General features: G+C 44.5%; 3 protein-coding genes across 7 annotated transcripts; 2 read left to right on the top strand and 1 right to left on the bottom strand.

The window, feature by feature from the left end:
• The first annotated feature begins 31,174 nt into the window (after positions 1-31,174).
• LOC125542711 (pentatricopeptide repeat-containing protein At3g09040, mitochondrial-like) lies at positions 31,175-36,434 on the top strand. 5 transcript variants are annotated; one of them, XM_048705873.1, is made up of 6 exons: positions 31,175-34,009; positions 34,084-34,179; positions 34,268-34,369; positions 34,484-34,570; positions 34,660-34,721; positions 35,421-36,434. In XM_048705873.1, the coding sequence occupies exon 1, from the start codon at positions 31,250-31,252 to the stop codon at positions 33,947-33,949; it is 2,700 nt and encodes an 899-aa protein (XP_048561830.1). In that variant the 5' UTR covers positions 31,175-31,249; the 3' UTR covers positions 33,950-34,009; positions 34,084-34,179; positions 34,268-34,369; positions 34,484-34,570; positions 34,660-34,721; positions 35,421-36,434. The 5 variants fall into 5 exon arrangements, with proteins under 5 accessions (XP_048561830.1, XP_048561832.1, XP_048561828.1 ...); XM_048705875.1 differs by lacking the exon at positions 34,660-34,721 and having other exon boundaries at positions 34,292-34,369; XM_048705871.1 differs by lacking the exon at positions 34,660-34,721.
• Positions 36,435-36,577: 143 nt separating this feature from the next.
• Positions 36,578-41,553, top strand: LOC125542715. The gene is made up of 12 exons (XM_048705877.1): positions 36,578-36,884; positions 37,041-37,098; positions 37,184-37,251; positions 37,351-37,530; positions 37,633-37,729; positions 37,828-37,934; positions 38,238-38,371; positions 38,477-38,587; positions 38,975-38,987; positions 40,181-40,704; positions 40,791-40,909; positions 41,179-41,553. Exons 1-12 carry the CDS (start codon positions 36,660-36,662, stop codon positions 41,274-41,276), a joined length of 1,734 nt encoding a protein of 577 aa, XP_048561834.1. The 5' UTR covers positions 36,578-36,659; the 3' UTR covers positions 41,277-41,553.
• Positions 40,969-44,238, bottom strand: LOC125542712 (snurportin-1). Its single transcript, XM_048705876.1, has 9 exons — positions 43,814-44,238; positions 43,346-43,529; positions 42,982-43,232; positions 42,768-42,882; positions 42,520-42,612; positions 42,012-42,155; positions 41,810-41,924; positions 41,601-41,688; positions 40,969-41,470 (listed from the first exon to the last, which is right to left on the bottom strand). The coding sequence occupies exons 1-7, from the start codon at positions 44,167-44,169 to the stop codon at positions 41,811-41,813; spliced, it is 1,257 nt and encodes a 418-aa protein (XP_048561833.1). The 5' UTR covers positions 44,170-44,238; the 3' UTR covers positions 40,969-41,470; positions 41,601-41,688; position 41,810.
• Between the last annotated feature and the right edge of the window lie 27,851 nt (positions 44,239-72,089).

Below are 72,089 nucleotides of genomic sequence, written 5' to 3'. Positions count from 1 at the left end.
TGACGTAGCTTTCTGCCTCCTTGGTTGCTGCATCATGTGGTCGGCAATCATGCTGCCGGACAGGGTTTCCAGAGATTAAAGTCCTGAAAGAGAAAAATAACAAAGCGGGAAGCCCCTAGTGCGGTTTAAGCCGTGTGTTGGAGCGTGCCGTAGTCGTGCCCCCATCCCCACCTGTGCCCATGGTATTTTTAATGTGTAATTATGTATGCGTGGCACGGATTTTGCCGTTTGGCTGGGACCGGGGTGGGGGCCGCATTGCTATGCGAGCTCGGAACGTGCCAGGCGGTCCTGTTGCCGATTACCCCGGGTGCGCTTGAAGGTGTCTAGGTCCTTACTCGCCGAACTAGTGGATTGCCTTAAGAGGCTGCTTTGCGCTTCTGCTGCGAGGGCCGCAGTGTGCTCCTCCATGCGGAGAGAGCGCTCTGTGTTTCCATTGACTGTGATGACCCCCCCGAGGTCCTGGCATCGTGAGATTGAGGTATGCATAATGCGGTACCGCATTGAATCTCGCAAATGCGGTTCGCCCGAGCAGTGCATGGTAGCCACTGCGGAACGGGACTATGTCGAAGATTAACTCTTCGCTTCGGAAGTTATCCGGAGATCCAATGACCACTTCCAGTGTTACTGAGCCTGTGCAATGGGCCTCTACACCTGGTATGATGCCTTTAAAGGTCGTTTTTGTGGGTTTGATCCTTGAGGGGTCTATACCCATTTTGCGCATTGTGTCCTGATAAAGCAGGTTCAGACTGCTGCCGCCATCCATGAGGACTCAAGTGAGGTGAAATCCGTCAATGATTGGGTCTAGGACCAATGCGGCGAATCCGCCATGACAGATACTAATGGGGTGATCCCTGCGGTCGAAGGTGATCGGACAGGAAGACCATGTGTTGAACTTTAGGGCGACTGGCTCCAACGCATATACGTCCCTGAGCGCACGCTTCCGCTCCCTCTTGGGGATGTGGGTTGCGTATATCATGTTCACCATCCGCACTTGAGGGGGGAACCTCTTCTGTCCTCCGGTGTTCGGCTGCCAGGGCTCCTCCTCGTCATCGTTATGTGACCCCTTATCTTTATTTTTGGTATTTAACTTGCCAGCCTGCTTGAACACCCAACAATCCCTGTTAGTGTGGTTAGCTGGCTTGTCGGGGGTGCCGTGTATTTGACACGAGCGATCGAGTATACGGTCCAAACTGGACGGGCCCAGAGTGCTTCTTTTGAATGGCTTTTTCCGCTGACCGGGTTTAGAGCCTTTGAATCCGGCATTGACTGTTGTATCCTCAGTATTGTCACTGTTAATGCGGCGCTTATGTTTGTTGCGATGTGACCTGCCGTTGCCGTCCTTGGTATCCGAAGTACCATGGTTCTTTGATATGTTATTGCTGCGAGCCAACCAGCTGTCCTCTCCCACACAGAAGCGGGTCATGAGTGTCGTGAGGGCTGCCATAGATTTCGGCTTTTCCTGGCCAAGGTGCCGGACGAGCCATTCGTCGCGGATGTTGTGCTTAAAAGCGGCTAGGGCCTCTGCATCCGGGCAGTCGACGATTTGATTTTTCTTTGTTAGGAACCGTGTCCAGAATTGCCTGGCCGATTCCTCTGGCTGCTGAATTATGTGGCTCAAGTCATCGGCATTTGGTGGTCGCACATAAGTGCCCTGGAAGTTGTCGAGGAATGCAGCTTCCAGATCTTCCCAACAGCCAATGGACTCTGCTGGCAAGCTGTTGAGCCAATGTCGAGCTGGTCCTTTGAGTTTGAGTGGGAGGTATTTGATGGCGTGTAGGTCATCACCGCGGGCCATGTGGATGTGCAGGAGGAAATCCTCGATCCATACCGCAAGATCTGTTGTGCCATCGTATGATTCTATATTTACGGGTTTGAAACCCTCTGGGATTTGATGATCCATTACTTCGTCTGTGAAGCATAAGGGGTGTGTGGCGCCTCTATACTGGGCTATATCGCGACGCAGCTCAAATGAGTCTTGCCCGCTGTGTTCGGCCCGGCCAGACTTACTTTTACTGTATTCGGCGTGACGATTATCGTCTCATATAGTGGTGCGCCCTCGTGATCCGTAGATCGATCTTGTATGTTTTGCTTTGTCCTCCAATACGTCTCGCAGGTCTGGCGTATTTCCCCATGCCTTTTTATTTGAATGGTGTCGGGGTGCGGGCTGAGCTTTTGGCTGGAATGCTTCTCTGTCGTGGCCACGAGGTGGCCGATCAGCCGCGTCATACGCCGGGGATGTAGGTTTCGGTGCTTCCTCCTCCAGTCGGGGTAGCAACCTGCACTTTGGGTAACTCTTGGAGGGGCGTTCAAGTTTAGATTCCTCGACCGCCAGGACTTCAGTCCATCTGTCAGCTGGCAAATCTTGATCAGCTTGAAGCTGTTGTTGCTTTTTCTTAAGGCTATTTGTCGTGGCTATAAGCCCACGCCTGAAGCGCTGTTGTTCGACGGGATCCTCAGGCACGACGAATTCATCATCATTGAGGCTTGCCTCGTCTTCGGAGGGAGGCATGTAATTATCATCCTCCGCCTCTCCGTCCGCCGCTCTCTCTGGAGGGCTGGCTTCTCCATCCTCCTGCCCTAAATCTTGCTGGAGGGGATTGTTGCCGTCTTCGGCACTGTCCGGAGTGCTATTATCTCCTGTGCCGATATCACCACTTTTGCCTTGGCGGGACTTAGAGCGGCGCTGCTGACGCCAGTGCTTGGGTTGCTTCTTGGAGGGGTCATCCTCCGTTGTCTCGTCGCCATTGCCTTCTTTGGGTGTGTCCACCATGTATATATCGTATGATGAGGTGGCTATCCAGTGCCCTGTGGGCAGTGGTTCCTCTTCGTCTCCCGCATCGTCGTCCATACCGTCGATGTCTTCGGAGTCGAAGTCGAGCATGTCGGTTAAGTCATCGACAGTGGCTACTAAGTGGGTGGTGGGTGGGCGGCAAATTTCTTCGTCATCCGCATCCCAATGCCGGGCATAGTTCGGCCAGGATCCTCCTGACAAGGAGAGAGACCTTAATGAGTTTAGTATGTCGCCGAAGGGTGAGTGCTGAAAAATATCCGCGGAGGTAAACTCCGTGATCGGCGCCCAATCGGATTCGACAGGAACGGGCGCAGGCGATTCGGAGTCCGTGGCCGGAGAAAGATCTGGCAGTTTGGGAACACGGCTCTCGTGAAGGGTAAGGTCGATATTCGGCTCGATCGCCGCTGAGGATGCGGCCTTCGTGACGGGGTCTATCCACCCATCCATGGATGGCGCAACTGGCTCCGAATTGAGGCTTGGAGCGGCTACCGGTGCGATCCCCTGAACACTATCCGATTGTAGAGCTAAATCGTACTCATCGTGACCACGTGGCGCACAAGGCAGGGGCTCGAATCCGTCGAAGATAAAGTCTCCGCGGATATCGGCCGTGTAGTTTAAGCTTCCAAACCTAACCTGGTGCCAGGGGCGTAACTTTCGACCTGCTCCAGATGGCCAAGCAAGTTGGCCAGCAGTGCGAAGCCGCCGAACACAAAGATCTGTCCGGGGAGAAAAGTCTCACCCTGGACTGCATCGCTATCGATGATAGTAGGAGCCATCAAGCCTAATGGCGACGACACAGAGGAACTCTCAATGAAAGCACCAATGTCGGTGTCAAAACCGGCGGGTCTCGGGTAGGGGGTCCCGAACTGTGTGTCTAAGGCGGATGGTAATAGGAGGCAGGGGACACGTTGTTTTACCCAGGTTCAGGCCCTCTTGATGGAGGTAAAACCCTATGTCCTGCTCGATTTATTCTTGATGATATGGGTATTACAAGAGTTGATCTACCACAAGATCGGAGAGGCTAAACCCTAGAAGCTAGTCTATGGTATGATTGTATGTTGTCCTACGGACTAAAACCCTCTGGTTTATATAGACACCGGAGGGGGTTAGGGTTACACAAGGTCGGTTACAAAGGAGGAGATATCCATATCCGTACTGTCTAGCTTGCCTTCCACGCCAAGTAGATTCCCATCTGGACACGAGACGAAGTCTTCAATCTTGTATCTTCATAGTCCAACAGTCCGGTTAAAGGATATAGTCCGGCCGTCCGGAGACCCCCTAATCCAGGACTCCCTCAATGGGACAGAGAGAGAGGAGAGAGAGAGGGAGGGAGAGGGAGGGAGAGGGGTAGAGTGTTGGATGGGTGATGGAGTTGCTTCTCGAAGATGGTGGGAGTGGCCTACTAGACAAACTGAGGGTGGAACTGCAATGTTATCAATAAGAGTGGGGATGTGTTTCTGTGTGTGCATGTGCGTGATAGATCTGTCGGGACGCATCCATGGATGATGAAGGGGAACCATGTGTTTGGTAAGCAAACCTAACTAGATCAGTTAGATCAATTGTTGTTTGTTAGAGGAAGGGAGAGACACAACTAATGAGGTAGATCGATTGACGTGTGGGTAAAAACGAGTTATAAGGACCTAGCTAGCTATATGTATAGCGAGAGATCGGTCGGTGTACGCCCATTTGTTAGAGGCAAATAAGGCCCAGTGAGACAGATAGACAGAGAGAATGGAGCTAGGAGGTGGTGCGAGAGGCCCAACTACTAGCTAGATACGGGGAGGAGTGTGCGATTGTGAGATCGATGAAAAGAGGGGCGAGAGTTTACACGTGTGTCTGACCGTATGAGAGACACGGGGCAAGGACACATAAAGGAGGAGATTGAAGGTGTGTGTGTATGTTGTAGGCAGGCATCGCTGGAGAGGTTTATCGATCGGTGTGTGTCGTAAAGGAGTTGTGGAGACTCTGGGAGAACGACCTAAAGAAAAATATGAATGTGCCCGGTGTATAGAATGCCGAGGTAGGGGGAGGGCGAAGAGGCGTGTGCATGCACGAGAGAAAGTTAGTGGTAGCTACAAAGGTTAGATGATTGTGTGGGTGTAAGAGACTAACAAAGATCATAATTTGAAATGAAAGCGGATTCATATATTTGAATAGGAGATTATAGTGTTTTAAACATTGCATGCATGAATATAGCGGTGATACATGTGATGTGCACATGTTATACCATAATGTGATAATGCATGGCGTTTGCAACTCACAGCTAAATGCCGAACAATCTAAACCATACTATACATCAAACAATCTCACATTTTATTTGAATTTGTGATAATGTGTGGCGTTTGCAGCTTACAACTAAATATCGAACAATCTAAACAATACTATATATCGAACATTCTCACATTTTATTTGAATTTGTGGTAATGTGTGGTGTTTGCAACTCACATCTAAATACTTGTAGGCGTAGGGGGCGGGGCACCATACATAATGTGATAAACACATTATAAATATGAGACATGGTTTAGATTGTGAAGATCTAGCTAGAGCTAGAAATGTAATGTGACTTGAAATCAAAATAAAGTGGATTCAAAAAATCTAGTTCGAGTTCATATAGTACACATAGTTCATAGGTAACTCGAGACTAATCATGTGGTGTGCTGTGAAGATAATACACAAACGATGGTTTAACTTGACAATAATGATGATTGTAGATCTTATTGAAACAGAGAAACGAATTCAAATGCTTTGACTTCACAACAATCATTACTGTAGATCTTATTCAAATAGAGAAACGAATTCAAATTTAGTTCATATTGAAGCGGTAGTATATATGTTTGGAATGCACTAAAACGTTCATTTGAGTAGTAGGTTGCATGCATTATACACGTAGCGAAATATTTTAATTGAACATAACATGAATTCAAAGTTTTGAATGAAATTTGTAGTGCGCATTGATTTGGTACAGTACACATTAGGCTTGTTCGGAAATTTCAACCCATGCCTTGTTAGCCCGAAATATTTAAGATATATCTTTGTCTCGTTGTGCTCCGACAACTCCCTCCATCTCAACACGCGCCTTGCTATTCCGAAATTACAACGCGCGCAAAAACTCCCACCTCCTGTGAAATCCCGACACGCGAAATGCCCGTGGTACCCCTGAACCGAAAGAACCGCCTCAAATCGGTGGGGGTACTTTCGTAACTTACCTCACATTTCGGACAAGCGCGTCTCTAAGCCATGGTTCCCCACTGCCATCCCATCCGCCCACCCATTCGTACACCGAGGCCGCGAAAACCCACGACGAAACCCCACACCCTACTCCGTCTGCCACCCAGCCGGAGCCTCTGCCCCGACGACGTCGTCCACAGCAACACCTCGACGTCCCTCATCCACCGTACTGGATGAGGATCCGTCGTCGATCTCATCGTCCCGCCAGTTCAGCCACCCCATCCTCCACCTCCAAGGAGCTGCCCCGACGTTCCCCTCGTCTTTCACGCCACCTCCATTCCCACACCGCCGTCTTCACCTGCACCACCGGAAGAGCATCATCATTATCGTTTCCTCGGATGAAGCTGCGGCCTAATCGGCGCCACCAAAGAGGTTGTACACTAATCGCCGCATTTTCTTCTTGATTCGATCTCACGATGCTGCCGGCACTCGGTCCCGAGCCGACACGGCGCGGCTCCATCCACGGAGGCGTCGCCGGCCACTTCCTCCACGGTGTCGCTCCCTCGGCAACGACGTCCACATCAGTAGGAGTTGCTGTTGCTTTAGCTCTCGCTCGCGCTGCTGCTCTGCTCTTGCTCTCGGTCCCCTGCCTGGTCTGCTCTTGCTATTGCTATTGCTCGCGCTGCTGGTCTCGCTCTTGCTCTTGCTTGCAATGCTACTCCGATTTAGCTACACTTCAGTCGACTGAATCGACTTTTGGGTCAGTCGATTTTCAGGGGGTGGGGGGGCTCGCCGGGGTGAAGGAAGAACCAGCCGCAGCGGGGAGGGGGGCTCAACGGAGAGGTACCCCACTATCTATCTTAGGGTTCAGGATGAGGGCGGTGGTCGCCGGCGGTGGCGGGGCGTTGGCGGGGCGGTGGCGTGGGGATCACCGGAGAAAAAGCTCGGCACGGGGGGCCTAGAGGGATGGCCGGGGCGGCGGCAGACCGGTGGTGGGGAGTGTTTTCGGGGCTGGCGGGGCGACGCACCGCCGGCCGCGGGTGGCGGGGGGCTGCTGTTTGGCCGGTGGTGGCTGGCGGCTCAGGGGGGTGGAGGTTGAAGGTGAATCGCAGGCCCTTGATTTCGTATCCAACGGCTGCAAAATCGACTGACCAGAGATGAAAAAGTCAGTCGACCAACGTGTAGCCTCACCTTGCTAGTGCGTTCAGTTTCAACAGCAAAATTCAGTTTTGACAGCAAAATTCAGTTTCAACAGTTAAGTTCAGTTTTGACAGTTAAGTTCAGTTTCGACAGTTAAGTTCAGAGATGAGCGGCGGATGTATTTTACATCTAGCACTTTGTGGTTATGTATTTTACGTCATGTATTGGAGATGCTATTAGAATTCCACTCAGGTTAACGTTGTTCATTGTCTCTCTTGTCCTGCTTCAGCCTCAGCGTCGTACAACTCATCGGAGCTGCTCCAACGACGAAACCCTCCATCATAGCGGAGCAGTACCTCGGGCTCCATCTCCAGACGCCTAAGATCTTCTTCCCCTCCTCCGACAGCAAAGTCAACCGAAGCATCCTCACCGGCCAACCCAATCACGCTGAGATCGACATGGCTTTGCCAAAGAGGTTGTACACTTGTTGCATCTCTTTTTTACTCTACATGTTATATATATTATCCATTGAGCACACGGATTTGTTCCTTTAGTGTCTCCTTGAAAGAAAAACATGGGAATTTTAATTTTCACTTGTCCTCCTTTTCAAATTCCTATTCATGAAGCACAAGACTAAGAGATAGTAGCATAATAGCATTATAGCCGTACATTTTCTTGTGGTTTGACTTAATCTCACCATGCTTCTTTGCATCCTGTGATCTTCCAATTGTTGTGAATCAAACACCCAGATTGGCAGAAATCTTGTGTTTTTAAATTCTCTGTTTTGCACGTGCATTCCTATCCTATTCTTGTCTATTTCCTATCCCTGCATTGTTGGAATCCTCCAATTCAAACGAGCCCTTATAGAATTACTTCTCTTACACATAGTTGTCAAAGAAAACCTTGCGTGGTTTGTCCCGCTCCTGTTGCGCCGTCATCCACCCCAGCTCAGCTGCTGCAACGACAGAAGGGTCCAGCACAGCAGGGATCCGGCCTCCAGACTGTCTTTCGCCGCCTCAGATCTTCTTCCCCGCCGCTGGCAGCCATGAAAACTGCATTACCATCATCAACCGAGCAGATGACCTCGAGGACTACACGGGTCCGCAAGAGAGGTCGCACTCTTTCGTGTCTGCTTACGTCATGCATCGCTTAATATTACATGCTACTTTATCGTCCTGTTCACCGATTAGACTCTGAGTCAGCTCCAAACTAATGGTCAAACTTGAGTTTTTAAATGGTTGTGGGGTACATATCGGGGCCGCTATCAATAGTATCTATTATCTGGTTAATCTTCGGTGTCTACTATGAGTTTCATGTTGGGTGGGAAACAAACAGTAAAGAAGCCATTATCTGTATTTTTTAACTGAAGCCATTATCTGCCTGCTATTATTGGTTTTGGGTCTATCCACAGGTTGCTACCATCACTCTGGATTTCTACATGCACTCCTTACATAATCTCACTATGTTTTATTCCTATGCATGACAGTTATTGTAAACAATGGAACTGAACATGTAGAGCAAAAGAGATGAGCCTTGCGTGGCAATAAAATTCCATGCAGACGTCGCTCCATGGTAGGTGCAAAGGCAGCCCCCCTCCACGCATTTCGGATTGTAATCGAGAGGAAGATATCTGTTCTGAGGGGGATTCAGAAGGAGAAGACAACTCCTATTTACCCCCTGAGGTCTTCGCTCTAACTTGGCATGCTGATGTTGGTTATATCATGCATATGGTGTCTTGCATTGCTTACTTTATACATCAAATATGTCATCTACTTAGTTTAGACATCCTTTGTGTGAATGCCATCTGTTTAGTTTATTCATCGTATATGTGAATTATGCAACGCCATCTTGTTTAGCCAGGCATCATATATGTGAATTTTGCAATGCCATCCTGCTTAGCCAGTCATCTTATGTGTAAATTATATCAGGCCATCCTTTTTTCGTTCCATATTACATTTTTCAACAATGTTAGTACATTCAACTGCTCTTCGTGTGCATCAGCCATTTGACACGGTGATGGCAAATTCTGGAGTGAAAACAAGGTCTTCAGCGCAGACTATGCTATCTGACGAAGCGCATATCTCGCTGGTTACGGATAGCTCCTCAGAGGAGGATTCAGAGACAGATGACTGCTACCTCTTGAGCACTGCGTTGGATTTCCCCGAAGAGGAGAGGATGATGCAGCAAAGTAGCATAAGTATTTCCCTCAGTTTTGAGAACCAAGGTATCAATCCAGTAGGAGGCTACGCGCGAGTCCCTCGTACCTACACAAAAACAATAGCTCAACGCAACCAACGCGCTTAGGGGTTGTCAATCCCTTCACGGTCACTTACGAAAGTGAGATCTGATAGAGATGATAAATAATATTTTTGGTATTTTTGGTATAGAGATGCAAAGTAAAAAGTAAAAGCAAAGTAAAATCAAAGCAATAATAAAGTGATGGAGATTGATATGATGAGAAAGAGACCCGGGGGCCATAGGTTTCACTAGTGGCTTCTCTCAAGAGCATAAGTATTCTACGCTGGGTGAACAAATTACTGTTGAGAAATTGACAGAATTGAGCATAGTTATGAGAATATCTAGGTATGATCATGTATATAGGCATTACGTCTGAGACAAGTAGACCGACTCCTGCCTACATCTACTACTATTACTCCACTCATCGACCGCTATCCAGCATGCATCTAGAGTATTAACTTAAAAATAGAGTAACGCCTTAAGCAAGATGACATGATGTAGAGGGATAGTTTCATGCAATATGATAAAAAAAACCATCTTGTTATCCTCTATGGCAACAATACAATACGTGCCTTGCTGCCCCTTCTGTCACTGGGAAAGGACACCGCAAGATCGAACCCAAAGCTAAGCACTTCTCCCATGGCAAGAACAACCAATCTAGTAGGCCAAACCAAACTGATAATTCGAAGAGACTTGCAAAGATAACCAATCATACATGAAAGAATTCAGAGAAGATTCAAATATTATTCATATATAGACTTGATCATAAACCCACAATTCATCGGTCTCAACAAACACACCGCAAAAAGAAGATTACATCGAATAGATCTCAACAAGAGAGGGGGAGAACATTGTATTGAGATCCAAAAAGAGAGAAGAAGCCATCTATCTACTAACTATGGACCCGTAGGTCTGAAGTAAACTACTCACACTTCATCGGAGGGGCTTGGATGATGATGTAGAAGCCCTCCGTGATCGATGCCCCCTCCGGCGGAGCTCCGGAACAGGCCCCAAGATGGGATCTTGTGGATACAGAAAGTTGCGGCGGTGGAATTAGGTTTTTGGCTCCCCCCTGATCGTTTGGGGGTACGTGGGTATATATAGGAGGAAGTACGTCGGTGGAGCAACAGGGGGGCCCACGAGGGTGGAGGGCGCGCCTGGGGGGCAGGCGCGCCCCCCTACCTCATGGCCTCCTGTTAATTGGCTTGACGTAGGGTCCAAGTCTCCTGAGTTGTATTCGGTGAGAAAATCACGTTCCCGAAGGTTTCATTCTGTTTGGACTCCGTTTGATATTCCTTTTCTTCGAAACCCTAAAACAGGCAAAAACATCAATTCTGGGTTGGGCCTCCGGTTAATAGGTAAGTCCCAGAAATAATATAAAAGTGGATAATAAAGCCCAATAATGTCCAAAATAGTAGATAATATAGCATGGAGCAATCAAAAATTATAGATATGTTGGAGACGTATCAAGCATCCCCAAGCTTAATTCCTGCTCGTCCTCGAGTAGGTAAATGATAAAAATAGAATTTTTGATGCGGAGTGCTATTTGGCATAATTTTAATGTAATTCTTCTTAGTTGTGGTATGAATATTCAGATCCGAAAGATTCAAGACAAAAGTTCATATTGACATAAAAATGATAATACTTCAAGCATACTAACTAAGCAATTATGTCTTCTCAAAATAACATGGCCAAAGAAAGTTCATCCCTACAAAATTATATAGTTTAGTCATGTTTCATTTTCGTCACACAAGAATGCTCTCATCATGAACAACCCCGATTACAAGCCAAGCAATTGTTTCATACTTTAGTAATCTCAAACCTATAAACTTTCACGCAATATATGAGCGCGAGCCATGGACATAGCACTATAGGTGGAACAGAATATAATGAGGGGGTTATGTGGAGAAGGCAAAAAAGGAGAAAGTCTCACATCAACGAGGCTAATCAATGGGCTATGGAGATGCCCACCGATTGATGTTAATGCAAGGAGTAGGGGTTGCCATGCAACGGATGCACTAGAGCTATAAATGTATGAAAGCTCAACAAAAGAAACTAGTGGGTGTGCATCCAACTTGCTTGCTCACGAAGACCTAGGGCACTTGAGGAGGCCCATTGTTGGAATATACAAGCCAAGTTCTATAATGAAAAATTCCCACTAGTATATGAAAGTGATAACATGAGAGACTCTCTACTATGAAGATCATGGTGCTACTTTAAAGCACAAGTGTGGTAAAAGGATAGTAACATTGTCCCTTCTCTCTTTTTCTCTCATCTTTTGGGCCTTTTCCTTTTTTATGGCCTTTCTCTTTTTTGGGGGGCCTTCTCTCTTTTTTTATGGCCTTTCTCTTTTTTTCTTTTTCTTTTTTTTTCCTCACTTGGGACAATGCTCTAATAATGATGATCATCACACTTCTATTCATTTACAACTCAATGATTACAACTCGATACTAGAACAAAGATGACTCTATATGAATGCCTCCGGCGGTGTACCAGGATATGCAATGAACCAAGAGTGACATGTATGAAATAATTATGAACGGTGGCTTTGCCACAAATACTATGCCAACTACATGATCATGCTAAGCAATATGACAATGATGAATGTGTCATGATGAACGGAATGATGGAAAGTTGCATGGCAATATATCTCGGAATGGCTATGGAAATGCCATAATAGGTAGGTATGGTGGTTGTTTTGAGGAAGATATAAGGAGGTTTATGTGTGACAAAGCGTATCATATCACGGGGTTTGGATGCACCGCCGAAGTTTGCGCCAACTCTCAATGTGAGAAAGGGCAATGCACGGTACCGAAGAGGCTAGCAAGGATGGAAGGGTGAGAGTGCGTATAATCCATGGACTCAACATTAGTCATAAAGAACTCACATACTTATTGCAAAAATCTACAAGTCGTCAAAAACCTCGGTACTACGCGCATGCTCCTAGGGGATAGATTGGTAGGAAAAGAACATCGCTCGTCCCCGACCTCCACTCATAAGGAGGACAATCAAATAACACCTCATGTTTCAAATTTGTTGCATAACGTTTACCATACGTGCATGCTACGGGACTTGCAAACTTCAACACAAGTATTTCTCAATTTCACAACTACTCAACTACCATGACTTTGATATTATTACCTCCATATCTCAAAACAATCATCAAGCATCAAACTTTTCTTAGTATTCAACACACTCATAAGAAAGTTTTATTATTAATCTTGCATACCAAGCATATTAGGATTTTAAGCAAATTACCATGCTATTAAGACTCTCAAAATAATCTAAGTGAAGCATGAGAGATCAATAGTTTCTATAAAACAAATCCACCACCATGCTCTAAAAGATATAAGTGAAGCACTAGAGCAAAACTATAAAGCTCAAAAGATATAAGTGAAGCACATAGAGCAAAACTATAAAGCTCAAAAGATATAAGTGAAGCACATAGAGTATTCTATCAAATTCCAAATCATGTATGGCTCTCTCAAAAGGTGTGTACAGCAAGGATGATTGTGGTAGACTAACAAGCAGAGACTCAAATCATAAAAGACGCTCCAAGCAAAACACATATCATGTGGTGAATAAAAATATAGCTCCAAGTAAAGTTACCGATAGAAGTAGACGAAAGAGGGGATGCCTTCCGGGGCATCCCCAAGCTTTGGCTTTTAGGTGTCCATAGATTATCTTGGGGGTGCCATGGGCATCCCCAAGCTTAGGCTCTTGCCACTCCTTGTTCCATAATCCATCAAATCTTTACCCAAAACTTGAAAACTTCACAACACAAAACGTAAAGTAGAAAATCTCGTGAGCTCTGTTAGCGAAAGAAAACAAAAGACCACTTCAAGGTACTGTAATGAACTCATTCTTTATTTATATTGGTGTTAAACTTACTGTATTCCAACTTCTCTATGGATTATAAACTATTTTACTAGCCATAAATTCATCAAAATAAGCAAACAACATACGAAAAACACAATAGCTCAACGCAACCAACGCGCTTAGGGGTTGTCAATCCCTTCACGGTCACTTACGAAAGTGAGATCTGATAGAGATGATAAATAATATTTTTGGTATTTTTGGTATAGATATGCAAAGTAAAAAGTAAAAGCAAAGTAAAAGCAAAGCAATAATAAAGTGATGGAGATTGATATGATGAGAAAGAGACCCGGGGGCCATAGGTTTCACTAGTGGCTTCTCTCAAGAGCATAAGTATTCTACGGTGGGTGAACAAATTACTGTTGAGCAATTGACAGAATTGAGCATAGTTATGAGAATATCTAGGTATGATCATGTATATAGGCATCACGTCCGAGACAAGTAGACTGACTCTTGCCTGCATCTACTACTATTACTCCACTCATCGACCGCTATCCAGCATGCATCTAGAGTATTAAGTTAAAAACAGAGTAATGCCTTAAGCAAGATGACATGATGTAGAGGGATAGTTTCATGCAATATGATAAAAAAAAACCATCTTGTTATCCTCTATGGCAACAATACAATACGTGCCTTGCTGCCCCTTCTGTCACTGGGAAAGGACATCGCAAGATCGAACCCAAAGCTAAGCACTTCTCCCATGGCAAGAACAACCAATCTAGTAGGCCAAACCAAACTGATAATTCGAAGAGACTTGCAAAGATAACCAATCATACATAAAAGAATTCAGAGAAGATTCAAATATTATTCATGGATAGACTTGATCATAAACCCACAATTCATCGGTCTCAACAAACACACCACAAAAAGAAGATTACATCGAATAGATCTTAACAAGAGAGGGGGAGAACATTGTATTGAGGTCCAAAAAGAGAGAAGAAGCCATCTAGCTACTAACTATGGACCCCGTAGGTCTGAAGTAAACTACTCACACTTCATCGGAGGGGCTTGGATGATGATGTAGAAGCCCTCCATGATCGATGCCCCCTCCGGCGGAGCTCCAGAACAGGCCCCAAGATGGGATCTCGTGGATACAGAAATTTGCGGTGGTGGAATTAGGTTTTTGGCCCCCTGATCGTTTGGGGGTACGTGGGTATATATATAGGAGGAAGAAGTACGGTGGTGGAGCAACAGGGGGCCCACGAGGGTGGAGGACACGCTTGGGGGGCAGGCGCGCCCCCCTACCTCGTGGCCTCCTGTTAATTGGCTTGACGTAGGGTCCAAGTCTCCTGAGTTGTATTCGGTGAGAAAATCACGTTCCCGTAGTTTTCATTCCGTTTGGACTGCGTTTGATATTCCTTTTCTTCAAAACCCTAAAATAGACAAAAAACAGCAATTCTGGGCTGGGCCTCCGGTTAATAGGTTAGTCCCAAAAATAATATAAAAGTGGATAATAAAGCCCAATAATGTCCAAAATAGTAGATAATATAGCATGGAGCAATCAAAAATTATAGATACGTTGGAGACGTATCAATGACCAGTCCTATCCCCCCCCCCCCCCCCCGAGGTGTATGCTCTAACTTGGCAGGGTTATGTTGCTCATATCGTGCATATGGTGTCTCGCATTACTATGCCATTTGATTAGTTTAGACATGCTTTGTGTGAATGCCACCTTTTCAGTGTCTAATTACCATATATGTGAATTATGCATTGCCATCTTGTTGCAAGACATTAAATATGTGAATTATACAATGCTATCTTGTTGCAAAGGCATTATATATGTGAATTATGCAATGCCATGTTGTTTAGCCAATCATCATGTATGTGAATTATATCATGCTATCATTTTTTTGTATTACGTGTTCCATTTGTCGACAACGTTTGTATATTCAACTACTCTTCCTGTGCATCAGCCATTTGAAGCGGCGATGGAAGTATGTGAAAACAAGGTATTTAGAGCAGACAATGCTACCTGCTGAAGTAGACATCTTGCTGGTTACAGAGAGCTCATCAGAGGAGGATTCAGAGACTGATGACCAGTCATATTTCCCCCCTGAGGTCTATGCTCAAACTTGGCAGGGTTATATTACCCATGTCATGCATGTTGTCTTGCATTGCTTAGTTTTTACATCATATATGGATTGCCATCTGCTTACTTGCTTACTATATAAATCATATATTTGAATTATATCATGCCATCATGTTTACATAGTACATACACATCATCTATCTGAATTATGGCATGGCAACCCATTTAATAAAGACATCATATAGTTATATCATCTCATCCTGTTTAGTGTTTACAGTCATCATATTTTGAATTATGGCATTCTATCCGTGAATGTATGTGAATTATGGCATGCCAACCTATTTAATAAACACATTATATAGTTATGTCATGTCATCCTGTTTACATAGTCTCATATTTTGAACTATGTCTTTCCATCTTTTTTAGTTAGCCATCATAATGTGAAATTGTGTCATGTTATCCTGTTTAATTAGCCATCATATATGTGAAATTGTGTCATGCTATCCTATTTGGTTAGACAACATAAATATGAATTATTTCATGCCCTCTTTTATTCCCCACTATCCATTGCACCTGTCTATCATACAATGTCTATACTTTCAATTACTTTTCTTGTTTATCAGCCATTTGAATTGGAGAGCGTGATGGCAGTATCTAAGGGAGTAACAACACGGTCTTCAGAAAAGATAGTGCTACCAGTTGATGCAGATAGAACCATGGTTGTACTTGCCCAAGGACCAGATCCACCACACATAACCCAGACTCTCGGAGATTGTACCCCTACCCAATTGGACAGAGAACCAGCTACACCCCTTCTAACCCCAACCCCGGCAGATAGTAACCCAGTTCAAGTTGACACAGCACCGTCTCCACCACAGAGCACCCAAACACGAGCAGTTAGTAAGGGAACTGCAGTGCCCAAAGCACGAGGACCACCACTCCGAATCCCAACTCAACGCTTAAAGGAGAATAAGATTTGTTCTTAGGTCAGGTTCTGTAGCTATGGTTCATACTCCTTTGCTCTTGCATTACTGTATTTACTCATACCAACTATTTTCAAATTTGAAGGATGGAATTGAAACTCCAATGGCACAACAGGTATGTTTTAAACCTGTTTCTTTAACTGGTTTGCTGTTGTAACCTGCTCTATGTTGATTTCAGTTTCAATTGAATAAATAGTTATGTTCTCATGTCATGCACATTACAACTGTTGTTATTGCTCTATAGTTACCCACACTTATATTCTGTCTATTCTGCTTTGTCTTGAACAAATATTATTTGAACTGTGTCTCTATCTTGATTTGGCAACAAAAACTAGAATGATATAGACCATAAAGTGACCATGGTACATAGATATATGTTTGTTTCATGCTGTTATCCTGTCCACTTTACTACTGAACTCATTTACCAAAAAGAGTTTCATATACAACATGGTAAACATGTGATGTGTCTGCTTGTTTCTCTTTTAGAATGCGGACAAAATATTGGATAATAGTACCGCGTTATCCAATGGTAAAGGAAGTAATGCAGATAAGGTTCAAGATAGTGAGACATCCCTGTTGGTCTCCAAGAAAGCTGATAAAAACTATCTTGACGACAGTGAGGGAACCCAAAAGTCCTGTCTTGATGTAGTGTTCGAGTTACTGGCCACTACTGCTGGCACAAGCTCTTCGAACTCGCTGCCTGAATCAGTTCGTCTTCTTGAGTCTCAACTTCAAGTTGAAAGACATTGATCAGATGTGTTGCGACAGGAAGCTGAAGGACTGAGGAAGTCCCTGCAGAATTCAGATGCATATTTTCTGGTGCAACAGCAAGCGCTGGAGGATTTAAGCGCCAAACAAGAGAAAGTTAATAAGCTTGCTAAGCATCTTGCCAGCATTATGGGTACCCAGGATATTGTTTCTTGAGATCTTCTGAAGTGGTTTCAGTTCTGGATTTGTTTTGCTGCGGCGTTTATTTGCGCTGGTCGCCAACTTTGACAACCAGTGTATATGATATGCTACTTTGTTCCCTATATTTGCACTGGTGGCGAACTTTGATGCCCGGTGGATGTAATATGTGTAATAGCCGTGATAGCCTAGCGTTAGTTGCTTGCTTATTTATTTCCTTGTTGTCTTGTTTATTTGTTTGCTTGTAGTCATTGCAGTTCTTTTTCCGCGGTTAGCTAATGGCTGCAATAACCTATTTTTTAAAACTAGGCCATAATAACCATGGGCTAATATTTACTGTAGTGACACTGGGCCTCCTACTGGCCGTAGAAACAGTGGGCCTTCTACGGGCCGTAGAAACAATGGGCCTTCTACGGGCCGTAGAAACAATGGGCCTTTTGCGGGCCGTATCATCAATGGGCCTTATACGGGCCGTATGATCGATTGGCCAAACATGGGCCAAACAGACCGCATTATGGCCGTAAACGGGCTAGAGTTGGAATCGTCCGTTCATGGGCCGACCATAATGGGCCATCGTTAACAGGCCGTATTTGATAACGCTATGAAAACAGCCCAACGTATTAACGGACCACAAACGGGCCGACTGTAACCACGGGCTGAATTTGGCCCACAAGCAGAAAATGACAGTAACGGGCTGTAAGTAAACGAATGCTAGAAATGAGCCCAAAAATAAATGGGCTCTGAGAAGGCCGAAAGATAACATGGGCTGGAAACGGCCCAATGGAATAACGGGCCGTTAATGGGTATAAAGTGATACACTGTCCATTACGGGCCAGTTTCACCACGGACCGTTAATGGGTGTAAAGTGATACACTGTTCATTACGGGCCAGTTTCACCACGGGCCATTAATAGGCCAAGAGTTACATAGGGCCTCATATGGGCCGAAAGACGTCATGGGCCATACATGGGCCAGAAAGTGAAAACGGGCTGGAATCATATTGGGTGGCCCAGATGACGCAACTGGGCCTAATTCGGATAGGGCGTAACAGACCTTGGGTTAGCGGGCTGTAAATGGGCTATATGCGAACAGGCCATTAACAGGCTTTACATGAGCCGACCCGCCACCTTTTGACCAAGTCAAACGGGCCGGCCTTTTCATAGGAATGGGCCTCTCTTGGGCCGTGCCACGTGTCGACGTATCATAGGCGCCTTCTGTCCAATGACTGGATGACATCTGTCCCAATGATGAGCCGACACGTGTTTCCTCCAGCCAATGATGATTTTACATGTGGAAAATCCCCATTGGTCGGGGCTGTTAACGGGTTATCGGATCCAAAACCCGACCCAATAGCTTAACAGCGTTCCGTTACGGTTGATGCCACGTGTCGGTCACCCTTGACGAAAGCACTTCTGTGACGCGGTATTTATCGTCATGGAAGTGGACACTTCTGTGATGATAATTTTGGTAATGTCATGGAACACTTCTACGACAGCACATGTATGACTATCTTGATTCTGTCATAAAATCGTCATGGATGTACATGCATGACAGAAAATGCGACCTACTGTGACAAACATGTATCATCACGGAAGTGTATTTTTTTGTAGTGTGTTAATGTTTTGTTCCGGTACTCTATTAAAAGGAGGCCTTAAAATCCCTTAGTTTCCATTAGGACCCTGCTGCCACAGGAGGGTAGGACAAAAGATGTCATGCAAGTTCTTTTCCATAAGCATGTATGACTATATTCGGAATACATGCCTACATTATATCAATGAACTGGAGCTAGTTCTGTGTCACCCTAGGTTATGATTGTTACATGATGAACCGCATCCGGCATAATTCTCCATCACTGATCCATTGCCTGCGAGCTTTCCATATATTGTTCTTCGCTTATTTACTTTTCCATTGCTATTGCTATCATCACTACAAAATACCAAAAACATTACTTTTGCTACTGTTACCTTTTGCAACCGTTATCACTACTATCATATTACTTGCTACTAAACACTTTGCTGCAGATACTAAGTTTCCAGGTGTGGTTGAATTGACAACTTAGCTACTAATACTTGAGAGTATTCTTTGGCTCCCCTTGTGTCGAATCAATAAATTTGGGTTGAATACTCTACCCTCGAAAATTGTTGCGATCCCCTATACTTGTGGGTTATCACCAGTTTTTCCATGAGAGTCCACCATACCTACCTATGGATTGAGTAAGATCCTCCAAGTAAGTTGTCATCGGTGCAAAGCAATAAAAATTGCTCTCTAAATATGTATGACTTATTAGTGTGGGAGAAAATAAACTTTATACGATCGTGTGATATGGAAGAAATGAAAGCGACAGACTGCATAGTAAAGGTCCATATCACAAGTGGCAATATAAAGTGACGTTCTTTTGCACTAAGATTTTGTGCATCCAACCATAAAAGCGCATGACAACCTCTGCTTCCCTCTGCGAAGGGCCTATCTTTTACTTTTATCTCCTACCTTGCATAAGAGTCATGGTGATCTTCACCCTTCCTTTTTACATTTTATCCTTTGGCAAGCATAGTATGTTGGAAAGATCCTGGTATATATGGCTAATTGGATGTGAGTTTTCATGAACTATTATTGTTGACATTACCCTTGAGGTAAAACGTTGGGAGGCAAAACTATAAGCCCCTATCTTTCTCTGTGTCCGATTAAAACTCAATACCCATAAGTATTGCGTGAGTGTCAGCAATTGTGAAAGACTACATGATAGTTGAGTATGTGGACTTGCTGAAAAGCTCTTATATGTTGACTCTTTCCTATGTTATGATAAATTGCAATTTCTCCAATGACTGAGATTATAGTTTGTTAGTTGTCAATGAAGTTTATGATTCATACTTGAAATTGTGATTGAATTATTACTCTAGCATAAGAAATTATATGACAAGAATTATATAAGTTGCTGATTCTAAGAATGATCATGATGCACTCATGTCCGTATTTTATTTCTATCGACACCTCTATCTCTAAACATGTGGACATATTTTTCGATTTCGGCTTTCACTTGAGGACAAGCGAGGTCTAAGCTTGGGGGAGTTGATACGTCCATTTTGCATCATGCTTTTATATCGATATTTATCATTATGGGCTGTTATTACACAGTATGTCACAATACTTATGCCTATTCACTCTTATTTTACAAAGTTTCCATAAAGAGGGAGAATGCCGGCAGCTAGGATTCTACGCTGGAAAAGGAGAAAATATTAGAGACCTATTTTGCACAGCTCCAAAAGTCCTGAAACTTCACGGAAGACGTTTTCAGAATATATAAAAAATACTCAGCGGAAGAAGTTCACCAGGGGGCCACACCCTGCCCACGAGGGTGGGGGGCGCGCCCTACCCCCTGGGCGTGCCCCCCTACCTCGTGGGCCCCCTGGTGGCCCTCCGATGACCATTTTCTGCTATATGAGGTCTTTCGATGAGAAACAAAATCAGAAGCCATCTTCTCAGACGAAACTCCGCCGCCACGAGGCGGAACCTTGGCGGAACCAATCTAGGGCTCTGGCGGAGCTGTTCTGCCGGGGAAACTTCCCTCCGGGAGGGGGAAATCATCGCCATCGTCATCACCAACGCTCCTCTCATCGGGAGAGGGCAATCTCCATCAACATCTTCACCAGCATTGTCTCCTCTCAAAACCCTAGTTCATCTCTTGTATCCAATTCTTGTCTCCAAGTCCGGGATTGGTACCTGTGGGTTGCTAGTAGTGTTAATTACTCCTAGTAGTTGATGCTAGTTGGTTTATTTGGTGGAATATCATATGTTCAGATCCTATATGCATATTAATACCCCTCTGATTATGAACATGAATATGCTTTATGAGTAGTTACGTTTGTTCCTGAGGACATGGGAGAAGTCTTGCTATTAGTAGTCATGTGAATTTGGTCTTCGTTCGATATTTTGATGAGATGTATGTTGTCATCCCTCTAGTGGTGTCATGTGAACGTCGACTACATGACACTTCACCGTTGTTTGGGCCTAGAGGAAGGCATTGGGGAGTAATAAGTAGATGATGGGTTGCTAGAGTGACAGAAGCTTAAACCCTAGTTTATGCGTTGCTTCGTAAGGGGCTGATTTGGATCCATATGGTTCATGCTATGGTTAGGTTTACCTTAATACTTTTGTTGTAGTTGCGGATGCTTGCAATAGAGGTTAATCATAAGTGGGATGCTTGTCCAAGTAAGGACAGTACCCAAGCACCGGTCCATCCACATATCAGATTATCAAAGTACCGAACGCGAATCATATGAGCGTGATGAAAACTAGCTTGATGATATTCCCATGTGTCCTCGGGAGCGCTTTTCTCTATATAAGAGTTTGTCCAGGCTTGTCCTTTGCTACAAAAAGGATTGGGCCACCTTGCTGCACTTTATTTACTTTTGTTACTTGTTGCTCGTTACAAATTATCCTATCACAAAACTATCTGTTACCACTTATTTTAGTACTTGCAGAGAATACCTTGCTGGAAACCACTTATCATTTCCTTCTGCTCCTCGTTGGGTTCGACACTCTTACTTATCGAAAGGACTACAATAGATCCCCTATACTTGTTGGTCATCAGGGTTGAATACTCTACCCTCGAAAACTGTTGCGATCCCCTATACTTGTGTGTTATCACCACTATGTAACCATAATATGTGTCCTTCCCCCTCTTGGTTTCTGCCTCAAAGCGGACACCGCTGTTTTGGTTGGTGCTCTTTTGATCTTGGGCGATCGTGTAAAATTTATTCCCATTTATCTCGTATCCTTTGTAAGTCAATACAGTCAAAGATGGTCCCCTGGACAGCGAGTACAGCTCATCAGAAACAGTGTTGTCACCTATGAGACGTGTTTCCAACCAACTGCCGAGAGTCCTGATGTGTTCACATGTAATCCAGTCGTCATACTGCTCTGGGTGTTTTGAGCGCAGACTGTTCTTGTATTCATCGACATACGGGGTCACCAAGGTAGAGTTCTGTAGAACTGTGTAGTGTGATTAAGACCAAGAATGCCCGTCCCTACATATTATTGAGTCCCCTCCTAGCGTGCCTTTTCCAGTCAATCTCCCCTCATACCGCGATTTAGGGAGACCAATCTTCTTAAGGCCAGGAATGAAGTCAACACAAAACCCAATGACATCCTCTGTTTGATGGCCCATGGAGATGCTTCCTTCTGGCCTAGCACAGTTACAGACATATTTCTTTAGGAATCCCGTGAACCTCTCAAAGGGGGACATATTGTGTAGAAATACAGGGCCCAGAACGACAATCTCGTCGACTAGATGAACTAGGACATGCATCATGATATTGAAGAAGGATGGTGGGAACACCAGCTCGAAACTGACAAGACATTGCGCCACATCACTCCTTAGCCTTGGTATGATTTCTGGATCGATCACCTTCTGAGAGATTGCATTGAGGAATGCACATAGCTTCACAATGGCTAATCAGACATTTTCCGGTAAAGCCCCCTCAATGCAACCGGAAGCAGTTGCGTCATAATCACGTAGCAATCATGAGACTTTAGGTTCTGAAACTTTTTCTCGGCCATATTTATTATTCCCTTTATATTCGACGAGAAGCCAGACACGACCTTCATACTGAGCAGGCATTCAAAGAAGATTTCCTTCTCTTCTTTGGTAAGAGCATAGCTGGCAGGACCTTCATACTGCTTTGGAGGCATGTCGTCTTTTTCGTGCAAACGTTGCAGGTCCTCCCGTGCCTTCGGTGTATCTTTTGTCTTCCCATACATGCCCAAGAAGCCTAGCAGGTTCACGCAAAGGTTCTTCGTCACGTGCATTACGTCGATTGAAGAGCAGACCTCTAGGTCTTTCCAGTAGGGTAGGTCCCAAAATATAGATTTCTTCTTCCACATGGGTGCGCGTCCCTCAGCGTCATTCAGAACAGATAGTCTGCCGGGACCCTTTCCAAAGATTACGTGTAAATCATTGACCATAGCAAGTACGTGATCACCAGTACGCATGGCGGGCTTCTTCCGGTGATCTGCCTCGCCTTTGAAATGCTTGCCTTTCTTTCAACATTGATGGTTGGTCGGAAGAAATCGACGATGGCCCAGGTACACATTCTTCCTGCATTTGTCCAGGTATATACTTTCGGTGTCAGCTAAACAGTGCGTGCATGCGTGGTATCCCTTGTTTGTCTGTCCTGAAAGGTTACCTAGAGCGGACCAATCGTTGATGGTTACAAATAGCAATGTGTGCAGGTTAGATTCCTCCTGTTTGTGCTCATCCCACACACGTACACCGTTTCCATTCCATAGCTATAAAAGTTCTTCAACTAATGGCCTTAGGTACACATCAATGTCGTTGCCGGATTGCTTAGGGCCTTGGATGAGAACTGGCATCATAATGAACTTCCGCTTCATGCACATCCAAGGAGGAAGGCCATACATACATAGAGTCATGGGCCGGGTGTTGTGATTGTTGCTCTGCTCCCCGAAAGGATTAATGCCATCCACGCTTAAACCAAACCATACGTTCCTTGGGTCACCTGCAAACTCAGCCCGATACTTTCTCTCAATTTTTCTCCACTGCGACCCGTTAGTGGGTGCTCTCAACTTCCCGTCTTTATTACGGCCCTCTCTGTGCCATCGCATCAACTTGGCATGCTCTTCGTTTTTGAACAAACGTTTCAAACGTGGTATTATAGGAGCATACCACATCACCTTGGCAGGAACCCTCTTCCTGGGGGGCTTGCCATTAACATCACCAGGGTCATCTCGTCTGATCTTATACCGCAATGCACCGCATACCGGGCATGCGTTCAAATCCTCGTACGCACAGCGGTAGAGGATGCAATCATTAGGGCATGCACGTATCTTCAGCACCTCCAATCCTAGAGGGCGTACGACCTTCTTTGTTGCGTACATACTGTTGGGCAATTCATTATCCTTTGGAAGCTTCTTCTTCAATATTTTCAATAGCTTCTCAAATCCTTTGTCAGTCACAACATTCTCTGCCTTCCATTGCAGCAATTCCAGTACGGTACCGAGCTTTGTGTTGCCATCTTCGCAATTGGGGTACAACCCTTTTTTGTGATCCTCGATCGAACTTCAGCTTCTCCTTTTGACTTTCGCACTATCTCCTTGCATCAACAATAACCCGGCGGAGATCATCATCGGGCACATCGTCTGGTTCCTCTTGATCTTCAGCAGCTTCCCTCGTTGTAGCATCACCGTATTCAGGGGGCACATAGTTGTCATCGTCCTCTTCTTCTTCGCTGTCTTCCATCATAACCCTTATTTCTCCGTGCTTGGTCCAAACATTATAGTGTGGCATGAAACCCTTATAAAGCAGGTGGGTGTGAAGGATTTTCCGGTCAGAGTAAGACTTCGTATTCCCACATATAGGGCATGGACAACACATAAAACCATTCTGCTTGTTTGCCTCAGCCACTTCGAGAAAATTATGCACGCCCTTAATGTACTCGGAGGTGTGTCTGTCACCGTACATCCATTGTCGGTCCATCTGCATGCATTATATGTAATTAAGTGTGTCAAAAACCATTACAGATTCACATGGATAGATAAGTGACCAAATTAATAGAAGTTCATCATCACATTAAAACCAAAGTACATACATAGTTCTCATTGAACAACACATTGCTCTCCAGAGCATCTAATTAAACCATACATTGAAACTATGTAAAACCTTTCAATGCAACAACAAATGCGATCATAATCGCAACCAAGGTAACAATTGATCCAACGGCATAATGATACCAGCCTCGGTATGAATGGCATATTTTCTAATCTTTCTAATCTTCAACCGCATTACATCCATCTTGATCTTGTGATCATCGACGACATCCGCAACATGCAACTCCAATATCATCTTCTCCTCCACAATTTTTTTTATTTTTTCCTTCAAGTAATTGTTTTCTTCTTCAACTAAATTTAACCTCTCGACAATAGGGTCGGTTGGAATTTCCGGTTCACATACCTCCTAGATAAATAAAATCTATGTCACGTTGGTCGGCATAATTGTCATAAACAATAAATGAACCAAATAGTTATAAAAGATAATATATACGACATCTGAATCATAGACAGGACGAGGGACGACGGGGGCGGATACCAAAACCATCGCACTATATGATAACAAGCAATAATAAAAGTAAGAAAATTAGACAAGTATCTATCTAATCATACAAGTAAGAATTTTTTTCTTTTAGAAAGAAGATAAGAACAAGAGGCTCACCACGGTGGTGTCGGCGACGAGATCGGCGCGGGCGATCGACGACGATGAAGACGGAGACGGGACTTGACGGACCGCTAAACCTAGACAAATCTAAAAGAAATGGAGCTTGGAGGTCGAGCTTCGAGATGAGAAAGCTTAACTAGCGTGGCTCGTGCATTTCATCGAACACCTCATGCGCATAGGAGGTGAGCTAGAGCACCACAAAGTTCTCCCCTCACCAGCCAAAAAATAGAGTAGTGGAGTGTGTTCTGCTCGTGGGCGAGGGGGTATATATAGCCACCTCATTGGTCCCGGTTCGTGGCAGGAACCGGGACTAAAGGCCCCACTCTGTCCCGGTTCCAGGCACGAACCGGGACCAATGGTCCCACATCCATTGGTCCCGGTTCGTGGCTGGAACCGGGACAAATGGGTCCAGACGAACTGGGACCAATGCCCCATGAGTCCCTATTGGCCCCCGGGCTCATGAACCGGGACGTATGCCTCCATTGGTCCCGGTTCGTGGCTGAACCGGGACTAATGGGCTGGCCAGGCCTCAACCAAAGCCCTGTTTTCTACTAGTGTAAGTGACACTACATAAAATAAGAACACATTTATTCTTTCCAAAATATATTAATGGGTGCAAAAAATTGCACATATATGGTCGAGTATAGCAACAAATTTCAAAAGATAAAGAAATTATGGTGTCATGCTGGGTAGCAAACTTTGTCTATCTCTACTTCTAAAGGGGGACTTTAGCCTCCCCTTCATTTTTTTGTCTGGTTTTATTCGAAAGTGCGTTATATCGACTAGAGGGGGGTGAATAGGCGAATTTCATGAATTCTTCACTGAGGAATTTCAGGGTGAGGAAATTCCTGAGTAAAGAACTACTTGCAGCGGAATAAGTACTCAGAAGTAAACATAACAATGCATGAGCATGATCTTCATGATGAAATGAGAACAAGCACAGAGTACGGAAAGCATAAACATAGGATAACACGGGATAAGACAAACAGACTGAAGAAATTGAACTGAGGAACTTGAGAAAGTCTTCAATCAAAGTCTTCAAACAGATATGAACAAGTTCACTACACAGAAATGAGGAAATGGAAGGGTTGAGGAAATGGAACCAGGTAGCTTGGTGAAGACAATGATTTGGTAGACCAGTTCCAACTGCTTGATAGTTGTACGTCTAGTTATGGCGGCTAGGTATTTAAACCTGAGGACACATAGTCCCGGCCCAGTCCTAAACACGCAGCTCAGGACACTTAGTTCTCACCGTATTCCCCTTGAGCTAAGGTCACACAGGCCTCGCCCAATCACTCGTGGTAAGTCTTCAGGTGACTTCCAAACCTTCACAGACTTGGTCACTCGGCGATCCACAATTTCCTCTTGGATACTCTAGACCATGACGCCTAACCGTCTGGAAGATGCACAGTCTTCAAAAGTAACAAGCGTCGGATCCACGTAGGATCAATCTCTTCAGTGATGCTCAATCACTTTGGGTTTGTAGGTGTTTGGGTTTTGGTTTTCCTCACTTGATGATTTTCACTCAAAGTCCTTGGAGGATGGGATGCTCTCAAATGACAAGTGTCGGTTTCTCTCGGAGCAGCCAACCAGCTAGTGCTTGTAGGGGACGGCTATTTATAGCCTAGGGAGCAGCCCGACATGATAAGACATAAATGCCCTTCAATGATGTGATCGTTATGTGGGTAGATATTTTGGGACAGCTGACGCATAGCACAACAACGGTCGGAATTTTGGGTAGCAAAATCCTCAGGGCTATCATGTTCCTCACTGTGTAGGCAATCCGCACTGGCGAATTCCTAACTCCTCAGTCAGAACAAATTCCTCAGAGAACAGAAGAACTTCGTCTCTATCACTGAAGAATATGACTGAACTGTATGAGATTTCCAATGGCTTCACTCGAAGGATTGGTAGGAAGGATTTGAGTTGAGCATCACTTGGAAATTTTTCCTTAGTATTTTCTTGACCCCCTTTAACAGTACGATGTTTCCTATAACTCAAGAAAGAGAAAATGAAACTACGAAAACAAAAGTCTTCACTCTTCATGTTCCTTGAACGAATACCAAGTCTTCAGGATTACACCAATTTCTTCACTTTCAAAGTCTTCAGAAATCCAAAGTCTTCAGTCGAAAAACTTCATTTTTAGGGGTCGACTTTCTCTGTAAATATCAAACTCCTCATAGACTTATAGACCTGTCTACACTCACAAACGTATTAGTTCCTTAACTTATAAGTCTTCAATACACCAAAATCACTAAGAGGCACTAGATGCACTTACATTATTTCAGTTGGTTTTATTTTGTCTCACCTTCCACCACCATCCCTTCATGGTGGGTTTTTAACCTTCCAATAAAAAAATTCTAACATTTTTAAACTTCCCTAACTAGCTACGTTACAAACAGGCAGGAACCTATAGCACATTACCAAACAATAAAATCCAATTTGGTGACAATCAATTTCAAATCCTAATTTTCCTAACGTGATCCCTGCCTTTCTTAACAATCAAATCTTTATCTTCTCAATCTATGTCTACTACCTCAAAATACATTCATGCCGCGCACCGCGTTCCGCCCCTGTTTCGGCAACCTCCCTTTGTCGACCCGCTCCCGCATACAACATGAAATCTCCTTAATCTCCTGATCCCTTTCCCGTCAATCCTCACGGGGTGTCTTCCCTGCTTCCATCTACCCCTCGTCTCCCCTCCCACCTCCGCCAAACCCCAGCATCAAGACAGACTCAGAGTCTCAGATCCGACATTTAGGTCGCGTTAAGAAAGGTCTTGCAAGCCAGGATCTATCATGTCAAATGAAGTGCACAAGTCTTATTAGCTCATCCATGCTCTACCATGATGGAAATATACCCTAAAGACAATAATAAAATGGTTTTTATTATATACATAAGGATGTAGTGGAATGCATGATGAAATCGTAGTTGAGATTAAGTTAATAGCTGGAGAGTTCAATTGTATTTTTCGTTTTGAGGGTCGGGCATCAAATAGTGAAGTGCATTTATTTGCCAAGTTTTCTCATTATTTATATCATTGTCGTCATGTCTGGTTGGGACAGCTCCCATGATCCCATTTGTATCCCAAAAATTGTGAACTTTAAGTAGTAAAGCTTGCATTTCCAAAAAAAATAGAGTAGTAAACCCTGCTGAACCGTTCACTCCTCGCACGACCCTTCCCCCTGACCTAGCCATCACCCTGACCCTCGCATGTCCTATTTGACGCATAGGTCGCCAAATAGCAACCTAGCATGTACCTCCCAACCCCATTACGTACGCCTTGGGCCAACCCACCCAGATCCGTACTTGTTTGGGAAAGGTTCTAGTTCCTTCCCACACCTTTTAATATATTTCTGTGTGTTTTCTCTTTCAGGTTTTTCTACTTTTTTCATTTTCATTCTTTCCTTTCATTTTTCATTTTTTATTTATTTTTATTTACCTTTTTCATGTTTGTTTTCCTTTCCTTTTCATTTCTCATTTTTCCTTTTCCTTTTTGTTTTAATTTTGCGAATATCTTTCAAATACGTGAATATTTTTTGAAATCATCAACATTTTTCAAATCTGCTCCCTCATCCTAATCTGTCCCTCATCCACTATGTAGTCGCGCGTTGCCGCCCCGTCGCCACGCGTCGTTCCATGTGTCCTAAACGATATTTATGCGAAACTACTAGTTAAAGAGTACCCGTTGCAAAGATCACTCCAACTCCCCAAGTTGCGACAAGTGGCGCGCCGCCATTTGTCGCAACCTGGGAGTTTTCCCATTTTTCGTAGATTCATTTATTCAAAACGTTTTATCTCCCAAACCGTGTGTCCAAATCGAATCGCTTTCACCGTTGGATTCCTCGCGCCGAGATCTTCAAAACTAAATCCCATATTGATAGGTTCTGACGAACTTTTTTTTCACGAAAAAACCAGACAAAGAACTGAACCGGGAGCACGGGTTTTTTCCCTTTCCGAAAGAGGCACGCCCGTGCCTCTCACGAAATCACAAACCGTGCTTCTCATGGAAGCAAAACAGTGATTCTCGCAGAAGGAAAAAAAAGAGAAAACATATTTTTTTTCGTTTCCGAGGAGGCACGGCCGTGACTCTCGGAAAAGTACAATCGTGTCTCTCGCGGAAGCAAAAGCGTGACTCTCGCGAAAGCACAACCGTATTTCTCGCGGAAGGAAAAAAACAGAAAACATGTTTTTTTTCGTTTCTGAGAGTCACGGCCGCGACTCTCGCTAATGCACAACCGTGCTTCTCGCGGAAGCAAAACCGTGACTCTCGCAAAAAAAAATAGAAAAACACAAAAAAAAATTGTTTTCGAGAGGCACAGCCGTGACTCTCGCGAAAGCACACCCGTGCCTCTCGCGGAAGCAAAACCGTGACTCGCGTTTTTTTTGTTTCCGAGAGGCACGGCCGTGACTCTCGCGAAAGCAAAACCGTGACTCTCGCGAAAGAAAAGAAAAAAAAAGAAAATGCATTTTTTTCGTGAATTTTTTATATCGAAAAGCTAAGGAAGACCGGTGAAAAACCAAAACGTCGAAACCCCCCGGGAAAAAACCGTTTAAAAAGCCGAAAATGCGTGGAAGGAAAGGACAAAATTCAAAGGGAGCATCCAAAGCATGACACGTGGTGAATGGTTGAAAGCGCGCCACGTGACGCTGATAGTTGCGAGGCTCCCGAAGGAGCGCTCGTTATTGCTCTCATATTTTTTTTAGAAAAATATTGCTCTCATATTTGTGCCTTCGTGGATCGACCCAGTCCAGGCCTAGTAGCAGCCCAAACGAACGAACAGCCCAATGCGGGGGGCGTGAGCTTGGGCTCGGCCCAGCACGTCTCACTCCTCGCGCCGTCCCCTCCCACGCCCCCCCCCCCCCCCCCCCCCCCCCCCGTGGCCGCCGGCAGCGCTCCCTCGTCGCGCTCGCTGCCCCCGTCCACCATTCGCCTCCCGCGCAGGCCCTTTCTCTCCTTTACCCGCCGCCGCCCACTCCCGCCCGCCCCCGTGCACCATCCGCCCCCGACGTCGTCTGCAGGCTGCAGCTCCGCCGCCAGAGCTCCGCTCCCTCCCGTACGTCCTGATGCCGGACCTCTCCGTCCACATCCCGCTGCCATCGGCGATTGACCTTCCCTTGTCCCGCAACCTGAACGGAAACAAGTGAAGCTCTGTAAGTTGTGCCATCCGATCCTTAGTTATCGAGGCTGCCGGATTCTTAACTAATTATGTGTGTTAAATTAGCTACATATAATCTATCTATTTTGTTGTTCTGGAACCTAACCCAATATTTACATGTATGGCTGGGGAAAGATTGATGCGCAGATACATTTCTTACATGTGCTTCAGCTTGATACTGTACTGCTGATGGTAATTCTTAATTGGCAAGTTCATGATAATCACAATGCTACTTTAGTGTGGAAGCTATACTTGTTTAACTATTTCGAGTGTTCCGTGTCTGATGTTTTGTACTTCTGATGGAAAGTTGGAATCAATCTGTGTGCTGACACTTTTCTGAGGGCGTATCTCCATGCGATGCACATGCCTATTTCTATCCAAAGTGGGGGGAAATTCATGTTCATACAGTTGTTGAACTCGAAAATTCTATGTAAATAAATAAACTTGGTTAGGTGTTAATTAGCTACAATATGGTCATGTATAGCTAAACCAACATTTAGTGAGATCCTTATTGTTAAACAGCATGTAAACATCCCCTCCTGTCTTTAGGCGCATTCAGACTTTTACACTCATAGCCACAGTTTAGACAGCTTTTTGCCAAATGGCTTTACAACTTTCTCACAGCGCACAGCTCATGGCTTATCTCCCACAGGTACTTCCCCAAGCTGTTTTCTGTCAAGCCACAGCCGCACCAAACACAGCCTCAATCGATTGGGCTCGTTCGAGAGGTTCGATGTCAATGGTCCGGGTGAATCCGGCGACGGCGGTTCTTTATTCGTACAAGCACATCAAGCGCTTGGCTGGTGGCCGGCCGGACCAGTTTGACCTCGCGGCGGTCATGTCAGCGTGCGCAAGGCTGGACATCCTCGACTGCGGCACACAGGTGCACTGTGACGCGGTGAAGAGCGGCTTCTTCTCGGGCGCCTTCTGTGCGACGGCGCTGGTGAACATGTATGCCAGGTGTGGCTGCGTGGGGGATGCCCGCAGGGTGTTCGGCGGAATCGCATGCCCAGACACCGTGTGCTGGACGAGCATGATCTCTGGGTACCACCGAGCTGAAAGATATGGGGAAGCATTGTCTTTGTTCTCGAGAATGTTGAAGATGGGATCTTCTCCGGACCAAGTGACTTGTGTCACCGTCATTTCCATTCTTGCGAGCTTGGGTAGGCTGGATGATGCTAGGGCCTTACTGAAGAGGATGCCGGCGCCGAGCACGGTTGCTTGGAACGCTGTCATCTCCAGTTATGCGCAACAGAGTGGGATCGAGCATGAGGTTTTTGGATTGTATAAGGGTATGAAGAGGCAGGGATTATGGCCCAGTAGATCGACTTTTGCCAGCATGCTGAGCGCAGCAGCCAATATGAAGGCATCCGTTGAAGGTCGACAGTTCCATGCGTCCTCGATAAGGCATGGCTTGGATGCAAATGTTTTCGTGGGTAGTTCTCTGATCAACCTTTATGCGAAATGTGGTTGCATTAGTGAGGCGAGGTATGTGTTTGATTTCTCCCGTGAGAGGAACATTGTCATGTGGAATGCGATGCTCAATGGGCTTGTTCGAAATGAGTTACAAGAAGAGGCCATCCAAATGTTCTGGTATATGACAAGGCTTGGTCTTGAGGCTGATGAATTCACGTTCGTCAGTGTTCTTGGTGCATGTGCCTACTTGGATTCACATTGCCTGGGAAGACAAGTGCAGTGCGTGACAATCAAGAATTGCATGGCTGCAAGCTTGCTTGTTGCTAATGCAACATTAGATATGCACTCCAAATTTGGAGCTATAGATGATGCGAAAACATTATTCAATCTGATTCCTTACAAGGATAATGTATCCTGGAATGCCCTTATAGTTGGACTTGCACATAATGGAGAAGAGGAAGAAGCAATTGGTATGCTTGGATTGATGAATGCGGATGGTATAACACCAGACGAGGTGTCTTTTGCTACTGTAGTGAATGCATGTTCCAATATTCGAGCTACTGAGACTGGAAAGCAAATCCACTGCCTAGCAATGAAGTATAGTATCTGCTCAAATCATGCTGTGGGTAGCTCTCTGATTGATTTATATTCTAAGCATGGAGATGTGGAATCTTGTAGGAAGGTTTTGGCACAGGTAGATGCAAGTAGTATAGTCACAATAAATGCTCTGATTGCGGGTCTTGTGCAGAACAATAGAGATGATGAAGCTATACAGTCATTTCAGCAGGCTCTTAGAGATGGTTTAAAGCCTTCCAGCATTACATTTTCAAGCATTCTTTCTGGTTGCACTGGACTTCTCAGTTCAATTGTTGGCAAACAAGCTCATTGTTACACAATGAAGTCTGGTCTTCTGAATGATGATTCTTCCCTTGGTGTTTCATTGTTCCGGATATATTTGAAGTCCAAAATGCCTGAGGATGCTGACAAACTCTTGACAGAGATTCCAGATCACAAAAACCTGCTTGAGTGGACAGCTATCATTTCAGGGTATGCTCAAAATGGTTACAGTTCTCAATCATTGCTATCATTTTGGAGAATGCGCAGTTATGATGTTCACTCAGATGAGGCGACATTCGCTAGTATTCTCAAAGCTTGTTCAGAGATGACAGCTCTTAACGACGGGAAAGAGATACATGGGCTCATCATTAAATCTGGATTTAATTCTTATGAAACTTCAACTAGTGCCCTCATAGACATGTACTCCAAGTGTGGGGATATCACCTCATCCTTTGAAGCCTTCAAACAATTGGAAAACAAGCAAGGCATCACGTTATGGAACTCCATGATTGTTGGATTTGCAAAGAATGGTTATGCTGACGAGGCACTTATGCTTTTTCAGAAAATGCAGGAGTCACAACTAAAGCCTGATGAAGTTACATTCCTTGGTGTCCTAATCGCTTGTGCTCATGCTGGCTTAATTTCTGTGGGTCGGCATTACTTTGATTCTATGAACAAAGTCTATGGATTAAAGCCTAGAGTAGATCATTATGCGTGTTTTGTTGATCTCCTTGGACGAGGTGGTCATCTTGAAGAGGCTGAAGAAGTTATTAACCAGTTGCCCTTCAGACCTGATGGTGTGATCTGGGCGACATACCTTGCAGCATGCAGAATGCACAATGATGAAGAAAGGGGGAAAGTTGCAGCAGAAGAACTTACTGAGTTGGAACCAGAAAACTCGTCTACATATGTGTTGGTTTCAGGCTTACATGCTGCAGCTGGTAACTGGGGTGAAGCTAAGATAGCCAGAGAAGCAATGCGGGAAAATGGAGTAACAAAATTTCCAGGATGTAGTTGGGTCACAGTAGGGAACAAGACAAGCTTATTTCTTGTACAAGACAAGAAACACTCTGACTCTCTTAGCATCTATGAAAAGCTTGATGATCTTACTGGAATGATGAAGAAAGATGATGACATTGAGGAGTATGATATGCTTATTTCAGCTGAAATGTTTACTTGATGAGGTCCTGATGTCATCTTCTAGCCAATCCAGGACTTGCATAGATGCTTGGTTACCGAGGTAAAGAATTTGATATGCTTGGTCATATTTATTTGCGATTCTGATTCTGACCACTTTATTTTCTGCAATTTTAGCATCACTGCATCAGCACAGCTTTAAGGACTATTGGTTTCACCCTGCATTCCGGCTCAAGGGAGCCTAATTACCTGTGATCAAAACACTTTGTTCAGGTTCGTTTCTAGTTTATTTATTTCAGAGACGTAATTTTTTACTATGGTTGTAAGCTTCTGAGGGCTCGCAAAATTTTATATCTAGTAGTTGATACCAAGATGGCTTGTGAAGTTACCACAAGGTCAGTCTTGATGTGGGACGCGGTGGCAGTGAAGATTCAGGAGTCAACTAGAACTCATATATGCTCAGGTGCTTCAGCTTTTGCATTCATTTTAACACATTTATATTCTGTGAGTTTTAGTTCTGATCATACAAATTTATTTTATCCGTTCTAATCTTGATTTCCTGTCTAAAAATTTGCAGATGTTGCTTATTTGACGAATTTGATGTGGTGCCACAACTAGGTGGCACAGCTGCAGTTTTCCGATCTCTTATTTATGCATTCAGCTGGTCAGTTTTTTTTTCTGTTTCCTTTCCATGCCATCCATCATAAGCCATATACATCACCCAAGCAATAAGTAGACTAGTTGCTAGCGCAGTTTTGCAGGACATTGCCGATTCATGAATTTAGTTGATTGCACTGCTGATGTGTTCGCACAAGGTTGGACCAAGTTTCTGCCAGAACTTGCATCGAGATACTATCACTTTTTATTTTTGTACTGAAATCATGCTTTCTTGCTGAGTTTTTATTTTGTACTGTGGTAAAATTGAATGTTCTAGAGGTTCATACAACGATGGCATAGATCTTTCTTTCAGTCAGTTAGTTACGTGTTTCACCATATCCACACTGATATTCCACATGTCTCGGAATTTTTGTATGAAGCTTGATGTTTGTGTTACTTTGGCAACTTTTGTGCTTTGGAACTTGGTGAATGGTATCATCGCACGAGGCACAGTGAGCTACGAACTTGATTGAGCTTTATTCATGAGGAGTATTTCACTCATGATTGCAAGTCATATAGTTAGTGGATAAGCAGGTCCCTTTAAAAAGAATGTTGGGTTTTCTTATTAGTTTTTGGCAGTTTTGCAATGAGAATGGTTTCACAGCGGCATACTGTTCAGGTTTATAAGGCCATTGTATCCGTGAGGAAATTTGTTATTCTTATTTTATTTCTGGATATATCTCTTGCCGTTCTTTGTACGTTATAGAGCACTATTGGTGTAGCTTAGATGCATTTTTTAAATCTTGGATTTTATGAACTAAATGCTTCAGTTAATTTAGATTTTGACTGTTGTTGTTAAGCTGCAACGTTGGTCATCTGAAATTTAATGAATGGGATCATTTACCTTTTGGCCCCAGGGACGAGATGGACGAGCAGCGGCAGCTCGAGTTCACCGCTCACGGGTCCATGGAGGACGAGCAACGGCCGGAGGGTGCGGATAAATAAGTTCTCTAGATATGCAACTAGGCGAGAACAACCTATATGACAACCATACTAGTCCCTTTATATTTGTGGTAGCTATTCATGCACACAGAAGCTATTTTTTATTCGGAAAAGAAAAGGAAGTAAAAAAAAATTGACCCGGTTAGACTCAAAGTAATTTCTGAACTCGGGTTTGAATCAATCTTGAGCAGTGTTCACTAAAATGGGCATAACTTCGAGTGCGAATTTTCAGCCCCTGGTTCCTTGGAGCCCTTTATTTTAGAAATTTAGAAAACAGTATTTAAAAGTAAAAAAGACTGAAAAGTTATAGTAGGAGTACATGTTCACTACAGATTTATAATTTTGTTGTTCAAAAACATTGTGAGTTGTATTTCGTTTTGAGGGATCCCATACTTTATTATTTTGGAACAATATTCAAAGGAAACCAAATCCCGGCCCAACAAAACCAGGGGTCCATTTTTATGTATGTATTTCTCTCTTTTTTGTACGCCACGTACGGAAATATGTTACGAAAGTTTGCGCGTATTTGGTAGTATATATGCATTTCATGCAGAAAAAGAAAATCAATGTTTTTGTGACGTAGAAATGCGGTATTTGAACAGCAGCCTCCCTGCCCCCTACCAGGTGCTCCAGGCATTTTCGGCGTAACTTCCTCATACGTACTCTGTTTTGGTAGAATGAGCTCTTTGTTGGGTGTGGCAGGTAAAGTAGAAGTGGGTGAGGCTGTAACAACTATCAAGATCAATGGTGTTGCTTGCCCATGGAGGCATGGTCTGTGTCTCTGTGAGCTCCTTTGGTTAGACAGACATAGGGAGGAGTAGCTTGTCTTGTCGCCCCCCCAACCCAATCCCTTTATATCTGTGGTAGCTAGTCCATGATGCCACAAGCAAGCGTGGCCATAAATTCAGAGGTTTTCTTTTCTCTTTTGGAAGAGAAAAATTTAGAGGTTGAGAGAACATTTGGGCCAGAAATTTCATGACAGGAAAGCGGTGTGAGACGGGACACGTCTGTGGAGCAGCCGACAGCGACGTGGAGGAGGAAGAAGATGAACAAGACAGCCGTACAAATGACCGCCTCTTTTCTTTTCTTACCACCTCCAGCTCCAGCTCCATCGTTTTACCGCTTGTTACTGCTACCTCCGTTCCGTGGTGGTCATGGCGGCTTGCCTCTCCCCCACGCTCCCTCGCCAGGCCATCCACCGTCGCCGGTGCTGGACCCCCAAGCCTTCCTCCTCCCCCTCCACGGCCACCTACAACCAGCGCCACCGCTGCCGGAACATCGGAACTAGCTCCGGCGCCATCTCTGCCCGCGCCTCCCCTGCGGCCCCTGTCACCCAGGGCCTTGACGCCGATGATTTCCGCCACCCGCTCGACAAGCAGGTCAGTTCCTAGCTTTGTACTAAATCAACGACAATTAATATGGATCGAATGGAGTACTTTATATTTCTTTTCTTTTTCTCTATGTGTTGTTTGATTTGGTGTTCTTCTCATACGGATATAGGTATGCATGCCCCTAATCATCTTCTTGTTTTGCAGAACACTTTGCTGCTCAAAGCAATTCCAGGGCTCAATGATATAGGCAAGGCTTTGCTAGGTACTCCAATTCTCTGTTTTCCACCTATCATTTCATACCCCAAGATGATCTGCTTGCAGAAGCTAACATTATTTTGCTGATGCAGGGCCGGTTTCTGAGCAAGTTATGGTTCTTCAAAACATCGGATCGTCCGTTCTCGTCTCTGAAAACCAGGTCCCTCTGTCAGATCTTAGAACTTACAGTACCATTTCTAAAAATCACCATGTTTTAGTGCACCCGGACTGAATCCACAACCTGTTGTTTGTCTTTTAGTTGCCTGAACTTCACCAGCTTATGACCGAAGCTGCGAAAATCCTGAACACGGAAGCACCCGACTTCTACATACGGCAAAACCCTGTCCCTAACGCTTACACCTTGGCGATAAATGGGAAAAGGCCGTTCGTCGTCGTCCACACGAGCCTCGTGGAGCTGCTCACTAGAAAGGAATTGCAGGTAAGAAAAGACCATCCAAATAGGCTGGTGAATTATTAACACATGACTAGTAACCGCTGAATGTATGCGAATTACTCATGTGGAGTTGTGTGTTTTGGTTAGGCTGTTTTGGCACATGAGCTGGGTCACCTCAAGTGCGATCATGGAGTCTGGCTTACCTTTGCCAACATACTAACAATGGGGGCATACACTGTCCCTGGTAGGCCCTCTATCTTTCTTATTCCACACAATGTCATGTAATTGGCAGGCTGCTATGCGATTCATCTGATGGTAACTGCATGTGTTCACTCCCTTCAGGTTTGGGTATGGTTGCCGGGTTCCTTGAAGAACAGCTGTTCAGGTGGCTGCGAGCCGCGGAGCTGACCTGCGACAGGGCGGCTCTTCTCGTAGTACAGGACCCCAAGGTACCATTTTCTAGCAAACTACTCCCTCCATTCCTAAATATTTGTCTTTCTAGACATTTCAAATGACTACTACATACGGATGTATGGAGACATATTTTAGAGTGTAGATTCACTCATTTTGCTCCGTATGTAGTCACTTGTTGAAATGCCTAGAAAGACAAATATTTAGGAACGGAGGGAGTAGTTCTTTTCTTCTTCTATAAGTTGATAATAATCACTGATTCATGTAAACTGTTTTAACAACATCCATCATCTAATCTGACTCTGAATCTGATACGCCCATGTTTACATTACTGTCAAGAGGTTGTCATCTCAGTCCTGATGAAGCTCGCGGGAGGATGCCCGTCCCTGTCGGACCAGCTCAACGTGGACGCCTTCCTGGAGCAAGCCCGCTCCTACGACAAGGCCTCGTCGAACCCGGTCGGGTGGTACATCCGGTCAGTTTAATTCTGCATGAACCTGTGAACTTGTTAGGCTGCATCTTAACTGACATTGTGAGACTGTTGTGATGATGAACAATGTGTTGTGCTTGTGTGTTGCAGGAACGCTCAGACGAGGGAGCTGTCGCACCCTCTGCCCGTGATGCGAGCCCGCGAGATGGACGAGTGGTCGCGGAGCCAGGAGTACAGGACCCTGTTGCAAAAAATGTTTCGGTAGCCAGTCAATCTGTGTATGAAATGGATTGAAATAGAAGCTAGCTTTGGAGTGGTGGTGGTGGTGGTACAAAACTAAGGAAGCAGTAGAGCTGAGTAGAGTGTGTGTGTGTGTATATATATACACACACACACACACACCAATACATGCAACTGAAGGTAGATTGGGTGCAGTAAATGTTTTAAACCTTTTGAATAACCATTTATACGTTGCAGTCTATTCACTATTGTATTACACACAAGCTGTGCGCTGATTTCTTTTATCTTTTTTGCAAGTTGTGTGTTGTTGAATAGGGTGTATATATACATCAATACATACATGCAACTGAAGTAGATTGGGTGTAAATGTTCTATACGTGCCTTTGAATAACCATTTATACATTGCAGTCTATCCACTCTTGTAATACACACAAGCTGTGCGCTGATCTCTTTTATCTTTTTTGTAAGCTGGGCATTGTTGACTCCTGGTAGAATGTCAGAGTGAATCTGTGAGTAATTTATTTTTGTACCATGACTTGGTTTCTTTTTTTTCTTTTTCTTTTTTTTAATGCGGGTGACCATGACTTGGTTTCGATATCTTGTGGGTTTGAAGTCTTTATTTTTGTAGGGCGCATCTAGATGTGCCCTAGTTATTGCACATCTAAGTGAGTGAATCAAGCACAAAGAGGAAAAGAAAAAAAAGAAAAAAATATCCACACGAATCTCGATGTAAGATCAGTGACATAGGACTTAGATGTGCAATACTTATGGCACATCTAGATGTGTTTTAGCAAAACTGTTTTTGTAGCTACTTTGGTTGGTTTTGGCCTTGATATAGCTTTGGAAGGATTAGCGAAAACATCTCTGGACAACCGGTACCGTCTAGAAGAAAAACAAAAGGATTGAAAAAGAAAACAAAAGACAGTGACCAAGAAAACGAGCTACCCCTATTAAGTTCCCCACATCCATGATCCATCCACCATCCATCCAGACCCAAGCAAAGAGTTAGGGGATAACGACGCAGTGCCAACCAGAACCAGCAGCGGCGGCGAGATGCTTCTTCCTCTTGTTGCCTCCTCCTCTGCATCCACCGCCTCCGCCGGCTTCTTCTCCGGCTCCGGCCGCTCCTTCCTCCGAGATGCTTCTATCGTCCCACATCACCACACCCACCACACCTCCAGCTCCGGCTGCAGGGTAGGTAAGATGTACTTATATTCCAGTGATCTCTCCTCTTGCCTAGCCTGTTGAACTGAACCAATCAACCTTGGCAATTCAGAGCTTAATTCAGGGCGTGAGCAAGGTGGGGTTGCGGTATGGATCGAATCCCCTCCTCCTACGCTCGTCGTTGGCCCCTCCTCCGTCGCATCATTGCTTCCGACGAGCACCCGCCGGCGGCAGAACAGTCGTCGTTGCAGCAGCAGCAGCTGCTGCTGCTGCTGACAGCAACTACTGCCTAACAGCAAAAGATATAGTGCGTGCCCCCTCCCTCCCTACCACTCTCTGTTCCTTCAGGGACGGCCTACCTAAGCTATCACCAAATTAACTGAATCTATTGTACCACGTGTAGCTGAGTTAATGGTGAGAGTATGTATGTTCGTCTGCCTCTGCATGCAGCGTTGTGTGGTGGTGGACATCGAGGGCACCACCACCCCCATCTCCTTCGTCGCCGACGTGCTCTTCCCCTACGCGCGCGCCAACGCCCGCGCCCACCTCGCCGCCACATACCACACCCAGCAGACCCGGGAAGATGTCGCCCTACTCCGCGCACAAATCGACGAGGATCTGGCAGAGGGGGTCACCGGCGCCGTCGCACTCCCACCGCCCGACGACATCGACCAGGACAAGACCATCGATGGCCTGGTGGCCAACGTGCAGGCCATGATCGACGCGGACCGGAAGCTCACGGCGCTCAAGCAGCTGCAGGGCCGCGTGTGGCGGCGGGGCTTCGAGAGCGGCGAGATCAAGGGGGAAGTCTACGACGACGTCGTCCAAGCTCTCGCGGAGTGGGACGCGAATGGCATCAAGAGCTACATCTACTCCAGTGGCAGCAGGGAGGCGCAGCGGCTCATCTTCGGCAACACCGCTGCCCACGGTGACCTCCGGCGATACCTCTCCGCCTTCTTCGACACCAACGTCGGGTACGCATACGGTAGCAATGTAACATCATCGTACATTCCACTTCATCTGCATTTGAACCCTGATGCCATGGATGCTGAGGTTGCAGTGGCAAGAAAGAGTCTCGCAGTTACTACGAGATCTGGCAGACTCTCGGCGTCGACAGCCCGTCCCAGATACTCTTCCTGACCGATGTCTACCAAGAAGCCACCGCCGCAAGGGATGCAGGTCAGCAGAAACCACACTGATCACACCATTCCATCCCTTGTTTTAATTTCACTCATCAATTCTCAAACAGCATTTTATATATAACTGAATAGAACACGGCATTTCGTTCAAAAAACCTCCACACTCACGCTATCAAAAGCAGCCAGTAATATATGTTTGAGACTCGGGATAAACAAGCAGCGCTTCATAAAATAAGCTGCGTTCGTAGATCCATAGTGCTTGTCTTTCACATACTCACAGGTGGCTTCATTCATCTACTGGTTTTGCAGGTCTTGAGGTGCTAATATCGATCAGGCCTGGAAACGCGCCGCTTCCTGAGGATCACGGCTTCCAGACCATCACGTCGTTTGCTCAAATCGCCACCTGAATGCCACAGAGAGCTCACCCCTGCCATATGTGCACAAGAGTATCATTTATAAAGGGAAACCATCTGATCTCAAAGCTCTCTTTTTTTTACCGTGTACACTAGAGCAGTTGCAACTCATTAAGTTGCAACCACAAGAGTCGGTACAATTGTCTCAAGCCCTTGTGTAAAACCATGACTCGCTATCAGCAGGTTTCCTAAAAGCAAACACATGTGGGTATTTTATCAAAACCCTGGTACTGAAATTCGTCCATGAAATATAAGGTATTGAGTGATTTTACAAGTGTCTGGTTCAACACCACGCATTAATAAGAGAGTGAGACGAACCTTGTTCTCGTTTTGCATCTACTTCAACATAACATGGTATCCAGTCAAACGCAAAAATTGGCACATGTATTTCCTCAGCCTTGAATGACTGCCATTACAAATGTACAAAAAGGTAAACACACATAAATTGCAGAAAAAGGGCAACTAATCAGCAGCACAAGAATCCACCGTGTGGCAAAAACATGAGATAGCAATCCATGCTCCCTCACCTCAACCTTGCATTTCAATATCTGTGGATTCAATCTCCATACTGTTTGATTGAACAGAAGCTACCAGATCCTCAATTCTCAGAGGAGCATGCCTGGCAGCATACTGGAACAAAACCTGAAACACACAAAATCAACAAGTTAGCTACATGTGGTGGGTACAGGAACATTGATTGAAACAGTGCATGGTCATGTCGTCACTTACTTTGGAGTGGCTGTCAGCAAAAGTACGAGAGCGGTTCAACTTTCCGGCAAGTTGCAGCTCACCAATCTCCATCTTTCCATCCACAAGTTTCACACTTTCATCTCTTACACTGAAGCGAAGAAGGTTCCCTGGCCGCAGGTTTGACTGCACAAAAAGCACGATCACATTAGTATGTTTGTGCTTAAAACATATTCAGAAGTGGGATACAGACAGGCATCACTGTACAGGAAGGCATGTAAAATGAGAAAGAGCATGTGACGGCCAAAAAATCAATCTGTCAAACCTAAGTGTGTCACCACAGAATTAAGGAACGAGCATGGACATGAACCAGATGATAATAATCAGCTATAAGATGATGCTCTAAGGCTCTACATGGTAGGCCATGTGGCGACACATTTGAAGAATTGAAGTTTATTTGCACCTAACAGGGAGGGAAACACCACGACTCAAATCCTGCATGCTAATTTACTCATATTTTGTGGAAATAAGCTGCATTTTGAAATCGTACCTTCTGGATAAATTCGTTGTCCAAGCTACCAAATGCAATTGGAGGATCATCAGAAGTAACTAGCTTTCCATCCTCTTGCAGCTCCAACACAACCTGATAGCACAGGACAAAGGAAGGTCAGTAAAACTATTAAGGGATGAAGTGAAGCGGTAGCAGGCACAAAAATTACCAAAAAAATTCATATTTTTAACAAAAGAGTAATCTATAGTCGCTACAACATGAATCAAATAATAGAGAAAAAAACTTACATGTTGCTCAGTTGGAACTTGTCCCTCGCTATCTGTATCAAGAAGGTATTGGCTGCAGGTATTGTCTTTCCATACTAATGTAAGGGGTGTGATTCCAGCTTGATAATGTGCATGCCTGATAAGAGAACAAAATCACCTAGATCGGTCAATTCAATGCTCTAAATTATAAAACGGAGTGAACATCTTACAGTAAAGGTATGGAAACAGAAGTTACCTGTTATAGAACAGCAAGCCATCTTTAACATAAGGTGTGCTTCCCGAATATGCTGTTTGAAGGCCATCAAGCGTGGACTCATACATAGGGACAACACTGAATCTATACCGATGGTATGCCGATGGAGGATCACCAGCAGAAGTCTCCGTAAGCTTGGAGTTCACCCAGAAAAATCTGAACTCGGCAGTGCAGTCATACAGCGAATAGCCTCGCCAACAAATCATATCAACGATGTAGTACGTCTCATCAGGCTGCAGCACAACAACACAAGATGCGCCACAAAGATTAGAAACAGGCCCGAAAGCAAGCAAGTAAATTAATCCAGCAACCAGTGGCATCAAATAAAAATTGTTCGCTTGGTTACCTCATGGAATATGCAGTCGAGGATAGAGTAGGAGCTTGCAGGGCCAGAGAGCCCTTTCTTTGACCCGTTGGGCAAGGCGGAGGGGAACCGGTGAAGAATCGTTCCGTTACGGAGCCTGCTAATCGTGATGCCGTTCGACGACACGACCATGCATCGTTTGCCAGCAGGTCTGGCAGAAACATGCCTGCATATACAGAAAAATTGTTGAAACAATGTCAATCCTTCTTCATCTGTAATAACATGACTTGTCAGTCTAATGCTAGTGCTATTTCACAACAGTCGGCTAAAGTAAGGTGTATTAATTGTAAGCTAGCTAGAAGATGCACAAATATTGGCATATTGCTACAGTAGGGTGAGGATGAACTAGCAAGGGTATGTGTGTTGCTATCCATAATCAAAGAGTCATCTTTGGAGGGGACTAGAGCCGAATCGAATGAAATCGAGACGAGGGGGGAGATGGGGAATTACCAGTCGCGGGCGAGGTGGGGAGGGGCGTCGACCATCCACTCGGGGAGCATGATCTGGCGGGCGAACCAGCGGCGCTGGTCGGGGCCCCGGAGCTTGGCTGCGGCCGACGCGACGTCGGCGACGGTGGGATCATGGCCGCGTTCGTCGCGGGCCTCGAGGGAGGGCGGGGGCTGGTCGGCGGCGGCGGGGGGGGAGGGTTGGGGAGAGAGCAGGGAGTTGGCGAGGCTGCGCGCGCGCGCCTGGGCGTCGGCGCGGCGGGCGGACTGGGTCTGGAGTGCGGAGTCGCGGCGGCGCTGCTGGTCGGAGATGGCCGGGCGCTTGTAGGGGCGGCGGGGGTCGTGCTGCGGCGGCGCCATGGCTGACTTCGACGGAGGAGGACGGCTTCGGGTTCGGGGGCCTTTTTGACCGAAGCGGGCTGGGTTATCCAATTTCACCTTTTCTTTCCCCCGAATTTGGTTGGAAGCGGGGCACGATCAGATGCGGATTCGGAAGAGTTGAGGTAGGAAAACCTAAATCCAAAAACTTTCGGAAATGATAAGCACCTGAGGTGCGATCACATGGCAAATCAAACGTTTTTCACGGCAATTTTAATGATGCAAGAATGGCAAGTTAGTTGACACGCACGGTAATTTTTCATCAGAAAATAAACTGAAGCACGAAGTCATCATGCTTGTCAACTAAAAGTATCATTCTTGCGTCATTGAACTTGCCATCGAAAACGTTCGATTTGTCATGTACTCACACCTAATGCTCGGGCACTATCAGATTCCAGAAAAATTAGAATCTCTCCCATAGAAACACACTAGCAACTCCCCTGACCATATTTGGCGGGAGCCAGCTTCCTGAATATTCACTGGCCGGCGCTTGAGTTCAGCAGTTGCATGACGACCGAAACGTCGCCGGAGATCGTCGGGTCGCCGCACCACCTTCCCATCCCGCCTCGTAGCTGGCTACCCGCCAGACCCGCCACTCCGGTTCCCCTGCCCTCGGGCACGCAACAGGGGCTGCAGCCCGAGCCAACCACGGTGTCGTCGGCCCTCGCTGCCACCTCTGCCCTCTGCGCCTCGCCGACTCCTGGCACCATCGGGAGGGGTGGATGTAGGTGAGAGAGAGGGGGGGATGATCCATTGCTACTCGCGTAGGATTTGTTGGATTTCCTGAAGAGGAAATGTGATGTAGCACGACAGCAGAAAGTATTTATCTTAGTTAAGAAATAAGGTTTATTCAAACCAGTAGAAGGCACCAAGCTAACAACGTTGTTGCACACAAACAAATAAAATTGCTTGCACCCAACAGTGGAAAGGAGGCTGTTAATGCCCTTATTCTTGCTAGTTACAAGATTAAAAGCAAATATATAGTGATAGAGAAAACAGTAAGAAAGTAAAAGCGCAAATTGTAGGAGCTTTTGTATTAATGGAGATTAGACCCAAGGACATAGGTTCACTAGTGGCATCTCTCTCGAAAGCAGGTAATGGCATGATAACAAATTACTGTTGAAAAATTGATAGAATAGGGACATCTATAACTATGATCATTCATGGCATAATCTCATATAGGCATTATGTCTGTGATAAGCAAATCGTTAAACTTACTGACGTCTACTAATATTACTCCACACAAATGCCCACTATCCAACATGCATCTCGAGTTATTAAGTTTACAAGAAACAGAGTAATATGATAAGCAAGATGACATAATGTAGGTAGAAACCTAACAATAATATTAATCCCTATAGTTTTATCCTTAGTAGCAACAATACAATATATGTCTTTATCCTTCTTGTCACTAGACATGATCACTGCAAGATTTAACCCACTACTGTGCATCACTCCTGATACGTCTCTATCGTATCTATAATTTTTTATTGTTCCATGCTATTATATTTTTTTGGATGTTTTATATGCATTAAAATGCTATTTTATATTATTTTTGGGACTAACTTATTAACATAGAGCCCAGTGCCACTTTCTATTTTTTCCTTGTTTTTTAGCTTCGCGGAGAAGGAATACCAAACGGAGTCCAAACGGAATAAAATCTTCACGATGATTTTTCTTGGACCAGAAGACACCCAGGAGTCTTGGAGGTCAAGTCAGAAGAGCCACGAGGCGGCCACAAGAGATCCCATGTTGGGGCCTTTTCTGGCACCCTGCTGGAGGGGGATTCGATCACGGAGGGCATCTACATCAACTCTATTGCCCTTCCGATGAAGCGTGAGTAGTTTACCTCATACCTACGGGTCCATAGCTAGTAGCTAGATGGCTTCTTCTCTCTCTTTGATTCGCAATACCATGTTCTCCTCGATGTTCTTGGAGATCTATCTGATGTAATCTTCTTTTGCGGTGTGTTTGTCAAGATCTGATGAATTGTGGATTTATGATCAGAATATCTATGAATATTATTTGAATCTCCTTTGAATTCTTATATGCATGATTTGTTATCTTTGTAATTCTCTTCGAACTATCGGTTTAGTTTGGCCAGCTAGATTGGTTTTTCTTGCAATGGGAGAAGTGCTTAGCTTCGGGTTCAATCTTGCGGTGTCCTCACCCAGTGAAAAAGTAGGGGTAGCGAGGCACGTATTGTATTGCTGCCATCGGGAATAAAAAGATGGGATTTACATCATATTGCTTGAGTTTATTCATCTACATCATGTCATCTTACTTAAAGTGTTACTCTGTTCTTCATGAACTTAATACTCTATATGCAGGCAGGAGTCGGTCGATGTGTGGAGTAATAGTAGTAGATGCAGACAGGAGTCGGTCTACTTGACACGGACGTGATGCCTATATTACATAATCATTGCCTTGGATATCGTCATAACTTTGCGCTTTTCTATCAATTGCTCGACAGTAATTTGTTCACCCACCGTATTATTTGCCTTCATGAGAGAATCCTCTAGTGAAACCTATGGCTTCCGGGTCTATTTTTCATCATATTAGTTTCCGATCTACTATTTTGTAATCTTTTACTTTCCAATCTATACAACAAAAAACCCAAAAATATTTTATCTTTTGTTTATTTTTATTTATCTATCTCTATCACATCTCACTTTTGCAAGTGACCGTGAAGGGATTGACAACCCCTTTATCACGTTGGGTGCAAGTTTTTGATTGTTTGTGCAGGTATTGGTGATTTGTGCGTTCTTCTCCTACCGGATTGATACCTTGGTTCTCAAACTGAGGGAAATACTTATCTCTACTTTGCTGCATCACCCTTTCCTCTTCAAGAGAAAAACCAACACAAGCTCAAGAGGTAGCAGGAAGGATTTTTGGCGCCGTTGCCGGGAGATCTACGCCAAGTCAAGACATACCAAGTACCCATCATAAACTCTCATCTCTCGCATTACATTATTCACCATTTGCCTCTCATTTTCCTCTCCCCCACTTCTAAAATGATTTTCGAACAGATTTTCCTTTTCTTCGCCCTTCTTCCGTTTGTCTTTTCGTTTGCGTTTTGGTTGATCGTGTGTTGGATTGCTTGCTTTGTCACAATGGCTCAAGAAAATACCAAATTGTGTGACTTTTCCAACACTAATAATAATGATTTTATTAGTACTCCGATTGCTCCTGCCACTAGTGCGGAATCTTATGAAATTAATGCTGCTTTGCTGAATCTTGTTATGAAAGATCAATTTTCCAGCCTTCCTAGTGAAGATGTCGCATCCCATCTGAATAATTTCGTTGAGTTGTGTGATATGCAAAAGAATAAAAATGTGGATAATGATATTGTTAAATTGAAGCTATTTCCGTTCTCACTTCGTATCGCCCTAAAACTTGGTTTACATCTTTGCCTAAAAATAGTATTGATTCATGGAATAAGTGTAAAGATGCTTTTATTTCCAAGTATTTTTCTCCCACTAAGATCATCTCCCTTAGGAACGATATTATGAATTTTAAGCAACTTGATCATGAACATGTTGCACAATCTTGGGAGAGGATGAAATTGATGATACGTAATTTCCCTACCCACGGTTTGAATTTGTGGATGATTATACAAAAAAATTATGCCGGATTGAATTTTGCTTCTAGAAATCTTTTAGATTCGGCCGTGGGAGGTACTTTTATGGAAATTACTTTAGGAGAAGCTACTAAACTCCTAGATAATATTATGGTTAATTATTCTCAATGGCATATCGAAAGATCTTCTACTAATAAAAAAGTGCATGCGATTGAAGAGATTAATGTTTTGAGTGGAAAGATGGATGAGCTTATGAAATTATTTGCTAGCAAGAGTGCTCCTATTGATCCTAATGATATTACTTTGTCTACTTTGATTGAAAATAATAATGAATCTATGGGTGTGAATATTTTTGGTAGGAATAATTTTGGTAAGAACGCGTATAGAGGTAATTTTAATCCTAGGCTGTTTCCTAGTAATTCCTCCAATAATTATGGTAATTCCTACAACAATCCTTATGGAAATTATAATAAGATGCCCTCTGATTTTGAGAATAGTGTTAAAGAATTTATGATTTCACAAAAGAGTTTCAATGCTCTAGTTGAAGAAAAATTGCTTAAGATTTATGATTTGGCTAGGAGTGTGGATAGAATTTCTCTTGAGATTGATTCTTCAAAACTTAGATCTATTCCACCCAAGCATGATATTAATGAGTCTCTTAAAGCTATTAGAATTTCCATTGATGAGTGTAAAGAAAGAACCGCTAAGATGCGTGCTAACTGCTAAGCGAGATCGGTTTGTAAAAGCATGTTCTTCTAGTTTTCGTGAAAATAATGATGAAGATCTTAAAGTGATTGATGTGACTCCTATTGAATCTTTATTTTCCAATATAAATCTTGATAAAGATGGGACTGGAGATGAGTCAGCTTTAGTTAGAAGGTGTCCCAATGGTTCAGAGTTTTTAGATCTTGATGCAAAAATTGATGAAAGTGGGATTAGGTCAAGACTTTAAGCATCAATGAACCCACTCTTTTGGATTTCAAGGATTTTAATTATGAAAATTGTTCTTTTATAGATTGTATTTCCTTGTTGAAATCCATGTTGAGTTCTCCTCATGCTTATAATGAAAATAAAGCTTTTACTAAACATATCGTTGATGCTATAATGCAATCTTTTAAAGAAAAGCTTGAATTAGAAGTTTCTATTCCTAGAAAACTTTATGATGAGTGCGAACCTACTATTAAGATTAAGATTAAAGATTATGAGTGCCATGCTTTCTGTGATTTGGGTGCTAGCGTCTCCATGATTCCAAAAACATTATGTGATGTGTTACATTTCTGTGAATTTGATGATTGTTCTTTAAATTTGCATCTTGCGGATTCCACTATTAAGAAACCTATGTGAAGGATTAATGATGTTCTTATTGTTGCAAATAGTAATTACGTGCCCATAGATTTCATTGTTCTTATAGATTGCAATCCTACATGTCCTATTATTCTTGGTAGACCTTTCCTTAGAACGATTGGTGCAATTATTGATATGAAAGAAGGAAATATTAGATTTCAATTTCCGTTAAGCAAAGGTATGGAACACTTTCCTAGAAATAAAATGAAGTTGTCATATGAATCTATTATGGTAGCTACTTATGGATTGCATACCAAAGATGACAATACGTAGATCTTTGTTGTCATCCCTAGCTATGGGCGTTAAGCAATAGCGCTTATTGGGAGGCAACCCAATTTTATTTTTGTGTTTTTTGTTTTGCTATTGTTCTTGAATAAAATACACATTATTACCTCAGTAGTAATTATGTTTTGGTGTTTTAATTAGTGTTTGTGCCAAGTAAGATCTTTGGGATAGCTTACGGTGATAGTTGAATTGATCTTGCTGAAAACAGAAACTTTTGCGCTCAGGAAAACAATTGTCATTTTTATCAGAAGCTTGATAAAATATTGACTCTTTTGCAGAAGATTAAGATACAAATTGCCTCGGTTGTCCTATTTTTTTTAGAATTTTTCGAGTTATAGAAGTATCCGAGAGTTACAGATTGCTACGGACTATTTTGTTTTTGACAGATTATGTTTTCTTTGTGTTGTTTGCTTATTTTGATGAATCTATGGGTAGTATCGAGGCGGTATGAACCATGGAGAAGTTGGAATACAGTAGATATTACACCAACATAAATAAAGAGTGAGTTCACAATAGTACCATAAGTGGTGATTTATTTTCTTATACTAACGGATCTCGTGAGATTTTCTGTTGAGTTTTGTGTTGTGAAGTTTTCAAGTTTTGGGTAAGGATTTGATGGACTATGGAATAAGGAGTGGCAAGAGCCTAAGCTTGGGTATGCCCAAGGCACCCCAAGGTAATATTCAAGGACAACCAAGAGCCTAAGCTTGGGGATGCCCCGGAAGGCATCCCCTCTTTCGTCTTCGTCTATCGGTAACTTTACTTGAGGCTATATTTTTATTCACCACATGATATGTGTTTTGCTTGGAGTGTCTTGTATGATATGAGTCTTTGCTTTTTAGTTTGCCATAGTCATCCTTGTTGTACACACCTTTTGAGAGGGACACGCATGAATCATGATTTATTAGAATACTTGCTACCTCTTGAGCTTGCGTTGGTTTTTCCCTTAAACAGGAAAGGGTGATGCAGCAAAGTAGAGTAAGTATTTCCCTCAGCTTTTGAGAACCAATGTATCAATGCAGTAGGAGACAACAAAACAAGCCACCGAATGCCTGCACAAACAAACACCAACTTGCACCCAACGCAACAAAGGTGTTGTCAATCCATTCACGGTTATTTGCAAAGTGAGATCTGATATAGATGGATAAACGGTAAAGTAATATTTTTGGTATTTTTGGTTTATGGAACGGAAAGTAAAATACTGCAAAGAAAGTAAATAGGAAACTAAAATTGTAGATCGGAAACTTATATGATGGAAAGTAGACCCGGGGGCCATAGGTTTCACTAGAGGCTTCTCTCAAGATAGAAAATATTATGGTGGGTGAACAAATTACTGCCGAGCAATTGATAGAAAAGCGCAAAGTTATGACGATATCTAAGGCAATGATCATGAACATAGGCATCACGTATGTATCAAGTAGACTGAAACGATTCCACATCTACTACTATTACTCCACACATCGATCGACTCCTGCCTGCATCTAGAGTATTAAGTTCGTAAGAACAGAGTAACACATTAAGTAAGATGACATGATGCAGCGGGATAAACTCAAGCAATATGATGAAAACCCCATCTTGTTATCCTCGATGGCAATAATACATACATGTCGGTTCCCCTTCTGTCACTAGGATCGAGCACCGCAAGATTGAACCCAAAGCTAAGCACTTCTCCCATTGCAAGAAAACCAATCTAGTTGGTCAAACCAAATCGATAGTCTGAAGGGACTTGCAAAGATATCAAATCATGCCTATAAGAATTCAGAGGAGATTCAAATAATATTCATAGATAAGATGGTCATAAATCCACAATTCATCGGATCTCGGCAAACACACCGCAAAAAAAATATTACATTGAATAGATCTCCAAGAATATTGAGGAGAACATGGTATTGAGAATCAAAGAGAGAGAAGAAGCCATCTAGCTACTAGCTATGGACCCGTAGGTCTGTGGTAAACTACTCACGCTTCATCGGAGAGGTAGTGGTGTTGATGTAGAAGCCCCCCGTGATCGAATCCCCCTCTGGCAGGATGCCGGAAAAGGCCCCTAGATGGGATCTCACGGGCACAGAAGGTTGCGGTGGTGGAAAAGTGGTTTCGTGGCTCCCCTAGTAGGTTTTGGGATATTTGAGAATATATAGGCGGAAGAAATAGGTCAGTGCAGTCACGAGGGGCCCACAAGGGTGGGGGCACGCCTTACCCCCCTAGGCGTGCCCTCCGACCTTTTGGCCGCCTCGTGGCTTTCCTGACGTGCATTCCAAGCCCTCTGGATGTCTTCTGTCCAAGAAAAATCATCGCGAAAGTTTCATTCCGTTTGGACTCCGTTTGGTATTCCTTTTCTGCGAAACTCTAAAACAAGGAAAAAACAGGAACTGGCACTGGGCTCTAGGTTAATAGGTTAGTCCCAAAAATCATATAAAATAGCATATTAATGCATATAAAACATCCAAAACAGATAATATAATAGCATGGAACAATAAAAAATTATAGATACGCTGGAGACGTATCAGGCATCCCCAAGCTTAATTCTTGCTTGTCCTCGAGCAGGTAAATGATAAAAACAAAATTTTTGATGTGGAATGCTACCTAACATATTTATCCATGTAATTCTCTTTATTGTGGCATGAATGTTCAGATCTGTATCATTCGAAATAAAAGTTTAATATTGACATAAAAACAATAATACTTCAAGCATACTAACAAAATAATTATGTCTTCTCAAAATAACATGGCCAAAGAAAGCTTATCCCTACAAAATCATATAGTCTGGCTATGCTCCATCTTCATCACACAAAATATTCAAATCGTGCACAACCCCGATGACAAGCCAAGCAATTGTTTCATACTTTTGACGTTCTCAAACTTTTTCAACTTTCGTGCAATACATGAGCGTGAGCCATGGACATAGCACTATAGGTGGAATAGAAGATGGTTGTGGCCAAGACAAAAAATAAGGCGATAGTCTCACATCAACTAGGCGTATCAACGGGCTATGGAGATGCCCATCAATAGATATCAATGTGAGTGATTAGGGATTGCCATGCAACGGATGCACTAGAGCTATAAGTTTATGAAAGCTCAAAAAAGAAAACTAAGTGGGTGTGCATCCAACTTGCTTGCTCCTGAAGACCTAGGGAATTTTGAGGAAGGCCATCATTGGAATATACAAGCCAAGTTCGATAATGAAAAATTCCCACTAGTATATGAAAGTGACAATATAGGAGACTCTCTATCATGAAGATCATGGTGCTACTTTGAAGCACAAGTGTGGCAAAAGGATAGTAACATTGTCCCTTCTCTCTTTTTCTCTCATTTTTTGGGCCTTCTCTTTTTTTATTTCCTCACATGAGTCAATGCTCTAATAATGAAGGTCATCACACTTTTATTTACTTACAACTCGATACTAGAACAAAATATGACTCTATGTGAATGCCTCCTGCGGTGTACCGAGATGTGCAATGAATCAAGAGCGACATGTATAAAAAAATATGATGAACGTTGGCTTTGCCACAAATACGATGTCAACTACGTGATCATGCATAGCAATATGACAATGATGGAGCGTGTCATAATAAACGAAACGGTGGAAAGTTGCATGGCAATATATCTCAGAATGGCTATGGAAATGCCATGATATGTAGGTATAGTGTCTATTTTGGGGAAGGTATATGGTGGGTGTATGGTACCGGCGAAGGTTGCGCGGTACTAGAGAGGCTAGCAATGGGGGAAAGGTGAGAGTGCGTATAATCCATGGACTCAACATTATTCATAAAGAACTCACATACTTATTGCAAACATCTTATTAGTTATCGAAACAAAGTACTACACGCATGCTCCTAGGGGATAGATTGGTAGGAAAAGACCATCGCTCGTCCCTGACCGCCACTCATAAGGAAGACAATCAAAAAGGCCAAAAAATGAGACAAAAAGAGAGAAGGGACAATGTTACTATCCTTTTGCCACACTTGTGCTTCAAAGTAGCACCATGCTACCTCTTGAGCATGCGTTGGTTTTCCCTTGAAGAGAAAAGGGTGATGCAGCAAAGTAGCATAAGTATTTCCCTCAGTTTTGAGAACCAAGGTATCAATCCAATAGGAGACAACACACAAGTCACCTAGTACCTGCACAAACAATCAAAAACCTTGCAACCAACGCGGTAAAGGGGTTGTCAATCCCTTCACGGTCACTCTCAAAAGTGAGATCTAATAGAGATAGTGAAGTAAATATTTTTGGTATTTTTGTTGTATAGATTGGAAAGTAAAGATTGCAAAATAGTAAACGAGATGCGATGTAAATAAAAGAGATGTGATAAAATAGGAAAGAGACCCGGGGGCCATAGGTTTCACTAGTGGCTTCTCTCATGATAGCATGTATTACGGTGGCTGAACAAATTACTGCCGAGCAATTGATAGAAAAGCGTATAATTATGAAGATATCTAAGGTAATGATCATGAATATAGGCATCACGTCCGTGTCAAGTAGACCGAAACGATTCTGCATCTACTACTATTACTCCACACATCGACCGCTATCCAACATGCATCTAGAGTATTAAGTTCATAAGAACGGAGTAACGCATTAAGCAAGATGACATGATGTAGAGCGATAAACTCAAGCATTATGATATAAACCTCGTCTTTTTATCCTCGATGGCAACAATACAATACGTGCCTTGCTGCCCCTACTGTCACTGGGAAAGGACGACACAAGATTGAACCCAAAGCTAAGCACTTCTCCCATTGCAAGAAAGATAAATCTAGTGTGCCAAACTAAACCGATAATTCGAAGAGACTTGCAAAGATATCAAATCTTGCATATAAGAATTCAGAGAAGAACCAAATAATATCCATAGATAATCTTGTTCATAAATCCACAATTCATCAGATCTCGACAAACACACCGCAAAAGAGTATTACATCGAATAGATCTCCAAGAACATCGAGGAGAACTTTGTATTGAGAATGAAAGAGAGAGATGAAGCCATCTAGCTAATAACTATGGACCCGAAGGTCTGTGGTAAACTACTCACGCTTCATCAGAGAGGCAATGGTGTTGATGTAGAAGCCCTCCGTGATCGATTCCCCCTCCGGCAGATTGCCGGAAAAGGCCCCAAGATGGGATCTTAGGGGTACAGAAGGTTGCGGTAGTGGAAAAGTGGTTTCGTGGATTCCCCTTATGTTTCTAGGGTATAAGAGTATATATAGGCGAAAGAAATACGTCAGTGGAGCTACGAGGGGCCCATGAGGGTGGGGGCGCGCCTACCCCCTGGGTGCGCCCTCCTACCTCGTGGCTTCCTCCTGGAGTTCCAGACTTCGACTCCAAGTCTTGTGGATTGCTTTCGGTCCAAGAAAGATCATCGCGAAGGTTTCATTCCGTTTGGTATTCCTTTTCTGCAAAACTCTAAAATAGGCAAAAAAACAGAAACTGGCACTAGGCCTCCGGTTAATAGGTTAGTCCCAAAAATAATATAAAAGAGAATATTAAAGCCCATTAAACATCCAAAACAGATAATATAATAGCATGGAACAATCAAAAATTATAGATACGTTGGAGACGTATCAATCATCCTCAAGCTTAATTCATGCTCGTCCTGGAGTAGGTAAATGATAAAAACAGAATTTTCGATGTGGAATGCTACCTAACATAATTATCAATGTATTTTTCTTTATTATGGCATGAATGTTCAGATTCGAAAGATTCAAGAAAAAAGTTTAATATTGACATAAAAACAATAATACTTCAAGCATACTAAAAAAGCAATCATGTCTTCTTAAAATAACATTGCCAAAGAAAGCTATCCCTACAAAATCATATAGTATGGCTATGCTCTATATTCATCACACAAAATATTTAATCATGCACAACCCCGATAACAAGCCAAGCAATTTTTCATACTTTTGATGTTCTCAAACTTTTTCAATATTCACGCAATACATGAGCATGAGCCATGGACATAGCACTATAGGTGGAATAGAATGGTGGTTGTGGAGAAGAAAAAAGGAGAAGATAGTCTCACATCAACTAGGCATATCAACGGGCTATGGATATGCCCATCAATAGATATCAATGTGAGTGAGTAGGGATTGCCATGCAACGGATGCACTAGAGCTATAAGTGTATGAAAGCTCAAAAAAACTAAGTGGGTGTGCATCCAACTTGCTTGCTCATGAAGTCCTAGGGCAATTTGAGGAAGCCCATCATTGGAATATACAAGCCAAGTTATATAACGAAAATTCCCACTAGTATATGAAAGTGACAAAATAAGAGACTCTATATCATGAAGATCATGGTGCTACTTTGAAGCACAAGTGTGGAAAAATGATAGTAGCATTGTCCCTTCTCTCTTTTTCTCTCATTTTTTTGTTTTTTGTTCGGGCCTTCATTCTTTTGGCCTCATTTTTTATTTTTCGTCCAGAGTCTCATCCCGACTTATGGGGGAATCATAGTCTCCATCATCCTTTCCTCACATGGGACAATGCTCTAACAATGATGATCATCACACTTTTATTTACTTACAACTTAAGAATTACAACGCAATACTTAGAACAAAATATGACTCTATATGAATGCCTCCGGCGGTGTACCGGGATGTGCAATGAATCAAGAGTGACATGTATGAAAGAATTATGAATGGTGGCTTTGCCACAAATACGGTGTCAACTGCATGATCATGCAAGGCAATATGACAATGATGGAGCGTGTCATAATAAACGGAAGGGTGGAAAGTTGCATGGCAATATATCTCAGAATGGCTATGGAAATACCATAATAGGTAGGTATGGTGGCTGTTTGATACGTCTCCAACATATCTACTTTCCAAACAGTTTTGCACTTGTTTTGGACTCTAACTTGCATGATTTGAATGGAACTAATCCGGACTGATGCTGTTTTCAGCAGAACTGCCATGGTGTTATTTTTGTGCAGAAATAAAAGTTCTCGGAATGACCTGAAAATCCACGAAGACACATTTCGGAATTAATGAAAAATACTGGCGAAAAATCGGCATCAAGGGGCCCACACCCTGTCCACGAGGGTGCAGGGCGCGCCCCCCCTGCCTCGTGGCCCCCCTGGGACTCCACCGACCTCAACCCCAACTCCATATATTCACTTTCGGGGAGGAAAAATCAGAGAGAAGGATTCATCGTGTTTTACGATATGGAGCCACCGCCAAGCCCTAATCTTCCTCGGGAGGGATGATGTAGAGTCCGCTCGGGGCTCCGGAGAGGGGAATCCGTCGCCATCTCCATCTTCATCATCAACCATCCTCCATCACCAATTTCATGATGCTCACCGCCGTGCGTGAGTAATCTCATCGTAGGCTTGCTGGACAGTGATGGGTTGGATGAGATTTACCATGTAATCGAGTTAGTTTTGTTAGGGTTTGATCCCTAGTATCCATTATGTTCTAAGATTGATGTTACTATGACTTTGCTATGCTTAATGCTTGTCACTAGGGCCCGCGTGCCATGATTTCATATATGAACCTATTATGTTTTCATGAATATATGTGAGTTATTGATCCTATCTTGCAAGTCAATAGTCACCTACTATGTGTTATGATCCGGCAACCCCGAAGTGACAATAATCGAGACCACTCCTGGTGATGACCGTAGTTTGAGGAGTTCATGTATTCACTAAGTGTTAATGCTTTGGTCCGGTACTCTATTAAAAGGAGGCCTTAATATCCCTTAGTTTCCAATAGGACCCCGCTGCCACGGGAGGGTAGGACAAAAGATGTCATGCAAGTTCTTTTCCATAAGCACGTATGACTATATTCGGAATACATGCCTACATTACATTGATGAACTGGAGCTAGTTCTGTGTCACCCTATGTTATAACTGTTGCATGAGGAATCGCATCCGACATAATTATCCATCATTGATCCATTGCCTACGAGCTTTTCATATATTGATCTTTGCTTAGTTACTTATCCGTTGCCAGTGTTATGATTCCTACAAAAACTGCTACTGTTACTTTTGCCACCATTACCGTTACTTCCATACTACTTTGCTACTAAATACTTTGCTGCAGATATTAAGTCTTTCAGGTGTGGTTGAATTGACAACTCAACTGCTAATACTTGATAATATTCTTTGGCTCCCCTTGTGTCAAATCAATAAATTTGGGTTGAATACTCTATCCTCGAAAACTGTTGCGATCCCCTATACTTGTGGGTTATCAAGACTATTTTCTGGCGCCGTTGCCGGGGAGCATAACTCTATTCTTTGAGTCACTTGGGATTTATATCTGTTGATCATTATGAGGAGCTTGAAAGATGAAAGAACCAAGATTTTCCCCTCAACTACGAGGGGAGGTAAGGAACTGCCATCTAGCTCTGCACTTGATTCACCTTCTGTTATGAGTAAATTTGCGACACCTACACCTGTTATTGATTCTGATATGTCGCATGTTATTGATGATGCCACTTCTGCTATGCATGATGCTTATGATGAAACTACTTCTATGCTTGATAATACTGTGCCATTAGGTGAATTTCTTGATGAACAACTTGGTAGGGTTAGAGAGAATGAAATTATTGAAACAGACAATATTGATGAAAGTGATGATGAAGATTCTCCCCTAGATATGAATTGCCTAATGTGCCTGAGGGTTATGTTATGGATGAAGAAACTGCTAGAGACCTTTTTGCTTGCAAAGATAGATATGATCTTAAGAAACTGTTAGCTAAGCTGAAAGAAAAGTCTTTGAATGCTAGAATGAAATATGACCCTGCTTTTGCTACTTCACCTATCTCTATTTCTGATAAGGATTGTGATTTCTCTGTTGATCCTGAGTTAATTACTTTGGTTGAAACTGGTCCTTTTTATGGCTATGAATCTGAAACTGTTGTGGAACATCTTACTAAATTGAATGATATAGCCACCCTATTCACTCATGAGGAGAAAATTTGTTACTACTATATCCTTAAGTTATTTCCGTTCTCATTAAAGGGTGATGCAAAAACATGGTTTAATTCTCTTGCTCCTGGTTGTGTGCGTAGTCCCCATGATATGATTTATTACTTCTCTGCTAAATATTTCCCCGCTCATAAGAAACAAGTTGCCTTAAGGGAAATATATAATTTTTTACAAATTGAAGAAGATAGTCTCCCACAAGCTTGGGGGAGGCTTCTCCGATTACTTAATGCTTTGCTTGATCATCCTCTCAAGAAAAATGAAATACTTGATATCTTTTATAATGGACTAACCGATGCTTCCAGAGACCACCTGGATAGTTGTGTTGGTTGTGTTTTCAGGGAAAGAACTGTTGAGCATGCTGAATTGCTATGGAATAATATATTGAGTAATGATAATGATTGGACATTTCCCGAACCAACTCCTAAGCCAACTCCGAAGAAAAGGGGTATTCTATTTCTCAGTCCTGAAGATGTGCAAGAGGCAAAGAAATCTATGAAAGAAAAGGGTAGTAAAGCTGAAGATGTTAAGAATTTACCACCTATTGAAGAAATACATAGTATTAATAACCCGACATAGGCAGTAAAGGTAAATTCACTCTATAGATTTGATGAAGGTGATATTCCTCGTAATAGGTCTGCTAGCCAATGCTTGGATGAGTTTGATAATTTTATTATTAAACAAGAAAACTTCAATGCTTATGTTGGTAGACAATCGAAATGTAATGCTTATATGGTTGAACTCTTGAGTGATTATACATCTAGAGTTAAAGGTGACCTTAAACTTATTAGTAAACATGCTTCTATGGTTACTACTCAGATAGAACAAGTGCTTAAAGCTCAAGATGATTTTCTCAATGAATTAAATAATAAGAAAAATGATAATGCTGTTAGAGTTATGACTAGACGGGGTAAAATGACTCAGGAACCTTTGTATCCTGAGGGCCACCCTAAGAGAGTTGAGCAAGATTCTCATAGAACTAATGTTGATGCACCTAGTCCTTCTAAGAAGAAGAAAAAGAAAAATGATAGGACTTTGCATGCTTCTAGTGAACCTGTTGTTGACACACCTGAGAATCCCAATGATATTTCTATTTCTGATGCTGAAACACAATCTGGTAATGAACATGAACCTAGTGATAATGTTAATGATGATGTTCATATTGATGCTCAACCTAGCAATAACAATGATGTAGAGATTGAACCTGCTGTTGATCTTGATAACCCACAATCAATGAATCAACGTTATGTTAAGAGAGACTTCATTGCTAGGAAGCATGGTAAAGAAAGAGAACCACGGGTTCAGAAACCCATGCCTTTTCCTCCTAACCATCCAAGAAAAAGGATGATGAGGATTTTGAGTGCTTTGCTGAAATGATTATACCCATCTTTTTGCGAATGCGTTTGATTGATATGCTTAAAATGAATCCTTATGCTAAGTATATGAAAGATATTGTTACAAATAAAAGAAAGATACCAGAAGCTGAAATTTCCACCATGCTTGCCAATTATACTTTTAAAGGTGGAATACCAAAGAAACTAGGAGATCCCGGAGTACCAACTATACCATGCTCCATTAAAAGAAACTATGTTAAAACTGCTTTATGTGATGTTGGAGCCGGTGTTAGTGTTATGCCTCTCTGTTTTATATCGTAGACTTGATCTGAATAAGTTGACGCCTCCTAAAATATCTTTGCAATTGGCCGATAAATCAATTGCTATACCTGTCGGTATCTGTCAGGATGTGCCTGTTGTGGTTGCAAACGTTACTATTTTAACGGACTTTGTTATTCTTGATATTCCCGAGGACGATAGTATGTCGATTATCCTTGGTAGACCCTTTTTGAATACAGCAGGGGCTGTTATTGATTCCAACAAAGGCAATGCCACTTTTCATATTAATGGTAGTGAGCATACGGTACACTTTCCGAGGAAACAACCTTAAGTTCATAGTATCAATTCTATTGGAAAATTTTCAACGATTACTATTGGAAGTTTTGAATTCCCTCTTCCTACTGTCAATAAGAAATGTGATATTCTTATTGTTGGGGACATGCATATCCCCGTTGAGGTAACCTAGTGTTATTCGAAAATTCTCCGATTTCATGTTATTCGGAAAGAGTTTTTTAAACAAGACTTGATCAACCTTGTTAGTGGATTCCTTTTGATGAGCATGAGATGGATGAAGTTAGAAAGCACAACTCTCTGTACCCTCCTTTTACTTTCTGTTATTTAGATTAAATAAAGCAAAATTAGTATTTTTTTTGTCTGTTTTCTGAATTATCCTTGCAATAAAAATACTCCAAAAATGAAAGTTCTCCAAACGTCTTGAAAATGTAATATGATTTTTTGTAGAATATTTAAGAATTTCTGGCACTGAGAACACACCAGGGGGGCCCACCATTTGGCCACGAGGGCATAGGGCGCGCCCACCCCCTGGTGCACGCCCCCTGCCTCATGGGCCCCATGTGGACCCCTCCACTTATTCCGGCACCCACTCACTTCGTCTTCCTCGAGAAAAAAAATCCTCCCATAGCTCAAACCCGTCTTCTAGCTCATCTTGCTGCCATTTTCGATGTCTTTGCTCAAAGCTCCATTCACAAAACTATTTTGGGGGATTGTTCTTCGGTATGTGACTCCTCCAATGGTCCAATTAGTTTTTATTCTAGTGCTTTATTTATTGCAAATTTTTGCTGCTAAGGTGACCCTGTTCTTGAGCTTGCATGTCAAATTTATATGGTCAAAAGTAGTTTTAATGCATGATATAGCCTCTAGGCACTTGTGGGAGTAGTTGCTATCAATCTTGTTGAGTTTGGTTCACTTTTATTTTGAGTCACTAAAATTTCAGAAATTTTTCAGAGAAATAAAAATGCATAGAAAAATGTACCAAGGTGGTTCCTCAAGGAAGCAAGGACCAAGGCTTGCGATACGTGAGCCGGATGATAAACCACCGAGGGAAGCTCAAGTGCGGCCTTGTGAATGGCCATCAAAGGAGTTTATGGTCCAGGCAGGCATCAAGGATGAATTTGACGCGTATGTGCGTAATGCTGATCTTGAGGACTTCGTGTCGGATAAGTGCCTACAGTACCACTACCTAACTAATTCCCTTGTGAGGAGGTTTAAATTTACATCCTCGCGCAATTCTCACACTGTTTTATTTGATCTTTATGATAAATCATATACCATGGACCTAGAAGATTTTAATACTGCTTGTAAACTCCCGCAGTGGGGCAATGTTAGTGAACCTCGCAAATCTGATTATAAAGACTTTCTTGCTAGTATCACTGCGGGGGAATCTAGGGAAATCACACAAGCTACCATAGGGAGCATTCATTTCCCTTCCATACATTATTTTGCTCTCTTTATAGGTAGATGTAGGAGATATGCCCTATAGGCAGTAATAACAGTTATTTTGTATCTCCTGGTTTGTAATGAAGGCTTATGTTCCATGCTATAACTGCAATGATTCTCGAGTCTGCAAATAAAACGAGGCTTGGAGGGAAACTCATGTGCACGTGTGGGATAATAAATGGTAAAATGTATTCCTAGTCAAGCCTCTATGACTGGCTCAAGTATTGCATGATGATCTTGTTTTCCTGATCATGGGCATGACTATGCCGGCGATTTTGAGGGCACAATTGTTAGTAGAACACATGTGTTGAATCGACCCAATATGATGTTATGCTATGAGATACTTTCGTCACAAGTTAATGGTTAATAACACAGGGAAGTTAATGTTTGCATAATTCCTTAGACCATGAGAGTATCGAGTTTCTTCGTACTTGCTTCGTGAACTTTGGGGTTTGTTAAACGTCATCCGTAACTGGGTGGCTATTACGGCGGCTTAAGGGTTCACGGAAAAGTATGGCAAGTAATGAGATAGCTCAAGATTGGGATTTGCTCCTCCGACGATGGAGAGATATACTCGGGCCCTCTCGGTGTAACGGTATCCATCATCGTCTGGCCAGACACCTTGTGATTTGATCACTGGGATGCCGGAACACGGAAATGAGAAAAGAGAACAGAAACGGTAATAAGGTAACTTTCATGGTGGACAAAGTGTTGGCCCATGGGAATGCAATAAATCTCACCTCGGGTATTTGTGACATATCACGAAGCAACAGGAATAGCTCACATCAACTGGAGGTTCACTCGAATATTTCATTCGTGTGGGTATAGGGGTCAATATGGGTGTCCACGGCTCCGATGTTGATCATTGATCGGAAGGGGTTCCAGGTCATGTCTATACTTCACCGAACCTATAGGGTCACACGCTTAAGGGTCATCTATCTGCTGAATACTAGACAGGGAGTCTGAGAGAAAGTCACCGGAAAAGTTTCGAAGACAACGGAAGAGTTCCAGAGAGAGAACACCGAAAGAGTTTCGGTAAAACTGAAAAGTTGTTTCGGAATATATTATTAGGTCAAAATGGTTTCGGCACTCGCCTGGAAATTCTTAGAGGGCCCCAGAATTGGTCTGGGAACTTTTGCGAATTTTCGTAGAGAAAAACCAAAAATGTTCCGGAGCTGCCGTAACCGCCGTTGTTGCTTTTCGCTGATAAAAATCACCACACCGGAAATGTTTCGGATCATGCCCAGAATAATTTTAGAGGGTGTCGGAAATGTTCTGGGACCTTCCGGAATTTTTCAGAAAAAATGTTTCATAGAAAACATCTTGTCTCAGCACGAGGGGACAAGATCCCACGAATCGGGGGTTATATGTGTCGTGGGAACGATTCCGACAATAAGAGAGGGGTAGGATAAAGGAGCATGATCTATCGAGATGCAAATAGGTGACACGGTGGTTTTAGCGAGTTCGGCCCTCTCATGGTGGAGATGACAACCCTACGTCTCGTGCTCCGAGAGGCTTTGTTTTATCTGAGTATGTATCCGGAGATTACAATGTGTGTTTGAGAGAGAGGGGGGGGAGAGCCGATCTCCATGTCTGAGCTATGTCCTGAGACTAATGGTGAGAAAGAGAGAGAAGAATGAAAACCCCCTAGTCTTGTGGTGGGGGTGGCTTATATAGAGTGCGCCAGCCCCTCACCCCTTATGTTACACGGTGGAGCATCAATGCCATAATGCCTGCCCACTACAAAAAATGCTGACTATTGGTCTTTGCATATCTGAGTGAGTTACACAGCCGAGTGGAATGAGCTCGTCGAGTGAAGTGCCATGCTCCGAGTGGTTGTTGCCGTCCGAGTGACTTTCAAGTTGCGGTACATCTGGACGGCGATCTGGCCCAGGGGCCCGGTACAAAGTATACGGTGTCCATGGGTAGGGCCTTTAGGTCAGGCCTGTTACCCTACCCCCAATACATGTCCTCGTCATTAGCCCCCGAATCGGTCGAGGTTGAGCGGGTCGAGTCGAGGTGAATTCCCAGATGAGTCGAGTGTTACGGAGGCATTTATGAACTCCCTCTGGTCACCCGGCGATCTTATCTCCGTGTGTTTCCTTGACGGATTCGAGACGGCATGGTGTCCGAGTGAAATGAGCTCAAACGGGTCCATGGAGGAGTGTTAAACTCGCCTTATAGCAATTTTTTTGGAGTGATTTGGAGCTGGTCCTACATCGAGTAACTGATTACTCGGAATTTCTTCACACCTGGAACGTGTCTTTTTTGTTGTTTGGCCGTCACTTGGAACGGGCGGACCATTCCGAGTTGATACCATTCCAGTGGGGGCACACTGAGTGCACCCACTGGGTGTAGTCCCCGAGATTGTCGTCGACTGCGGGCAGTCAGCGGGAGTCTTAGAGCCTCTCCTTTTTGTTGGTGTTCATCACTCGGACTGGTCAGGCCATACCGAGTGGAGATTACTCCAGTGGGGGCACGCTGAGTGCATCCATTGGGTGTAGTCCCCGAGACTGCCGTCGACTACGGGCAGTCGGCGGGGGTCTGAGAGAACTAAAAATCTTCTTAGCTGGCACTGATCGAACTTGTTCTTCTCTGACTCGGAGGTCGAGTAATTCTGGAGCTGGTTTTGCATCAAGCAAAATGTTTCTTTCTGAGTTCTCTTCCAGTGGGGGCACGCTGAGTGCACCCACTGGGTGTAGTCGCCGAGCCTCTGTCGGACTAGATGAGCCTGGCAGAGGGTTTAAGTCTCCTGGTAAACCTCCACGTAGTCGATATGGTAAATATCTTTTTAGTCTGAAATTGAGTCAATCAGATGCATCTTCAGGCGCTTGACATGGTAAGTAAGCTCAGCCTGGAGCTGAGTCAGTCGGACTGATCTTCGTGCACTCGGCATGGAATAAATTCAGCCTGGAACTCGGTCAAGCAGCCGAATCTTCGTGCTCTCAGCACGGTGAATGAATTCGGCTTTGAAACTGACGACTGTAGAAAAAAGCTGGACACTCCAGGGAGTAATCGTTCCAGTATTACTTCTTATATTGACCGTTAGATTTTGCGTGAAAGGGGTATTTGTCCGAGTGGACGTGCTTCCCAACTGATCGGGGTATGTTGACTGCAATGAAAAACTTGGTGGCACTCGTATGTCTCTCGGAGGAGATAGACTAGTGGTCTGACATGGACGTGCCATGAAACCCGAGTGGCGAGGCTAGTGTGTGGGCTGACTCTCCAGAGAGATGCCACTCATTATCCCGGGGGAACACCAGCACATGCCATCTCTGAGTCCAAGTGTGTGAAACTGACGCCTTGGAGCCTAGGTTAAGGGCCAAGTGTATCCATAGGGGAGGGTCGTTTTCACCCTTTTGCAGTCCCGAAGATGACTTCAAGAGATGATTTGGGTGATCGTCCAAGTGGACAATACTACCCTTATAGATTTTTGGCGAAACGAGCATGTATGGTCAGAAAGATATTCCTGATGTGATCAATGGGTTGATCGAATGGGCATAACCCCTAAGGGCAGCATGGCCAACGGCTGTGCGTAGCCCCCGAGTGATGCTCAAAAGAGGTAAGCTTGCTACAGAGTGTGATATGAGGTTTGATCATATGAGTAACTTCGTCGTTCCTGTGCTGGGGATGTAGAGGTAAAGACATGTCCAAATTATGGTGACGCGTGAGGTGGCCGAGGGGCGATGATGTGTACAACCGAGTGACAATGCGTGGGGCGGTTGAGTGGTGAAGACGTGCAGAACCGAGTGGCGACGCGCGGAGTGGCCGAGTCATGATGTGCGAGGTGGTCAAATGATGAAGACATGCACAACTGAGTGGCAACGCGCAGGGCGGCCGAGTGGTGAAGACGTGCACAACCGAGTGGCGACGCGCGGGGCGGTCGAGTGAGGATGCGCGAGGTGGCCGAGTGAAGGACTACGTGTCTAGCCAAGTGGTGACGCGCGGGGTGGCCATGTGGTGAAGGCATGCACAACCGAGTGGCAACGCGCGGGGCGGTCGAGTGAGGATGCGCGAGGTGGCCGAGTGAAGGACTACATGTCTAGCCAAGTGGTGACCCGTGGGGCGGCCATGTGGTGAAGGCATGCACAACCGAGAGGGGACGCGCGGAGCGGCCAAGTGGTGAAGACGTGCACAACCGAGTGGCGACGTGCGGGACGGCCGATTGAGGATGCGCGGGGTGGCCGAGTGAAGGACTACGTGTCCATCCAAGTGGTGACGCACGGAGTGGCCAAGTGAGGACGCGCGGGGCAGCCGAGTGAAAGATTGCGTGTCCAGCCAAGTGGCTGAAATGGTCTTCGAAGGAGTTAGCCAGATGCTTTCGAAGCTAATGTAGCGACGAGGTTGGTGTAGTGTGGTTGCGACACAACAAGACCGGCGTGACAATTGAGTCTGAGTAGGAATGAAGATGGTGTGCAGAGCGTTTGGGTGATTATGAAACTTGTCAAAGTGGCGGATGGAATGTACTTGTTGAAGTGAAGGATCTGACTGGTGATGAAGTACTCGACTACTCAGGAGAGTGTCATTCCAAATGAGATGCAGCCCTCGAGTGCGGCGTAGCCCTCGAGCATACTACAGGCTTCGACAATGGACATGTCGGAATATGAGAAATATAGTTTTGAATGGATGATTTGCAATTCATCAAGTCGGACTCGGGTAAAGATGAGGAGAAGCTTCCAAGTGAGGCTCGAAAGAGGCAAACTCGCAAAAGAGTGAAGTGTGAAGTTTAATTATAAAAGGGACTTATCTGTCTCATGCCTGATGAGGTCTATATTATTGATACGATGAAGAGGATTCCAGAGAGGGGTTGGCCGGATGCGTTTGAAGTCAACAGAGCGACAAGTTCGGTGTTGTGGTGCGCTAGGACCGGTACGGTGACCGAGTCCGAGCAGCGATGAAGTTGGCGCATAGGGCCGTCAAGTGATCGCGTAACTTGTTTAAAAAATGGCACAAGCCAACGAAATAATTTCTCGAGGAAATTTGATGTGTGCTGAAATGATTTGTGTGAATAACACCCATAGACACCCGCTGGGAGTGCAAGGGGCTTGCTGGTTGACCAGCAAGAGTCTAAAAGAGCGAAGGATCCGTTCGAACTTGTCGAAGCGACGGATCCGACTGAACTCATTGGAATACTGGCTCAAATAGAACAGAAATGTAGTGTTTCGACTGAGTTGCAGCTCCGGAGGACTGATGCAAACTCAAAATGAAGAGCGACACATGGTGTTCGTGAATGATGTATGGGAAAAAAATGGAAGTTGGCCTGGGGAGTCACATAACCAGTACTAAGCAAGTATGTGAAAATAAGCAGCCGAGCGTAGAGGTACACTCGGTGGCGTGGCCTCCGAGTGAACATGATGTGTGAATTACAGGATACTCGGGAAGATGGAAATAACAGAATGTAGAACGACTTAGCTGTCTGAAGGCGCGCGAGTGGCCGAGTGGTGAAGATGTGTTCAACCGATAGGAATGAGCGGGACAGCCGATTGATGTAGATGTGTCCAACCGAGTGGCGACGCACGGGGCAGCCGAGTGGCGAGGATGTGACCAACTGATAGGCGACGCACGGGGCAGCCGAGTGGTGATGAGGTGACCAACCGAGAGGCGACGCGCGGAGCGGCCGAGTGGTGATGAGGTGACCAACCGAGAGGCGACGCGCGGAGCGGCCGAGTGGTGATGAGGTGACCAACCGAGAGGCGACGCGCGGAGCGGCCGAGTGGTGATGAGGTGACCAACCGAGAGGCGACGCACGCGGCGGCCAAGTGGTGATGAGGTGACCAACCGAGTGACGACGCGCGGGGCGGCCGAGTGGTGATGAGGTGACCAACCGATGGCAACGCGCGGGGCGGCCGAGTGGTGATGAGGTGACCAACCGATGGCGACACGCGGGGCGGCCGAGTGGTGATGAGGTGACCAACCGAATGGTGACGCGCGGGGCGGCCGAGTGGTCATGAGGTGACCAACCGAGAGGCGACGCGTGGAGCGGAGCGACGATGCGTTGGGTGTCCGAATGAAGTAGACGCGTTCTGCGGAGTGGCGACGCGCTGAGCTGCCAAGTGATGGGGATGCGTGCCGCAAAGTGACGATGTGCGAGGCGTCCGAGTGGCACATATCCAGCTGAATGATGACAAAGCACGGGGCAGCCGAGTGATTGCTGGACCAAAATGTTCATGTCCGACTGTCGCAGTGGTTTGTTAACCATCCAAGTCACTTCGTCCGAGCATGCGTGCAAATCGTTCGAGTGGATGGTCATTCTAGTGAGCTTTAGTTCTGTCCGAGTGAACCTGGGTTCAAACAGAAAAGGGACTGTTAAGCAGTTATACAGTAATTTAAGAACTAAACTGTAAATGATCAGAAAAGATAAGGTCCTTAATCCTCTGTCGAGTGGCTGGGGACTACGACAAGTCGGGTGGCTGTGCGTGGAGGTTCAACGATGGCCTTGCAGACGAAGCCGGACACGATGACAAAGCGGATGGCGCCGGTGGCTGTTCGTTAGCCGGCCGAGTGAAAAGGTAAATCTGTCGAGTGAACTTCAGCTGGGCTGCGATCCGGTCGCCATGCAATCAGCCAAGTGGAATAAATGATGAGTTGGTCGGGCCGCGTTGTTCGTCTCAGTAAGCCTTGACGAAGCGGAGCCAGCGGAGTGGCATACTGGTGGGAGCCAGCCCTTCCGTTTCCTTTTTTCTGCATGCAGTTATTCCTCGAGGAGGTTGATTTGGTGTAGAGCTCGGTCTGTTGGTCGTGGAGCAATAAATGACAAGTAATTAGGTGTGATTGCTTGGCCGACCAACACAATGAAGGAGTTGCCCACGTTCTGGACTTGTACACAGAATCTGCATGCAAGAGAGCGCTAGTTAAGTGAGAGTTAGAGCCATTCATGTACGTAATGAACGTTTCTCAAGGTCATTTATTCCTGCATGCAGGACATAAATGGAAAGGAATTAGATTAGGAGAGTTGATGGGCGCAGAGCTCCTTGGTCGGCCATGGTAGCGGCGGCGGCGGCTTTGACTCGGACCAGCGCAAGGTGAGGCGGCTCGTGACAAGTCCGAGTGCGGGACGGCGTTCTCCTGAGAGTCTGCGTGCGGGCGGAGCTTGAGGTGGTGCCGACTGCCGAGTCGACCCGGCGGCTCACGTATTGTTGAGGTAGACAGCCACGGCGTTGGTGCCGCGTCAGGTCCGTGAATCGGCCGCAGGGGTTGCTGCCGGGTGGTTGACGAGGGACGTTGCTGCAACGCGCCGTGTCAGGCCGTCATAGAGACGAGGTGGCCGTTGCAGCGCCAGGCCTGCGCCCACGTCGCCTCGACCACAGCCGAGCACCCACGCCGCCAGAGGGACTGCCGAGCGCCTACGGTCGCTGCAGCCGGTTGACGGGCGAGCTGTGGTCGACGGAGAAGATGAAGCGGGCGGCGCGGGCCGGCGCGCTGGTCGAGCGCCTGTGGTCGTTGCAGCCGGCTGACGGGCGGACCGAGTTCTATGAAGAGGAGGAAGCACGAGGATCGGGTCGGCACGCTGGCGGCCGTGCGTGAGGACGAGGGCTACAACCCTTGGCGCAGCGCGTCGGTGCCATATTCCCCTCCTCGTCTCTTGTCTGATCTATTCATTGCAAGATTTCATTGTTGATTCCGATGGGTGCCTGCTCGTACAGGGAAGACAACAACGGACTTGTTTAGATCCACGACGATTGTTAGATCATAAGAGGATAGCATAGAAAGAAATCTCCTGATTGATCCGTTTGTGAACGGTCATGCACGCCTGTAGCGTCAGGTGAAGATGTATCTTCTCCCCTTCCTTTGAGATGCTTCAATTACTTACTACGAAGACGAACAATATGATCAGCATGAACATAAAATTAAACATAGATGAATGAAAAAACCATCGGCATCATGGCTCGATAGACGCCATGCCCCACGGTGGGCGCCAACTGTCGTGGGAACGATTCCGACAATAAGAGAGGGGTAGGATAAAGGAGCATGATCTATCGAGATGCAAATAGGTGACACGGTGATTTTAGCGAGTTCGGGCCTCTCACGGTGGAGATAACAACCCTACGTCTCGTGCTCCGGAGAGGCTTTGTTTTATCTGAGTATGTATCCGGAGATTACAATGTGTGTTTGAGAGAGAGAGAGGGGAGAGTGGATCTCCATGTCTGAGCTATGTCCTGAGACTAATGGTGAGAAAGAGAGAGAAGAATGAAAACCCCCTAGTCTAGTGGTGGGGGTGGCTTATATAGAGTGCGCCAGCCCCTCACCCCTTATGTTACACGGTGGAGCATCAATGCCATAATGCCTGCCCACTACAAAACCGTCATGCTGACTATTGGTCTTTGCATATCTGAGTGAGTTACATGGCTGAGTGGAATGAGCTCGTCGAGTGAAGTGCCATGCTCCGAGTGGTTGTTGCCGTCCGTGACTTTCAAGTTGCGGTACATCTGGATGGCGATTTGGCCCAGTGGCCCGGTACAAAGTATACGGTGTCCATGGGTAGGGCCTTTAGGTCAGGCCTGTTACCCTACCCCCAATACATGTCCTCGTCAATATGTTTGGTGCCTTTTTGTCTATTGAGCACCCATGTTTCTAGGAGACATGTTGGTGGCTTGTTGCCCCCCCTCCATAGGAGGGGGCAAGTTTGTGGCTGGCCAAGGGGGTGCCTCCATGGTGTCCCCTTGGTGCCCCACTTGAGTTACCATTTCACCCTTCATGTGGGACATGTAGCATGGGTGTTTTGGTATTTCCTCCAGCACCCCATGCCTTGGCCTATAAAAGGAGGAGAAGGGGCTGCCATTCTCCTCATCCCTTGCTCTCATACACATGCCATGCATTATCTGGCTTCTTCTCTCCCTCCCATGAAAAGAGTTTCGTAGAGCCGTAAGGCTGTCTGGGTTCCGGCAGGAACTAGTTCTGGACGGCGAAGCCCTGCCGGATAGCTGACACCGCATGTGTGCAACCCCATAGAGAGGTTGTAGTTTCGGTCTTTTGCCCGAGGGGCTGTTCGAGTGTCATCCCGATGGGCTGTCCGAGTCTCCGTTCGAGTTTCGAGGGTCCTCCCGAAGGGCTATCCGCGACGTCGTCCGGGGGACTGTCTGACCGCCTCCTGAAGGGCTGTCCGGCGAGGGAGTACATCCTCGCGGTTGGGAGGTTGTAAATCCTAGCTGCGGGGATCCGCACCAACGATCTGCACCGACTCTTCTTCTACTGCGCTTCGAGTCGGTACGGAACAGATCAAACCCTGTATGCAGTCTCCATAGTGGTCCTGGGCGTGCTCGCTATACCGAATTTTTTTGTTTTCTGTCGCGTTCCCCTACAGTGGCATCAAGAGCCGTGCTATGCATAAATGCAGGTTACGATCTAGAATACATGGAGATGTATGGGTATTGCATAATATAATTTTGGAGTAGATGAGATCTATTGCTGAAAATTATTTATGCGAGTGACAGATGAAATCTGTTACCCGACGTTCTTGTTGCTTCCCTAGAATTTGCGTTTTCTCAATCTCGAGACAGCATGGTGGAATTTGACAAAGTTCTGGCAATCCGTGATCCTGATTGATCATGAAAGTGCTATTAGTTCTTTGGGTTCTGCCATAGTCAAAAGAAAGATGAAATTCGCAGATGAAAGGGCATTGCAGATATGATCTGCACGGGGGTCATGCGTATGCCGTAGTTTAGTATGGGGCTCGAGATTTAATTATCTCGTGTTTCATACACCCCGAGATGTTAATCTAGCAACTTGAATAATCATACTTGATGATAAAACGTTGGTAGCTGCAGTTTAAGCCAAAACCTTAGAAGCCACGTAAAATAAAATTTTGCATAAACCGATTAGAGGCGTCTAACTTGGTTTTGCAGGATGTGCATGTGATGTGCTATAGCAATGCTCATATTCAATTTGATTATGTATGAGATGACTATATGATGTAATTAACATGACCTGCATGTCATGATTCGGCATGATGGCTGGAGCCATATGATTGCAATTTAATGACCCGCGTGTCAACCTTAAGTAATGCATTTATTTTATCCGCTATGGAGATAGCAATATTATCTGGTGCATCGACAAGGTGGTGGCAATCTTTGCAAAGGTGAACACCGAGCGAATGCCGGAGATGAAGAAATACTTGACTTCTCCGTCAGAAGAGGCTATACTATATCATGCCATTATGAATTGCCTTAGATGTTTATCCCTCTTGATGCACCCTTCTTGATTGCGCGGTAGTCGCTTTTATTAGGGTGATCTCTCACTTAAAATGTCAAGTAGTTAGTGTTCTCCCAAGTGCAGCACCGTCACAACATCTATCCTTTCGGGGTGCGCCATGGATGCATGGGTACAAACGATTGGAGAAATGTAAGGCGGGTGAGGTCAGACCTCGCAGCAAGATCACTTGGTTGTCTTGACGTTCATGGCAGAATCGTCCTGAGCTCAGACACACGCATCAA

Source organism: Triticum urartu, chromosome 3 (genome assembly GCF_003073215.2).
Source record: "Triticum urartu cultivar G1812 chromosome 3, Tu2.1, whole genome shotgun sequence".
Classification (NCBI taxonomy): Eukaryota; Viridiplantae; Streptophyta; class Magnoliopsida; order Poales; family Poaceae; genus Triticum; species Triticum urartu.
Note: the sequence above shows the minus strand (reverse complement) of the source record. Positions and strands in the feature narration are given on the sequence as shown.

Excerpts from the sequence above, each read along its gene's own strand:
- LOC125542711 (XM_048705875.1), top strand. The coding sequence starts at position 31,250 with ATGTCAATGGTCCGGGTGAATCCGGCGACGGCGGTTCTTTATTCGTAC.
- LOC125542715 (XM_048705877.1), top strand. The coding sequence starts at position 36,660 with ATGGCGGCTTGCCTCTCCCCCACGCTCCCTCGCCAGGCCATCCACCGT. Across the intron at positions 37,099-37,183 it reads TATAGGCAAGGCTTTGCTAG|GGCCGGTTTCTGAGCAAGTT; the intron begins GTACTCCAATTC and ends TTGCTGATGCAG. Across the intron at positions 40,910-41,178 it reads CACCGCCGCAAGGGATGCAG|GTCTTGAGGTGCTAATATCG; the intron begins GTCAGCAGAAAC and ends CTGGTTTTGCAG.
- LOC125542712 (XM_048705876.1), bottom strand. The coding sequence starts at position 44,169 with ATGGCGCCGCCGCAGCACGACCCCCGCCGCCCCTACAAGCGCCCGGCC. Across the intron at positions 42,883-42,981 it reads GGCTTGCTGTTCTATAACAG|GCATGCACATTATCAAGCTG; the intron begins GTAACTTCTGTT and ends TTCTCTTATCAG. Across the intron at positions 42,613-42,767 it reads AAGTTCCAACTGAGCAACAT|GTTGTGTTGGAGCTGCAAGA; the intron begins GTAAGTTTTTTT and ends CTGTGCTATCAG.